We start from the raw sequence: 72089 nt of genomic DNA on the forward strand, positions 1-72089 counted from the left end.
TCACGAAAGCTTATGCTCAATCTGTTAGTCTCTAAGGTGCCACAAGTACTCCTTTTCTTTTTACATAAAAAAAAGACATTGTGGAAAAAATATTACACAGTCAAATTATTCCCTTAAAGACAATGACAAACTTAAAGCTCAAAAGCAGAGGCTCCAGAAGATTTAAAAAAATATATGAATAAACTTATCTGGTAAGTGCTGTTTCTAGTTTTTTGTTAAACATAATTGCTACCTCCCTTTTTCCCCTCCCCAGCCTTATTCTAAGCTGACGTTTAGCAAGAAGCCCTCTGAAGAAGTCAAATACTCAAAAATCATATACACCTTTAAAATCTGTTTAAGATTTATCTGCTACATTTTAACCATGAAAATCTAGAGCTGATTCTAGGGGTAATAAGAACATTTTAGTTAAAGGGAGTGAGTAGCAGTAAAAAGTGAAACTTTTCTCTTCCTAAACATGCTGAAGTTTTGGGTTGTAGTGTTTTTTAGATTTGAAATTGCTCTTTAACTTTTTTACTGATTGCAATAGTCTCAGAGCCAAGAACTCGTTTATCTCTTGCATCATCTCAATAGACTTAAACTCATAGACCTTAAGATCAGAAGGGACCATCATGATCATCTACTTCAGTGGTTCTCAAACTTTTGTACTGGTGACCCCTTTCACATAGCAAGCTTGTGAGTGCGACCCCCTTTATAAATTAAAAACACCTTTTAATATATTTAACACCATTCTAAATGCTGGAGGCAAAGCAGGGTTTGAAGTGGAGGCTGACAGCTCACGACCCCCCATGTAATAACCTTGTGACCCCCTGTTTGAGAACCCCTGATCTAGTCTGACCTACACATTGCAAGCCACAGAACTTCACCCACCCACTCCTGTAATAGACCCCTAACCTCTGGCTGCTTTACTGAAGTCCTCAAATCCTGGTTTAAAGACTTCAAGTTACAGAGAATTCATCATTTACACTAGTTTAAACCAATCTATATTGTTCTGAAAAATGAGTTTTGGGGCACTGCTGCACTAACCTGCCTGACAATCAGAGTACTTTGCAAGAGCTCTTTCTTGAGTGGCTCAGAGGTATGCTGCCTTTTTATCAGCACCTCAAGGCTCACTGTAGTCTCAAGCACATATTTTCAGTTAGTATCTGCTATGTGTGTCGGTGAGAAACGTCTTGTTTGTTAATTATCAGAGGACCATTTAGAATGGAACTGGCATATGAGAAATTAAGTAGTTTACATTTCTAAGGCCTTCAGTAGTGAGATAGATGGGTTTGCAGCACTTAGTCAAAGATGCAAAACCTAGAAAGTGAAAACAATTCATTTAACTGAATACTATATTATTGTGCATTGTACATTAATTTCCTGTGCTATTTTTATGCTGCTGGTTCTAATCAGACAAAGTGTATTCTGTAAAAAAATAAAAAAACTTGTTCCTGTTTTAATGCATTTTATAAAATTGGCTCTTCATTCATTTCAGAGAACTCACCCAGGACATGCACAGAGCCCTATTGAAATCAAAGGGGAGGGAGATCCTTCCACGTGGAACTAAGTTTATTGGGACGTTTGTTTCAAACATGCACAAAAAATCCAACAATATACAGTCAGTAGAGACATGTGACATGAACAGAATGAAGCAAGAAAGGGTCATTGGATTTGCTAGCCCTGATTCAGGCAAGCAGCACTACTCAGGAAAGCATTCAAGAGTGTGTTTCCTTGCTTTTCTGAACAGTGATGGACTTAAACTCATAGACTTTAAGATCAGAAGGGACCATCATGATCATCTACTCCAGTGGTTCTCAAACTTTGGTACTGGTGACCCCTTTCACATAGCAAGCCTCTGAGTGTGACCCCCCCCTTATAAATTAACAACACCTTTTAGTATATTTAACACCATTATAAATGCTGGAGGCAAAGCGGGTTTTGCAGTGGAGGTTGACTCGTGTGCAGTTTAGCTGGTAGCTATGTTGTCCACAGTTTGCAGCCATAGATTCTTTACATGTTTCTGTGCAAATCAAAGCAGCTTAAACTCAAGGAAGATGGCGTGTGGAACGGTGGATCCACAGGACAACCTGTATCTCAAATTTGAATGTCCAATGGGGAAACATGGTTACTTCAAAAACATTTATTCAAAGTGAATACAGCTCTCTAGAAAAAGCTGTCCATCTCTTAAGAAAGTTGTTTAGCTGGTGTAAGCAACTTCCTGTTAAAACTTCTGGATGCACTGACTGGCTGGTGCATTTGACCAGAGGCTGGAAATCAAAATAGGCCTGAATTTCCTTTTAAATGTCACTGAATAGTCCTATTCCCCATATGTTGGTGAAAGAGCATATAATCAACTACAACCTCTCTACCTGGAGTACAATATGGAATGCAATTAATTGAGCAGAGCCAGATGAGAAATTCAGCGAAATACTGGGAGCAGCATTCAAATCATACGGTATGTTTCTTTTGCTGTGCAATGGCAGTTATAGGGCAACTGAGTCAGCAGGTCAATTTACATTTCGAGCATCAGGTCACTTCTACAGATCACTGTCCAAGTTGAGTGAAATAGAAATGCTACACAAGCACCATGAGTGCTGAAAAATTAAATTAGATTTTTAAAATCCTTTGCTTTAATGCTTTAGGGTATTTATGGCAACTGAAGAAAATCTGTATTAAAAATAAATCTTTTGAACATGGAAGTGGCCCTTTGAAAAACTCATACAATTTATTCTTCGGTTAAAAATGAAGACAGTTCATTTATATTCTTTAAAAATGGTTGTTTAGTGGTTGGAGCTGGAGCTTTATCCATAAGGAAACAATATATTGTGCTTCAGAGTAACAGCTGTGTTAGTCTGTATTCGCAAAAAGAAAAGGAGTACTTGTGGCACCTTAGAGACTAACCAATTTATTTGAGCATGAGCTTTCGTGAACTACAGCTCACTTCATCAGATGCATACCGTGGAAACTGCAGCAGACTTTATATATACACAGAGAATATGAAACAATACCTCCTCCCACCCCACTGTCCTGCTGGTAATAGCTATCTAAAGTAATCGTCAGGTTAGGCCATTTCCAGCACAAATCCAGGTTTTCTCACCCTCCACCTCCCCACACAAATTCACTCTCCTGCTGGTGATAGCCCATCCAAAGTGACAACTCTTTACACAATGTGCATGATAATCAAGTTAGGCCATTTCCTGCACAAATCCAGGTTCTCTCACTCCCTCACCCCCCTCCAAAAACCTACCCCCATACACACACAAACTCACTCTCCTGCTGGTAATAGCTCATCCAAACTGACCACTCTCCAAGTTTAAATCCAAGTTAAACCAGAACATCGGGGGGGGGGGGGTAGGAAAAAACAAGAGGAAATAGGCTACCTTGCATAATGACTTAGCCACTCCCAGTCTCTATTTAAGCCTAAATTAATAGTATCCAATTTGCAAATGAATTCCAATTCAGCAGTTTCTCGCTGGAGTCTGGATTTGAAGTTTCTTTGTTTTAAGATAGCGACCTTCATGTCTGTGATTGCGTGACCAGAGAGATTGAAGTGTTCTCCGACTGGTTTATGAATGTCAAGCTTTCTTACAACTACAATACCCACCTGCGGAAGTAAAGAAACAGATTGATAGAGCCAGAAGAGTTCCCAGAAGTCACCTACTACAGGACAGGCCTAACAAAGAAAATAACAGAACGCCACTAGCTGTCACCTTCAGCCCCCAACTAAAACCCCTCCAACGCATTATTAAGGATCTACAACCTATCCTAAAGGATGACCCAACACTCTCACAAATCTTGGGAGACAGGCCAGTCCTTGCCTACAGACAGCCCCGCAACCTGAAGCAAATACTCACCAACAACCACATACCACACAACAGAACCACTAACCCAGGAACTTATCCTTGCAACAAAGCCCGTTGCCAATTGTGCCCACATATCTATTCAGGGGACACCATCACAGGGCCTAATAACATCAGCCACACTATCAGAGGCTCGTTCACCTGCACATCCACCAATGTGATTTATGCCATCATGTGCCAGCAATACCCCTCTGCCATGTACATTGGTCAAACTGGACAGTCTCTACGTAAAAGAATAAATGGACACAAATCAGATGTCAAGAATTATAACATTCATAAACCAGTCGGAGAACACTTCAATCTCTCTGGTCACGCAATCACAGACATGAAGGTCGCTATCTTAAAACAAAGAAACTTCAAATCCAGACTCCAGCGAGAAACTGCTGAATTGGAATTCATTTGCAAATTGGATACTATTAATTTAGGCTTAAATAGAGACTGGGAGTGGCTAAGTCATTATGCAAGGTAGCCTATTTCCTCTTGTTTTTTTCCTACCCCCCCCCCACAGATGTTCTGGTTTAACTTGGATTTAAACTTGGAGAGTGGTCAGTTTGGATGAGCTATTACCAGCAGGAGAGTGAGTTTGTGTGTGTATGGGGGTAGGTTTTTGGAGGGGGGTGAGGGAGTGAGAGAACCTGGATTTGTGCAGGAAATGGCCTAACTTGATTATCATGCACATTGTGTAAAGAGTTGTCACTTTGGATGGGCTATCACCAGCAGGAGAGTGAATTTGTGTGGGGGAGTGGAGGGTGAGAAAACCTGGATTTGTGCTGGAAATGGCCTAACCTGATGATTACTTTAGATAAGCTATTACCAGCAGGACAGTGGGGTGGGAGGAGGTATTGTTTCATATTCTCTGTGTATATATAAAGTCTGCTGCAGTTTCCACGGTATGCATCTGATGAAGTGAGCTGTAGCTCACGAAAGCTCATGCTCAAATAAATTGGTTAGTCTCTAAGGTGCCACAAGTACTCCTTTTCTTTTTGCGAATATATTGTGCTGAGCTTCTGTCTAGGCCCTCTAGGGAATCTTTTTGTTTGTTGTATTATATTTTTAGTAATCTTTAGAAGAGCTTCCCACAATTATGTGGAAGCTTAAATGATTGGCTTGATCATTGTATACAGTCATCGTGTTTTAAAATTTCCATAGCATTTTAAACCAAACATTTTTACATCGTGTGATTAAGCTCAGCTTCAGGCCATGTCAAGAGACATCTTAATTAACTGTGGGAGAGAAACAGTCTCATGAGATGACAAATCAATCAGAAATCTCCTGGACAAACTATGTAACATTAAATTAGACTGAAGTCTTCTACAGTGATGGACAAGACCCAGTTGGAGAACAAGCTTACAGAGTGAATTGATCTTGATAGTCATGTGAAAACAGTGGTCAACAGAGTAAAGCCAAATAAATTATCATTCAGATAATTTAAATCTAAATTAGGCTACATTTAGATTGGAAGCTCTTTGGGGCTCAGGCTGCATGTCTGTACGTACTTCTGTGAAATGCTTAGGCACACTTTGTTATCTCAATAACAATAACTATAGGAGGATCAGACACTAAAATGCTGAAAGAACTGCAAAAAATTGGGCTATGCATCAAGAAAGGATCAAAACTATTCCTTAATAGCCTCATGATTCTTATAGGTCAATAGGTTTTATGGACAAGCTAATTTCAAGTATTTTAGATCTGATTTGCAAGAAAGGATCCCTTCCGTAATAGGAAGTGCTAGACCACAAATATCAAAATTCAGCCCAAGTACCAGAATACCAAAATTAGGTGAGACAAGCAGTAAAATGATTTTTAAGTCCATGGGTGAGAAAAAGAACTGAATGATATTCAGGAGATATGAAAGAACGTTTTAGGAATGCATCATACTCTTCCCTAAAGTTAAGCTCTGCCACTATTCAAGAATAATGTGGACTGTGACAAGTAGGTAAACAGCTGGCATACCACCCAGTAGTGGGGAGAAAATAATTGTAGCCAAAGACTGTGGGGCAAACCCTTCCTTTTATTAAAAGTGCCATGTTATATTTAATGTCCTATTGAGAGCGGAAGGACTTCTGATTAAAGTGCATGGAACTCAATATATGTACCGCTGAAATAACAAGTCAGTCTTGCTGAGACTAAAAATTTGTGGTTCCGGGGAGTTTAAGTGTTTTCAACCTGGTGCTTCAACCACTAAGCCACTATACTGAGAAAAAAAGAAAGGGGTTAGTAGTGTTACAGAAGGCATTTTCTGACAGCAGGCATCCTGGCAGCATTACTTTACCCCAGCAAAGTTCCATGTGGGGCATAAGGAGAATCAGTATTTGCTTTGGATAAAGATTCTAATGAGACACTATTAAGGAAAATGAATGCTGAAAACTTCAAAACTGAGTCAGAAGAAGAGGGATCAGGAGACTAGACTGCATATTTTTACACTGTTTGTTTGATATGCTGTCATCTGCTAAGATATATTGTCTGATATGATAGATTTGCTCAATTAGAGTAATATTGTTTAAACCCTTGGAGGGAAAGCGGAGTTTCCTGGTATTTCCGTGTTCCATTTTGTTTATGTACTGATAGTCTACTTAAAAAAATGTACAATATTGTTTTATAAGAAAGTTTTCATTATGCTTATATATTTAAGGCCTCTTTGGGACAAGGATGATTTATGGCACTTCATTTTATAGTTGAGCCAATATGTTGTTTGACTTTGTAGCCATGGTTTCAGAGCCTCGCTGATGCCTCATAGAGATGACTGAAAAACATTCTATTCAGAAAAAAATGTTTCCTGGTTTTCTATATTGTTTCTTCCCTCCAATAAAAATAGATTCTTTGTTTACTAATCATTTACTCCTGCTGCTTATTTTTCACATGCAGTCATTATCCTTTCTGTGAGATAATACAGTTGGTTGCTGGGGAAATGCTTGCTATTTTCAAACTCCCAAAACATGTGGTGCCGAAACCAAATTACTTCAAGCCAGGAGAAAGATAGGGGGTGCATAGGTGCCATGTCCAGCCACAGGAGGAAGTGGTTACTGAACATTGTTGAGGAAAGGGAGAAGTATCCATAGTGCTCCAGGGGGCAGGAGTGAGCTGTGAAGCTTGGAGGGAAGACCTGACAGCTGGGCCTCCAGTGGGGAAGCAGGCTTTAAAAGGGGGCTGCCATCTGACTCATGATTTTTGATCCCCTGCCCTGAGGCTGATCCCTGCGTGCTGTGCTGGGGCTGACAGTATTTCATAAGCCTGATGCCCAGGGCTGTAACTATACAGCTCCCTAGCCACAGACCTGATGCCATGTACCCTAGCAACTGCGCTAGCCACTCCTGCCCTAGAGGGGGCGCTACCACTGCCCTCTTCCTTTCCGGGCGGGCTATTTCAACCGCACGGGCTCAGCGACCACGCGCAATTCTTCTTCCTCAGCTCGTTCTCCACGGCCCGGGCCCTAGCCCCGCCCCTTTCCTTGGGCCTTTTCAGTCTCAGCGGTTGCGCATGCGCCTTTTCAGCACCTTTCAACGCTCCGCCCTTTTCTGTCGTTCTGCTACTGGGAGGTCGTGGCTGGGGCGCACGCGCATTTGGTATCTTCTTGCCTTCCCTCCCGGAGTCCTGATCGTCATAGTGGTTGCAGTTCCGCGCATGCGTGTTTGGTCTCCGTGCCGGGAGGGGGGCATTTTAACAGTAAACATCCTGCCGATTTGAACGGCGGGTTTGGGCGGCAGGAAGGGCTGCGGCCGCCATCTTGTTTGTTTGAGTGGCTCGGATCGGGGAGGAGGCGGAGCGGTGTAGTTACCGAGCCCAGCCCCGCCAGCCGCTGCATTGGCCTCCCCTGCCGCCACGCAAGACTCGGGGTAAGGAGCCGGCCTCGCTGCGCCCGCCGCGGCGGAGCAGGCAGCGCGTCTCGCGGGGGGATCCGCCGCCGTCCGAAGGGCGGGGGCGGCCGGGCTCAGGGCGCTGCGCTTCCTCCGGGACGCGGAGAGGCCTAGTCCTCGCCGCCCCGTGCTGCGGCTGGGCACCCGTGGCCCGCTGCTCCCGGGGCCCCTCCAGCCGAGTCCGGGAGGTGGAGAGACGCGGGGCATTAATGTGTCTTCTGGGGCCGTTTCCCCAGAGGCGCGCGGGGGTTGCGGCCAGTGCCTGCGGGAGCCGGGAGGGCAGCTCCGTAGTCCGCTGCCCCCTGGAGCCTGCCCAGCTGCCGAGCGGAGGCGGGTGAGGCCCGTGAGGGAGCCCCGGGCAGGCAGCTCGGAGCAGTTCGGCGTGAGCCTGGGGTGGGGGAGCTGCTGCAAAACTTCTCCATAAGCGAAGGTGACGTGCCCCCAAATCCCCGCTTCCTAGCCCCTCGGGTGCGGCCCTGAGCTGCTGGATGTGAGGGGCTGCTGCCGGCATTGGATCCATGTCCAGCCCGGGGCACCGGGCAGGTGATTGGGGGCGGGGGGTTCAGTACGTGTCTGGCGGCGGTGCGCTTTTAAATGTGAAGCGATCAGAGGCCCTCAGTAGAAATCTTTGCTTCCCTCTCTACGGGGTAACTAATTTATATTCATATAGACTATTATGTGGGACACTATTTTGCGAACCTTTTCCTGAAACTGTAAACTCTGGGATTGGGTTTATGGGGGATTGCTTTTGGGGTTGTGGGAAGTGAAGGTTTAGGAGGGGGGGACCTGAAAGGGAAAAGTCTGAGAACCCCCTTACACTAGAAAATATGTTTTTGGAGGGATGGGTCAGTCCTGTATTAGCAGAGGTGGATAATCTAGGGCTTTTCTACTAGCAGTAATTAATGCAATAACTAGTGATTAGTTTAAGTGGTACATCAAAGAGCTATCCCTGTTACCTTTGCTCGATTTTTAGAGTTGAGGTTTTTGGGACAATAGGATTGCCTGTATTGTCCTCTACATGTTTATAATATTTGTAGCTCTATACTATAATGACTGTAATCTAATCCTGTTTTCATGGTTTCATCTGGTCTCCTGCAGAAGTCAGGAAGGATCTTTCTCTCACACACACATACACTCCTGATGTACAACTGTATTCTGGAGGGGATGGGGCGGTTGGGCTCACCTTCCTCTGAAGCATACCACTCACCACACCTAGAGATGGGATACTAGCTGGGGTGGACTAGTGCTCGGAAGTGGCACAGAGAATCTTGCTCACATGCTTATGCTCTAGCTGATCACTAGATTTGGTGTTTGGAAGGAATTTTCCCCAAGATCAGATTGGCAGGGTCCTTGCGATTTTTTTTCACCTTCCTCTGCAGCATGAGAGGAAGCATGGATTGTGTGCTGGATATATCTCAACTAAGTGATTCTCTGCCATCACAGGGATCTTGGGATCCCTGCTGTTCTCAAGTGGTGGTGCACAACAGTTTAGCCTCCTGAGGACTAAAATTATCTTTTTTAACTGAAGTCATTGGACTCAACATAGGGGTATATGGGTGAAAAACTTAATGACTTGTGATGTGTAGGAGGTCAGAATAGATGATCTTGTGATTCCTTTTAGCTTTTCTGAAATCTGCCTCAGAATCACCCTGCCTGCCAAAGTTCAGCTGTAACAGTCACGTTTTCCTTTTTTTAAAATGTTTTTTTTGTTGCTGTCTTATTTAAATTAATTTACCTTGTTTGTTGAATTTGAATACTTTGGGCAAGAATATTTCAGAATTTCTACAGTAGTTTCTTTGGCCAAGATTCAGCAAACACGTGCTCTCTTTCACAAATGTGAGTAGTCTTCTTGACCTGTCTTTGTAGGATCGGGGCCTTAATTTACTTTCTAAAGACTTGTAAGCATGTGGCATGCTGTGAATTTCTAAATAGTAATTAAAACAAAATGAACCCAGTATATTGACAATCTGAGAAAGTGGGTAAGGTGGGAAAATTGGCATATAAGTTATTTAAGTTAGTCAATTATAGAGAAGATTGTGAGGAACTTCAGGGACCTAACCAAGCTAGATAAATTGACAGATACTGTGGTAGACTAAGTTCAGTGTTGGTAAAAGCAAAATAATGTCCATTGAAGGGAAAAATTTGAACTAGCCTGACCATTAACTTAACTCAGGAAAGGGGCCTGGCGCTCATTGTGGGAGTGAAGACCTACTCAGTGTGAAGCTGTGGTCAAAAAAGCAAGAAAGACATTAAGATGCATAAGTAACAGGATGGAGAATAATATTAAAACTATGCTATTATGTAAATCAATTGAATACCCTCATCTGGAATATTATGTGCAGTTTATCTGACTCAAAAAGGATATAGCAAAATGTAAAGGGGCTAAGGGAAGGGCAGCAATAATGTGGGGTATGGAAAAACTCTGGTATGAGAAGTGATTGAAAAGATGGGGATTTTTTACCTTAAGAGACAAATGCGATGTAACATGATAAAAAGTATATAAAATAATGATAGAGAGAAGGTAGATCAGGAACTTCTGTTCTCCCTTTCTCTTAACCAAGAACAAAGGAACATGATGGCAGATTCAAACTGATAAAAGGAATTTTTCATGCAGTGTGTAATTAAAATGTGGAAAAGCCCAAGATTTTACCTAGATTCAAAGAGCTGTTGGACACTTACAGGGCTAACGAGTATTTCCAGAATTACAATAGTTTAATGCTAATACATTTCAGAAGGGATATAAAACCTAATGCTTTAGGTTTAACCCAATCTCTAATGACTGGAAATTAGGATGAGCCTTTCTGGGGGGCAGATTATGTCACATCTGCCCATTCTGAGGTTTTTTGCACCTTCCTAAGACACATCTGGTGCTGGCCGTTGTCCAAGACAGGATGCTGGGGTAGATGGACCAGCGGTCTAATTCAGTGTGGCAATTTCAACATTCTTTTTTTTCAGTTTTACTTTATATACACGGTGTGGTCAAATGTACAGACACAGTATAGTCAATTTTCCCGTGATTGTTTTGGTCTTTCTACAGCAACGTAGAGACACACTTTAAACAAAATAGGAATATTTGATTATCAAAACACAAATAGGCAGGAAGGTTCAGGGACAACTGTAGGATTTGAAATAATTTTAACTTGATTAGACTTCAGTTTGGTGTCACTTTTTAAAAGGACACATGTTTGACAGGGCCAAAATTTGATCATAGCAGAAAGTTTCCCAGTCTGAGATGAGTGGGGCTGCACATGAGGTGCCCAATAGGTTTGCTGGGCAGAAGAATAGATCACTGTGTAGAACAGTGGTTCTCAACCAGTGGTCGGGGGCCATGAGCAGGTTTCAGGGGGGCTGCCAAGCATGGCCAGCATTAGGCTTGCTAGGACCCAGGGCAGAAAAGCCAAAACCCTACCATGCAGGACTGCAGCCTGGTACCCCAAGCATCCCCACCCGGGGCTAAAGCCGAAGCCTGAGCAACTTAGCTTCACATGGGTCCTGCTTGCTACCCCCCTAACATCAGCCCTGGCTTTTATATGCAGAAAAACAATTGTTGTAGCACAGTTGGGCTGTGGAGTTTTTCTAGCATCAGAGGGACTCAGAAAGAAAAAGGTTGAGAACCCCTGGTGTAGAGGAAAGTTGTAGGATCCCAGATCTGATCCATTGCTTCTCTAGTTAAAATGGCAGGTGGCTACTTGAAAGTAATTACAAAGAGGAGTCCTTGTGGCACCTTAGAGACCAACAAATTTATTTGGGCATAAGCTTTCGTGGGCTAGAACCCACTTCATCAGATGCATGAAGTAGAAAATACAGTAGCAGGTATAAATACACAGCACACGAAAAGATGGGAGTAGCTTTACCAAGTGGGAGGTCAGTCTAACGAGGCAATTCAGTTAACAGTAGGATACCAAGGGAGGAAAAATCACTTTTGTAGTGGTAATGAGAGTGGCCCATTTCAAACAATTGACAAGAAGATGTGAGTGACTGTTGGGGGAAATTAGGTTTTGTAATGACCCAACCACTCCCAGTCTTTATTCAGGCCTAATTTGATGGTGTCCAGTTTGCAAATTAATTCCAGTTCTGCAGTTTCATGTTGGAGTCTGTTTTTGAAGTTTTTTTGTTGAAGAATTGCCACTTTTAGGTCTATAATCGAGTGACCAGAGAGATTGAAGTGTTCTCTGACTGGTTTTTGAATGTTCTAATTCTTGACATCTGATTTGTGTCCATTTATTCTTTTTTGTAGAGACTGTCTGGTTTGGCCAATGTACATGGCAGACATTGCTGGCACATGATGGCATATATCACATTGGTAGATGTGCAGGTGAACGCGTCCCTGATGTAAGGAGAGTGGTCACTTTAGATAAGCTATTACCAGCAGGAGAGTGGGTTTGCGTGTGTGCGCGGGGCGGCGGGGGGGGGTTTGAGAAAACCTGGATTTGTGCTGGAAATGGCCCAACTTGATTATCATACACATTGTAAGGAGAGTGATCACTTTAGATAAGCTATTACCAGCAGGAGAGTGGGGTGGGGGGAGGTATTTTTTCATGCTTTGTGTGTATAAAAAGAACTTCTACATTTTCCACAGTATGCATCCGATGAAGTGAGCTGTAGCTTACGAAAGCTTATGCTCAAATAAATTGGTTAGTCTCTAAGGTGCCACAAGTACTCCTTTTCTTTTTGCGAATATAGACTAACGTGGCTGTTACTCTGAAACGCATCCCTGATGGTGTGTCTGATGTGGTTAGGTCCTATGATGGTGTCCTTTGAATAGATATGTGGACAGGGCTGGCACCGAGGTTTGTGGCAGGGTTTGGTTTCTGGGTTGGTGTTTTTGTTGTGTGGTGGTTAGTTGCTGGTGAGTATTTGCTTCAGGTTGGGGGGCTGTCTGTAAGCGAGGACTGGCCTGTCTGATACAGACTAACACGGCTACCGCTCTGAAAGTAATTAATTACCCTTCCTGCTTTTGTTGTGAGCCCTAATATTGTTGGTTGTAGGAGCAGCTCACATGCACAGGTGTATAGTCAAGGAGTACCAGGCCAACCCAAGCTTCTCTTTGCACATCTAGCAGTTAGTTCAGCATTGGGTTGTATCAGATGTCCTATTGGCCCCCCCCCCCCCCCCCGCCCCAATCTGTCTGCACTTTTCTGGAGAGAAGAGTCAGACCAAAAAAAGTAAAGGAGAGAAAAGAAAGAAACAAGGAAAAGAAAATATACTGGATTGGTCCTGCTTTGAGCAGGGGATTGGACTAGATGACCTCCTGAGGTCCCTTCCAACCCAGATGTCTATGATTCTACGACAGAAGCATGAGAAAAAGGCAGCAACAGTTGCTGCCATGCTGCAAAGGATCGTGGGTGGTGCCTATGCACCAGTGCACCCCAGGTGGGGATTCCAAGAAGAGAAAGTTGGTAAGCACTTCAGTAATAATTCCACTGGAAATGTATTTTAAAATTTGTACAAACTGCATGAGAATGTATTCTCATTGCAATTTTGGGATAGTGCATTAGAACTTAGAAGTGATGCTGACTTGTGTATTTTTTTTCAAGCAGACCACATTGAATAAAGTAGACATTGCAAATGGAAATTAATGTTTTAATGTAAGGTGTTGTAACTTATAAATGCATTTGTTAAATTATTTTTAGTCTGGTAACATCACTCCTTAAATTTTCCTCTATTTATATGTATAACCTTCTGTGGCAGCACGAGGAAAATTGCTCATCTCTGCCAGAAGCAATTTACTTCTACTTTGTTTCCTCTTTTCAAGATTTTCAATACTTGAAACAAGTAACTCTCATTCTTCTCTAACATTACACTTAAGTTTCAGGCTATCCATAACCCTTGCATAGATTTAGCTATTCTCAGTGCTAGTCCTGTGAAACATCAGCATGCTGACCACTTACCATTTGGACTTCCTATCCCCATCTTCCCCACAACAAAAGTGTAATAGGTTCCCAGCCCTGTTTGTTGTATTAATGACCTGTTTGTGTGAAAGATTAAACCTTTCCCTATTGCATTGGGGAGCACTTCCTCGCTCCCCCTTCTCCCCCCAAATGCCCATGTATATTCCCTAAATAGAAGAAATAAACAATTTGTCCTCACAAGGACCTAATCTTGTTACCCCCTTAGCATTAGTGCTTGTGTGTTCCTGGCACTGTAGGAAAGTTACTTCCTCTTGTAGCTCTAATATGGGGAGCATGTAGACTGAGTGCAGCAATATTGCTGAAAGATAGTAGTGGTAAAATAGCAGCTGCTAACATGGCTATCTGTGCTGTCAGGGAACTGGAGTGAACACAGTTGCTTTTGTGTCTTATTGGGCCACATAATGCTTTTCATGTTTAATGGGAAGCTTTCATTATATTTTCAGGCCTGAGTCAAGTATGTTTGATCTTTCCCTGAAGTTTAAGCTATATATTTTGAGCTGATTGTGAACATGTCAAATCTAATAATTATGCCAATCCACAAAATCAGAGAACAGTTTTTATAACTGGAGTTGGAAGGTTGTGACAGAGTAATGCTGATGGCTTTAACTCCTCACTCCTTCTCCATTCTCTTATTCCTAATGTTTTTGAGAAATATTGCATTGTACAACAAACCCACCTCATATATTTGTGGAATACTTTTTTAAACCCATTGCACTGAGAAATACAGTTTGATTTATAATGTCCCCTTCATTTGAAAATCTGGGTGATTCCCATAAAATTCCTCCTTCAGCAAGTCTTTTGGAGGATCCTCTGCATCTCTCCTTCTCCCCCCCCCCCCCAACTTTCAGTGGGGGTGCAACAGATTTCTGTCCTTGGGTCCTTTCTCTTCTCCCTCTTTACGTTAGCTGTGGATAATCTCATTTGCAGGTACAAATTCAACTACCACAACTATTTCTGGTGACTCTTAGATCTTTCTCTACTCCAGGCCTGTCTTTCTAGCCAAACAACAATCTCAACATGTCTCCCTGCCATGTGGATGTCTAGCCATAAACCCAAGCTCAACATGGCTGAAAGGGAGCTCTTCACCTTCCCCTCACCTCTCTTTTCTATCATTGTGAACAGTACTACCATCTTTCCTGTCACTCAGGCCTGTAACCTGGCTGTCCTCTTCAACTCAGTCCTCTGCCTGACTCTTGGCAGTTCTTTCTGCATACAATCTCTAAGATTTTGCCTTTCCTTTCATCCACACTGCTAAAACTCTCATCCAAGGTCTCATCATCTCATTTCCCAATTAGTGCAACATCCTTTTCTCTAGCCTTAACAAATGCAAATTTGTCCTGCTCATATCCATTCAGATTGCCACTGCAAAAATTGTTCTCATAACACATAGCTTTGATCACATCATCCCTCTCTATGAATCCCTCACGGGCTCTCCCTTCTCTTTCACATCAAACATAAGATACTTGTCTTTACATTCAAGGCCCTTTGAGTCCTATCCCCACCCTATCTATAATCTCTCATTTACTCATGAGAGTTGAGTCCTGCCCCTGAAGAGCTTGTAATGCCAAGCTCCGTCACCCACTTCTTAATCTTCAAAGGAGTGCTTTTTTTAATGCGGCCCCTTATGTTTTGGAGGAGCTCCCTATAAACATCTGTAAAACTTAACCCATTATACTACTTTAAAACTTTTTCCATGATACCTACAAAAAAAATTAACAATGGTTAGGCTGCCAGTGTGCTGAGACACTACCTGTAATACTGACCTATATTGTTGCATTGTTTCCTTGTACTCCCCCATTTATCTGCCTGTATCCATCTTTCTCATGCCTTATACCTAGGCTGTAAGGTCTTTGGGGCACGAGCTGTTTTTTGTAGTTGTTGTTCTGTTTGTACAGTGTCGAGCACAGTGGGATCCCAGTTTGTGACTGGAGCTTGTTGGTGCTATGGCAATACTCTAGCACTAATAAAACACAAATTCCGATAAGTATAAACCAAATTACATGAGTGGGCATGCTGAGATCAGGTTGCAGAATATTGCACAACTGTGAAGTAACTGGAACAATGTAAGGGTATGTCTACACTGCAATTAAACACCCATGGATGTTGTTAGGGGCTGTTTAAATGCAGTGTAGACTTCTGGACTCAGCCTGGAGCCTGGGCTCTAAGACCTTGCATGGTGGGAGGCTCCCAGAGCTTGGGATGCAGCCTTAACCAGGAAGTCTACACTGCAATGAAACAGTCCTGCAGCCTGATTCAGTGAACCTGATTCAGCTGGCACAGGCCAGCCACAGTTTATTTGCAGTTTAGACATTGCAATTCTGTAAACCCTTGGGACCACAGGTTTAAACGTGGCTTGGAATCACAGGAAGCCTGCATTCTGTATGCCACCCTGCGTTTTGGAAACTTTCCAGCAGGAGACAGTTGTCAGTTTTGCTAGAAATTGATGCTCCTCTGCTTGATGCATCGAATTAAACCGTTCTGGTCCTAGTGTCATATGCTGTGCCTGCTGGGGAGGTGTTCTATATAGGAGCTTTAAAGGCATAAGTTTGATCCTCCATTATAGGTACAATGAGAGCGAGCGAAGGATAGAAGAGGCAAGACAGATGGTGATTGGACTTGCCAGGAGCTGGATCCATCCTCTGAGGATGGTAGCATGCTCCCCTTACTTGCTTATTTCTGATTAGATGACTGTTAGTGATTTTGGTTTTGTATTTCCTGAATACACACACTTAATTACTGGTAAGGATACAATTTTTGTCACAGAGGTCATGGATTCCATGACTTTAGTGGACCTCCATGACTTCTTTGGCATCAGCTCCCACCACAGCAGCAGATCAGGAGCAGCTACCTGCGCCTGCTGCAGTAGCAGCAACCAGGGCTGGAGCAGCGGCTGACAGTCAGCCCCCAGCAGGACTCAGACTGTTAATCTCAATCTCTAACTTTTTTAGTAAGTCACAGATTGCGGGCTTCTGTGAATATTTGTTTATTTCCCGTGACCTGTTCATGACTTTTGCTAAAAATACCTGTGACAAAATTTTAACCTTAATTATTAGGTTCATATGGGTTTCCCCGTAATCTGGTGATGGGATTGTAGTCTTATGTCTATCTCATATGGTGACCATCCCTCATAAATACAGTATATTTCCTCTTCTCAAAGCTGTTAGGAGCGGGCTCTTGCACCACCAGCAGCAAGACTAAAGGACAATAGGAAAACCATGCTACACTCAGAGGGAAAGGGCTGTAGATAAGAAGAGTTCTTTAGGAAGGTTGGAATAAACATATGGAAGGCTTTTAAAATGAGTAGAACTCTTAACTTTTTGTTCTGGAATGAAAAGATGCAAGAACTGTTTGAGGATGGAAAGACTATAATTTTTGTGTGTGTGAAAAGTTAGGTCAATAGTATTCCACATGTGCTGGAGTCTGAATAGCTGGCACTTGATAAGACTATGTAGAAGACTGTGGTGAATGGAGATGGAAGCATGAATAAAGATTTTTACAATGGAGGAGTCCTAGTGACCAGCATCGGGAAATAAGCTCTGGGAAGAATCATAGATAGGTCTAATAAGAAACCAAAGTTCATGGTCAAGGATGATGCTAAACTTAGACCATTGCTGGCAGATGTTTGTCTACGTATACTTAATCCTGCCTCAATGCTGGGAGATGGACTTAAATGGCCTTTTGAGGTCCCTTCCAGCCCCACATTTCTGTAGGTGACTTTTTTTCTAGTTTACCTGCTCAAGTTTCCAATGCAATACAATTATACACTTATAAACATATAGCCACCAATGGGGGAAAAGAGCAAAACTCTCTCAATCTTGAACGAAATCCTTTCATGTTTCAAGGTATGAGGGGCATTTTTGATCTACTTGAAAATTTCTGTCCTTTTTTCTTGTACAAACCATTCTAGAATCTTACTGGTTGAAAAGAAAACATGTCGATGGCCTCCAAGTGGCGCACATATACATATGAATTTTTGCAGTAACCCAATTCAATAGAAAATAATTACATTTTTCTTTACAGGTTTGCACCTTATAGGCGGCTGGGACAATGTTCTACGCCCATTTTGTCCTGAGCAAGCGTGGGCCGCTGGCCAAAATCTGGCTAGCGGCCCACTGGGATAAGAAGCTAACCAAAGCCCATGTATTCGAGTGTAATCTAGAGAGCAGCGTGGAGAGTATCATCTCACCTAAGGTATTTATTTTACAGTGATCTTGATGTTAATGTTGCTGGTTCAGCAGAGATAAATTATGACAGCACATGATCAATATACAAGAAGTAACTAATATACTGATGCCTTAACCTGAAAAATTCTAAAAATGTTAACTTTTAATGAAAAAAGTATGCTCACTATTGTTTTACATGAAGTATGAAATAATCCATGAATTCTAAGAAATCTGAGCTTTTCACTCAATTCTTGTTTTATAGTTTTGCAAGAAGTGACCAGGTTTCAGATTTGGTCCTTTGGTTAATAGGTTTTATGCAGAGTATCTTTATCTGAATTATCTTGACGTACCATGTGTATACATGGACATTTTTTATGGTGGGAGTGGGAAAGGGAAAAAACCATCTTGTACCTGTCAGCGGGTAGCTTTCAAAGGACTTACGGTAACATTTGAATACACTTGTCATTGAGAGCTATTGAAATAAAGAATGATTATTTAAATACTCTTTCTTGCCCTTAATGTTCAAAGGGTTGAAAAATGTAGTCGATAACAAGTAATGTTATTGAGTAGCTGAGTACAGTTTTCCCCAGGCTATGCCCTAAGTTGCCTTTGGTGCTTTGCTTGGTATTAGCTACAGCCAACAGAGCAACTGTGAAAGGTGCTGAAGGACACAACCTCAGAGTTAAGGGGAGAGAATGGAACGCTTTCTTCTTACCAGATACCTACTAATCAGAGGGAAGGTTTTTCAGGTCTTGTGCGTTCGTGGATGTCTTCGTTTTTAACTCACCTCTAAAAATGGACTAGTTATGTGGCACATAAGTCAAATATAAACTATTTTACTTGACAAGAGACATTTGGATGCCTTAGAGAAAAGCTTTTTTCCCTAAACCTAAAGCCTGTTTCCTAGTATCCATAAACATGTTCTTCAGCTAAACAGATGTCTTGCTGTCAATTCAGTGCAGCTAATATGATCTTTACAAGACTTATAAATATACACAAATAAAATAGCTGAATTCTCTATTTATCAGAGCACTATAGATATGCATGGTGCTTTACAGAACAGGCTGATTCCCTGTCTACAAGAGTTTGTAATGGAAAGGTATGATTACACTAGCAGAATTACATCACCGCTAAGAGAGCACTGAAGGGAAACTAGTGTTGTGTGTTCACACTGTCAGCTGCCTGTGCAATAGCGTGTTCACACTTGCGGCACTTGCAGCGGTATTTGGAGCAGTGGACTCTGGTCAGCTATCCCGCAGAGCATCTCTTCTGCTGCTAAGAATTGTGGGAAGGCGGAGGGGGTTGCGGGCCATCCTGGGTCCTGTCCCAATGCCCCATGATGCATTGCTTCGCATCCCAGCAAATCCTGCGCTTCCGTCCACATTTGGCACCATCTTTCAACGGTTTGTGTACTGCGTGCTCTTCCTCTTCAGTCTTCAGGAATGGATCCCGCACTGTTGACCAATATGCTGCTCGCTCTCACTAACACGTCACGAGTAGCAGTGGAGTTATTCCTTAAACTACAAAGGCAAGAGGAGTTTGACAGTAATCTCACCAAGCGTAGTAGCTACGACATGAATTGCTTGTGGCATTCACGGATGAGCTGACCACACTGGAATGCCACTTTTGGGCTCGGGAAACACGTACTGAGTGATGGGATCACATCGTCATGCACGTCTGGGATAACCAGCAGTGGCTACAGAACTTTCAGATGAGGACAGCCAGATTCATGGGACTATGATGAGCTTGTCACAGCCCTGCGGTGCAAGGACACGAGAATGAGAGCTACCCTGTTGTTGAAGTGCGTGGTGATTGCACTGTGGAAGCTGGCTACTTCAGACTGCTGCCAATTGGTCACTAACCAGTTCAGAGTGGAAAGTTGATTGTTGGACTCGTATTGACGGAAGTGTGCAGGGCCATTAATCACATCCTGTTCCAAAAAACCATGACTCTGGGCAACATGCGTGACATTGTGGATGGCTTTGCACAAATGGGCTTCCCTAACTGTGGAGGGGCGATATATAGCCTGCATATTCCAATTCTGGCACCAAACCATCTAGTCACTGAGTACGTTCATTAGAAGGGATATTTCTCTATGGTTCTCCAGGTGTTTGTGAATCACTGTGGGTGTTTCACAGGCATTAACACAGGCTGGTCTGGAAAGGTGCATGACACACGCATCTTTCGGAACACTGGCCTGTTCAGGAAGCTACAAGCAGGGACTTTTTTCCCAGACCAGAAAATCACTGTAGGGGAAGTCAAAATGCCCATTGTGCTCCTGGGTGACCCTGCCTACCCCTTAATGCCATGGTTTGTGAAGCCATACATGGGGAACCTTGACAGCAGCAAGGAGCGGTTCAATAAGAGGCTGAGCAGTGCAGAATGACTGGTGAGTGTGCTTTTGGCTATTTAAAGGCCCGCTGGCGCTGTCTATATGGAGGGCTGGACATGGCCGATGACAATATTCCTATGCTTATAGCCGCATGCTGTACACTCCATAATATTTGTGAAGGGAAGGATGAAAGCTTCACTCAGGGCTGTACCGCTGAGGCTCAACGCCTGGAGGCTGAATTTGGACAGCCAGAGACCAGGGCTATTAGAGGAGCGCAGCGCAGGGCCATAAGGATCAGGGATGCCTTGAGGCAGCAATTTGAAGCTGAAAGCCACTAATATTTGTTGCTAAGCTCGGGAGTGCAGTGCTTGTAATGCTAGGAGGTGATTGTGATTGGTGCAGACAATGCACTGTGAAGGTTTAAGAAAATTGCCTGTTTCTTTGCAGGGCTCTGTTTGCTTTCAATTAATGGAATAAAGATTGCTTTCAAACCAAAAAAATTATTTTATTAAAAAAACAACTGGAGGAGAGAGCCAAAAAAGCAACACATCAGCACTGTGGGGGATGGGGGTAGGGAGGGTCCCAGGAGGAGGTGGGGTCCCAGGACGGTGAAATATATTTGTGTATGTCCAAATATCGTATGCAGCCTTGTCCTGTGGAGTATAGTGCAGCGGGTACTGGTCTTCAGCAAGGCTAAACTGCAGAGGGATGGGTGTTGAGTACAGTGGGTACTGGGAGTCTGGAGGGCTGGACTGTGATGGGGCAGGAGTGGAATGCAGCGGGTACAGAGTGGAGCCAGGAGGTTGATAAGTGTGTTGGCAGTGTCTGAGGGGAATCATGATAAAGAGTTTTGTGACAGCCACTGCAGGGGAGAGTGGGCGCAGAGGTGCTCGGTTTGTAGTGCTAGTAGCACCCGGAGCATGTCCACTTAGTGCTCCATAACGTTTAAGAGCCGCTCCATGGCTTCGTTCTGGCACGCCGCGTTCTCCTTTCGGTCCCTCTTCTCGCTGTTCCGCCACTCCTTCAATTCTTGTTTTTTTGCCGTGGAGTGCATCACAACATCACGCAGAAAGGCCTCTAGTTTGTCGTGACCGCTTTCTAATTCTGCATAGCCGTTCAGCCGGCAATAACAAAGAGGGAGGCTGGGCTCCCATGGTCATATCTGTGAAGCCAAAATTCAACATTTTACAGCAGCAGTATTGTTTGCAACACTCAGACCACTGATTCAGTGATTTAAAACACAGCCACTATTCACATACCTGTCACTAACTAGCTGACCCCAGGCAAGCACACATGAGCCACAAGACCCCCAACGTGGTGAGTAACTGCAGGGGCAGGGGAAATCAGTGTTCCAGGACTGTACTGTACACTGGCATGTGGCTCTTGGGCAGAGCCAGCACTGTGGGGGGAGGCTCCTTATAATTACCGTCCCCACATTTTCCACAGGCTGTGTTCATTATGGAAGATTTCTCGATGCTGAGGGTGAGAAGGGAATCAAGGGAGGGTCTTCTCCGAAACTGCAGCTTCCACCCTGGACCTTATGTGGCTCGCTTGTGTGCAGCAATGGTTCCTCCCCATCCCCCACAGTGACAGCAGAGTGGCATGGGAAAGTTACCCTTTATGGGGCAAGAAACAAAGCAGCTCTGCCAAAGAACCTGCGGCAGCAGATTGCCCAGTATGTCCATGAGCGTTTCGTGGAGCTCTGGGGCAGATTCCCGTGAAGTGAGGGAGTGAATAAACACCCTGTTCCGCCGCTCAGACAAGGCATGTGGTGGTACGCGCATCATAGAGACGCAAGCCTGCTTTCTGCAACCCTGCTGCCCCCAACAACTCACTTCAGCAGTTCCCAAAATCAGAGTCACTTCCTCTCCTGTTTGCACTTTGCCAAGCTCCGACCAATGTGACTGGCTAATGTGAGAAGAGCTCCTGGATGCATGCATTTCTGACCTCTGGGTCCCCCTCCACATCCTTGTCCAAGTTTTCTTCCTCCTGGCTCAGTCTACTCTCTACTGCACACAAGCCACCGAAGTATCCACAGTGGCCTTCGCAGTGGAGGTGGGGTCGCCAGCAAGTATCACATCCAGCTGTTTGTAGAACCGGCAGCTTGTGGGCACAGCACCAGAGCAGCGGTTTGCCTCCCTCACCTTGTGGTAGGCGTTCCGCAGCTCCTTCACTTCAGTGTGTCGTGGTCATGGCCCCTTTCTGTCATGCATTGTGAAGTCTGTCCTTAGGTATCATAATTCCTATGGCTGGAGCACAGCTGTGACTGGACAGCTTCCTCTCCCCAAATGCTGATGAGATCCAGCAGCTCGGCATTGCTCCAGGCGGGAGATCACCTAATCTCTGGAGCAGGCGTTGTCACCTGAAAAGATACGCTGAGACCACTGCACACATCACCTAGCAAACAGGACGGGGACTTTCAAAATTCCCAAATATAAGGGGTGGGGCTTACAGTTGGTCACCTAAGGGCAGGGCAGTAGAGTTCAAACCGATGACCAGAGAGGCAAGAACAGGCATTGTGGGACACCTCCCGGAGGCCAGCTGGAATGCTGTAATCGACCAGGGTGTCTACATTGGCACAGCGGCACTGTAGACTTGACACAGAAAGATATACACCTTTCATCGGGGTGGTTTTTTTTAGTGTGCAGTTTCTGCGCACTAAGTGGTTTGGTAATGTGTACATCTCGGGAGTTACACTGCAGAAAGCTGTTTACTGTGCAGAAACTTGCCAGTGTAGACAAGGCCTTAGTTAAAGACGAGAACCTCATTAGATAATCCAGGGAGGAGTCAGAGAAAGTAGGATGAGAACGAAGGCAGTGGAAATGCTCACTCACAGGGATTATGCATGTACCTTGAGGCTTGCAAGGATTTTTGTAAGACTTTCAGAGCCAGGCATTCTTAGTTTTTTTTTCTTTTTCTGTAAGATTTTTATCTGATTTCTGGAGGTTTAGAAGAGCTTTTATTGTGTGTAATAAAAGCCTGAGTATCGGTAATAATTCAGTTAAATTGAGGTTAGACGTTTTAGGACTTAATCATCCTGGGAAATCTTATTCCATTTATCCGTCAACACAGTTCTCAAACTTCTTCAGATTATGAGCCACTGAAGATGTTATTTCCTGACCACATCTTTTGACAACCACAGTCCTTCCCTGCAGCAAATACAATACTTGGTTACGTAGAAAAATAACACTGAAACAGTTGGAGACTTGGTGACAAGAGGATTGCAAATTTGCTTTAATGTGATGGGTACAGCTGCTTCTTTGTGCCCTTCCCAAAATTTTTAACTGTGCTGTTTTATTTCCTATTTTGATGTGAAACTCTCCATTTACTATTAGTAAATCTTCCCTCATTGCCTGCGGTCACCTTTAACCTTATTTCTGGGTCAGTATGCAGTTTAGTTCTGTTCTTTGTATTTTTTGTATTATCATAGAGGTGGGGCCCCTGTTGTGGACCAGGAGGACCCCATTGTCCACCTATTAAATCCTGATCAAATTTGGGGACATCACCAGGATTGGAAGTTAATCAAAGAAACAAAAGCATGAAGGAGCTATACAGGATGCAGTGAGATGGGTTTGGTTTTGTGTGCTGCTTGCTAATTTATTCCAAAGCGATGGATGCTTCAGACTTACTTTATTTCCTTAACGTTCAGTTTTAATAAATAAAATTATTTGCTGTAATCGCTAGGCATGCTGACTCAGTGAATACCCTTTTGTTTGCAAATGTAACAGGCCTTCTCTTCATTACCAGTAAGCAAAAATAACAAACTACACCTGCATGCAACTCTATACTACTAGATATGGTAGTCAAAATATTGGGCTTAAAGCTAGGAATTCCCTGAATTCTGATCCTGGCCCTGATGCTGTCTCCCTCTATGGTGTTGGACAGTTTCCCCATGCATAACATTGGAATACTTAGCAGCATCATACTGCGGGAACTGATTGTAAAGCTTTTTGAACAGCATATGCTATATTAAGTATTACTTTTGTGATATGTCTTGAAATAGTACAAAGTACAATGAACAAATCGCTGTTTAGATTTAGTTGAAAGGATTGGTTTTGCAAACTACTTCACATTAATTAATATTGCCTCTGGCAGTATAAAGATAATTTGAGATGCTGTGCTTTACTGCTTATCCTAAAATTGATGTAAAAGGTGTATATCATAGGAAAAACTCTAGCAAGATTGGCTTACGCTGAGGTTTTTTCTCCTGTGAAAGTACAGTTTTTTGTTTTTTATAAACAAGATATACCTGTTGCAATCCAGTAAATATATTTTCAGGTGAAGATGGCACTTCGAACCTCAGGACATCTGTTATTGGGAGTTGTTAGAATCTACCACAGGAAAGCTAAATACCTTCTTGCGGACTGTAATGAAGCCTTCATTAAGATCAAGATGGCTTTTCGTCCAGGTACTTGTCCATATATCTTAAACACTTTCTCCCACAAGTTAAGTTACAATATGTAGTAAGACTTAAGCACGTATGCTGTTCTACATTCTTATTCCAGTGGGGAATCAGGAGAAGTTTGTGTTCTTTTGCATAGGGAAATACCATCTTTCAGTTGACTGGCTGAGGTTTGTGCTGACCAAAAAGCCTGCTGAAATTCTGCTTCTTCCCCAGCACTGCTTCAGTTGAGTGTTCTGGACTAAGGTTTCAGCACTCTTGTCAATAAGATCTATTCAGCTGGTGATATGGGGATGTGCTTGTTGTTAAATAGCTACATGTGCAATTGGGAAGCACTGAGCGGGATTTAGAACCAGTGGAGTAGCAAGAGACCATGCAGGCAGGAGGTGAAAAGGGGAAATATAGAAGCAAGTTGTTCAAAGGGATCCTATCTTATAATCCTATTCCTTGTGCCTAAACAATTTTGTCTACGATCGTAAAATTAATACCTAAGCTACAGTAACTGAAAGAATATTTTTTTTCAGTGTGTGTATTTTGTGTTACAATATTTGATGTATACTCCGTATCACTGTTTTCCTTAGGATAGTCAATTTCTTCTATTATGTGGATGTTTCACACAATAACAAAAATAATTTAAGTAGGAGAACATGATCGTAAAAGCAGAAGAATTGGCAGGGAGACTTGGAGGTTGGGAAGGAGGGAACGAATGTTAATACCTGGAACTGCTTTTAACCCAACTTTAAGTTGAGTAACTTAGTTGATTATTTCTGATTTTAGTGTGGGAATTGTAAAATTTTTTGTCAATTTGAAGTTGTTCAGATGGGACTTCAGTGGAAGCTTCTGGGTGCTCAGTACTTCTGAATCCAATCTACTTACGTGCCTAATTGTGGCCTCTGGGACTTAACTTTAGGAATCCAGGTTTTTTTTACAGTGGCATATTTTTTAAAACTGGCACAAAACAGCTTTAACAAGATGTTGAGACTTGAAGCATACAGCATTTTTCTTTGTTTTTTGGATCTCCCTTTCTGATCCAGAGTCTCAAGTATATGGCCATGGTTTTCAGTGGCATTTCACTGCCTGCTTTATTGCATTTAACTTCATCTGTAACCTGCGTTTGGAGTGGGATTTTTCAGAATTGTTGAGCATTGGCTTGGTCTTTTTCCACTGAAGTCAGTGAAGCCAATGGGAGTCGTACCTAAGGGAGCAGAGAGGCCAACACTAAACGTGTTGGGAGGAGAAAAATCGTATCTTTCGTGTAGATATAGAAACTTACATCTTAGTGTTCTCCTTTTCAGGTGTTGTTGATTTGCCTGAGGAAAATCGAGAGGCTGCCTACAATGCTATCACTTTACCTGAGGAATTTCATGATTTTGACCAGCCACTGCCTGATCTAGAGTAAGCTTCCTTTCTCCTACTAAAGTAGGCTTGCTTTTCTGGAGTAGCAATTTCAAATCTAAATTTATAATGGCAGATAAGCACCATTTCAAATTGGATACTTCACCTTTTTTAAAAATGAAATACTTCTTTTTGCCTGGGTTATTCCATAGTGGGAACTCCTGGAATGCAAATTGCTATGCTAATATTTATTTGGTTTACAGTTAAATTTAAAATGTATTGTGTAAATTGAGAAACAAGTCACAATATGTTCCAAGTTATTTGTTTTCCTAACCATTTACCTTCACGCTCTTTGCTTTGCATTATATAAATTTAAACTCTTGCTGAATGTAGTTTGTTATTCCAAAATCGACCTTCGTGCCACAAGAGGCACGGTATATCTGTAGCTTTTCTTTATTCCTAGCTCCCTAGAAGCTGATCACAATTTCTGTTGCCTCACTCTAAGTATATCCTGAAGTCATATTTGTTTATGTTGTCACATTTATTTTAGGTTTGTCTTCATGACTATATTTATACAAGTGCATGATATATTTCTATAGACTGGCTTCATAATAAAACAATAGTCTGTTAAGTAACCTGTAAATTGTTTTAAATTGATGAAATATAATCAAGGAAAGTCTTTTAAAACTGTGTGTTCTTTTTATTTAAGCGATATTGATGTGGCTCAACAATTCAGTTTGAACCAGAGTAGAGTGGAAGAAATTACAATGAGAGAAGAAGTGGGCAACATCAGTATTCTTCAGGATAATGACTTTGGTAAAATGCTTTTATATTTTTAATATATGTACTAAGTTAGGTTTTGCTAGCTCTTGGACTGAAATGAAAGTTTCACAAATCATGTGGAAATACTACAAAGTGCGTTAATTTGCTCTGAGAATTTTACATGAAATATCACTAAATGTGTTAGTCAGATGCTCTTACAAGAGTGAATACCCTCATTATAGGATGAGTTTTCCAAAAATCTGTCATCTAATAGCCAAAAAAATTGTTGCTGCTTGTAAAGAAGCAACAATAACCATTTGTCAGGTAGATTAATACTTAAGTGAATGTGTGAAATGTTAATTTTCTCTTTAAACGTGGCAGTCTAAATTCATTAGCCAGCAGCTCTTTTCTTACTATTTTCATTGCATTCAGAAATTACTATTTGATCCCTTATAACTTTCTCTTAGTGACAAAGCAATTGCAATGATGAAAGTGGTATTCTGAGATTTATTGTTTCAATATTTCTTGGTGTATAGTTGTACAAAGAGTGCTTTGAACTGATAAAAATGTGTATGAATATGCTAAAATTTAAGTTTTCTGTGCACCATGCTTGTTTAATATTATCCATAAAATAGGAATCTGTTAATCAGTAGACTACACACGGGATTAATAGACCTCTCTGGTATTAATCTGTTTTTGGGTGTGCATTAAACACAAACTTCGTGCATAGGAAGCTTTCTTGGAATAGATACAATGGACTCTAAAATTAATATTTTAAATGTTTTGGTGCAGTACTGAAGCCATTCTCAATAGGTATGCTTAGGATATATTTTCTACATAAGAAAGATAACTGTTCAGGTGGAGGACAAGGGAGGAAGTTGTTTTGAACAAACCTATGAAATTAAAACAGCACTGAAGAAAGTACCTTCAATGTGTCCACCATTAATTCTACATTTAAAAGAGTAATTAATCGATAAATTGTAAGAGTTGAAAACTATAGAAAATAATTGCATTTTTGTGAACAGAAATAACTGTAAAACTTACTGAGAAATTAGTTATAGAACTAAATTAATAATTCTTTTTTCTAGTGGGTCATTTTTTCATAGATTAAGTGAAGTGATTAATGTTCTGCTTGTTGATTTGCTTAAACCTAAATTCTTTATCTGTTTGGCTAAAATTATATTCTTACAGGTGATTTTGGAATGGATGATCGTGAGATGATGAGAGAAGGTAGTGCATTTGAGGATGACATGCTAGTGAGTACCAGTGCTTCCAATCTTTTACTGGAGCCTGAACAGAGCACCAGTCATCTTAATGAGAAAGCTAACCACCTAGAATATGAAGACCAATACAAGGATGACAATTTTGGAGAAGGAAATGATGGAGGAATATTGGGTATGTTTGAGAAATTAGTGTAGCAGTTGGGTTTTGTTAACTGTGCCTTATCTTCTGTCTAAATTGTAAGCTCTCTGGGGCAGGGGCCATGTTTTGTTGTTTGTACAGTACCTAATAATAATTACCCCAGTAAACATTTTCCTGTAAATTCAAACTGCATACTTTAAAATAAATCACTTTCCAAATTCAAGACACTCCACTGTACATGTGAGACTTGGAAGAGAAACTAGTATGTGAATCTTCTGGCTCATTTTAACCCCTCTGACTTCTTTGGGAGGGATTGAATTTATACAATGAGACGGTTAAATGTTGGATCCTTTTTTTCCCCTTAACTTTAAAAACCCTGTAGAATTCTTGAATGATGGACTTAATGTTTGCATGTTACACTTAAGCTTTGCATGCAGTTGAGAAATCAGAACATAACAGCGTACTAAGAAAACAGACACAAGTGTGACAGCTAACTTGACTTAATATTGTTTTGCTGGAGTTCACCTAAAAAACGCTACATTTTTTTTCTTTTGAAGGAGTATGACTGCTACAAAAAAAATTCAGATAGTTTGTGTATCTTTAGTATTTTAGTTTCTTGTGCTATTATAAGTATACAGCATTTTGATTACTTGGTTTTTTTTTTTTTTTTGGTTTTTTTTTGTTGTTGTTGTTGGTTTATGCACAATACCAAAACTGATTCTTTTGTCACTATTTCAGATGACAAACTTCTTAGTAATAATGATGGAGGCATCTTTGATGACCCACCTGCTCTCTCAGAAGGTGGGGTAATGATGCCAGAACAGCCTCCCCATGATGATATGGATGATGATGATAACGTATCAAGTGAGTATTTAATCTAGGACTAGGTTTCATTTCTTTTAAACTATGACTAGGAATTCTTTAGTTTCCTAATAAAACTTGTTGTGGACTGAAGTTTATAAAAGCTTGTGTTGAACCTGTTGATGTACTGTGTTTTCTTTGTGTTCCAACTTAGTCCAAGATGTTCAACTTTTGTTTTGTTTGGTAGTGGGTGGACCAGATAGCCCAGACTCAGTAGATCCAGTTGAACCGTTACCAACTATGACTGATCAAACAACACTGGTTCCAAATGAAGAAGAAGCTTTTGCTTTGGAGCCTATTGACATCACTGGTAAGTAAGCCATTTGAGAACACTTTAATTGAAATATTTGAGACCTTTTGATCTAGGAAAACCTTGAGTTAATGGAATAGAAATGAATCTCTTGGCATTATTGCTAACTCGGTTTAGTGGTGTGTGTCCCATTTTCTTTTCAGAACATGGAATTTTGTGTTGCTTTCCCAGTAAATTCACTTCCAGTTTTCTTAGAGCATATACAGTGCAGTCACACATACTGAAATATCGGCCATGCTTAGTCCCTTGCTAAGGCAGAACCTCAAGTTTTTTGTCCAGTTATCTAATAACTGTTGCGTGTTAAATCAGACATGTTCTTACTGAAACAAATTAAAATCTGCATACTAAAAATATATTTAGGACATAGCTGTCTGCAGCATATAAGAAGCAACTCATGGTGACATGAAGGAAAATAAATATTCTCATTTTAGTTCAGTTATTACTAAAATACTGTTTCTCTAGTCAAAATGGATGGTAGCATGGTTGAGTCGCTAGCAAAATGACTGGTACTGTATTTACTTGTTTACAATACATGTAACATTAAAAGCTAATAATATCAGTTCACATCTTAAAAGCACTGTACAAATATTTAGTGCTGCCACCAAATAGTAAAATTTCTTAAATTTAGGGAATTCTTAGGCAGTATATTTACTTGGAGCCTGTAGGATTTTTACTGTAACGTAGTATCAAGTCTCAGTTTCCCCCTCTCTTGTCTTCAACAGTCAAGGAAACCAAAGCAAAGAGGAAGAGAAAGCTGATTGTAGACAGCGTGAAAGAGCTGGATAGCAAGACTATTAGAGCCCAATTAAGTGACTACTCTGATATTGTCACTACTTTGGACTTAGCACCTCCCACTAAGAAATTGATGATGTGGAAAGAGACAGGGGGAGTTGAAAAACTTTTCTCTCTGCCTGCTCAGCCTTTGTGGAACAACAGACTATTGAAGGTAACACAGATTTCTGAAGGTTTATTTTTAAATGAATTATATTAAGGACTGATCATGTGGTTGAGGCTGAAAGCTTATGTAGCAAGCAGAAATGTGCATTAGCAGCATCTGGTAAATAGTACATTTTTGAAAACTTCCTACAACTGAAAACAAACTTCTGGAGTCTGCATGTAGTTCAGTCACTGATAGATAGGCTTGGAAGGATTAGCTTTTTAACAGTAAATGTCGATCAGTGGTGGTTTTTCACCCCACACACACCAAGGAAAAAATATTTTCATCTGATTGAAATTTGCAGGTCATGAAAGTAAGAAAAATGTGTGACAACTTACTTTGATTTAAGGCTATTTACTTTGTTTTGACATATGTTGACAATTTGATTTAACTTGAATCTTTACCTTTTTGACTCTCAACATCTACTTTCATTAAATAGTTATTGTCTGATCCCTATAATTTTGCACAACTATGAAAAATGTAAATCGATAAAATTTTTAAAATGCTTAAAAAGAAACATCTGTCTTAGTCGAAGCTATTAAAAAAAAAAATTGGATTCAGCCAAGCCTACTGATGTAACAATTCTTAAACATTCAGAGAAAGAAGCTTTTTAAAACAAGGGCACATAACGAGAAGTCCATCTCTGAAACAAATAGAATATGAAAAATTATGGGGTAACTGCAGATCAGAGAACTACTAGTCTACAGGAGTGATTTGTTTTTTCTTACAGCTTTTTACTCGCTGTCTTACGCCTCTTGTACCAGAAGACCTCAGAAAGAGGAGGAAAGGTGGAGAAGCTGATAACTTGGATGAGTTCCTTAAAGACTTTGAAAACCCAGAGGTGCCCAGAGAGGAACCGCAGCAGCAGCAACAGCGAGATATTATTGGTTTGTAACTCATTAAATAACATGTTCTACTTCCTTTCAAAGCTTAATTTTCACTTGGACTCGTCCTTTGTATTAAATTACTAGAGGGGAAACATTTACCTAGGTTATAAAGCACAGGGCTTTGTAATTGCTCATTGTATATAGCTTGTTATAGTCAGTAACTCCTTTGTTGGTAGATCTCTTTTCTAAATATAGCAGACTTACATGAGACAGCTGTGTTCAGTGGATTAAATGAGCACTAAGGGCTGGTCTGCGCACACACGTGCACTGATTTAACTAAATTGACTTTTGCATCAATTTAATTAAATCCGTGCAGAAACTGTGTGAGTGTGAAAATAGGGACCTAACTGTTGTAAACTCTGGAGGTGCTGTGAGTTGATCGATGTGAGTTTAAAAAGTGACGTGATTTATAAACTACTTTATATACAATGAAATCAAAATACCTATTTATAAAATATATTGAATATTACAAAATATAGATGAACCTATCTTGGAAGAGCCAAGCCGTCTACAGGAATCAATGATGGAAGGCAGCAGAACCAATTTGGATGAATCTGTCATGCCACCCCCACCACCTCAAACAGGCGTAAAGCGCAAGGCTCAGCAAGTGGAACCAGAGCCTGTATTACCTGTGAGTAAGATTACAGTGAAGATGTGAGTCACACAGGAGTGGTGACTATATGCTCTGCAAAGAAAGCCTAGAGCATCCCTTATCTAGAAACAGATAACATTCTGTGGTGGGAAGGAAGTGGTATTAGTCTCTGCTACAAATCCTGAAAGTAATTCTCCCCACCCCCCACCCCGCAGAATCATATCAAGGTGGGACGGTGTCCTACAGAATTTGAGTAAAAATAAAACCAGCCCCCACACAGTAAGGTCATTGTAAAAAGGTCTATAAGGGAAAAGCAGTGCTATGCTAAGCCCTTACATTTAAAGGAAAGAGAGTCCCAATGCATTTGTTAACATGTTTGGAATACCTCTTACAATGAGAGTTGCTTCTATAACCACTCAATATATGATGTAATTTAATGCGAGTTTCACCAAGACATAATTCAATGCAACACACAGTTATAGTATTGCTTGTGGTCCTGTCTATCTTGGTGTAAAGAATTGCTTGTTGACTGTCTGTTTTGGCAAGAAAAACCTCAGTTACCTGTCTTCAGCCTTCATTTATAAAATGAGGAACAGTTAGCCACTTGGGTACCTCTGCTTCAGTGTTTAGCAAGCAGTGTATTTCCAGTTCTCCACGATCTGTGGGGAATGGTGTCTTCAGTACCCTATTTGTAAGTCACTTCTGAAAATATTAGCTAGTACCTTCCATTCCAATGTCCTCATTCTTGTCCCACAGAGGATGCCACCATGGTTTTTAATGCATTGAAGAGTCATTTCCCCAGTCAGTTGGTAATGGGGTTTATACAGCAATACATCTGGCTATCTGGAGGTCTTAAAGCTATGTCTCACCCAAAGTACATCATATTACTCTATAATAAGATCAGTTCCCAGGGTGATGTCCTAAACCAACTTCTTGGGAAACAGACTTGTGTTACTAATATTTTATTAGAATTTCTAGGTTTAATGGAATCTAAGGGAAATAAATATGTTGTATTTCTTTGCAAAGAACACAGATTATTTGTAGCAAGTGCCTTGAAAATTAGAAACTTGGATTAAATTCAATTTTGTGGGATTATAAAGATGCCAAATTGTATATTTAAGATGTTCAGACCTAAAAGTTCCAGTGCTGCAATCTTCAAGTTAACTCCCATGTAACATTACTGTCTCGTGTGTTCTCAAAGCCTCAGCCATTACAACAGTTGGAAATGCCACCTGTAGAAATGCCTCCAGAAGAGCCTCAAAATATCTGCCAACTAATACCAGAGCTGGAACTTTTGCCAGAAAAAGAGAAGGAGAAGGAAAAAGAGAAGGAAGAGGAAGAAGAGGAGGAGGTAGGCATGAGCTCTTAAGGATCTGTCTATAGATTTGACACAGGAATGACTCGGTGGGGTTCCTGAAGATATATTTTTACTGCCATCTCTTTACTTGTGACATCCCTTAAACTAAGTGTTTCAGCTAAGGAAGCATTTTCTGGTTACGTGGGGAGTGAGACAGATAAAGGGTAGAACTTTGAGATATGGAGAACACTCTTGATTGCATGCTTGACTTGATGAGCTGCTCAACTGATTGGAGAGGTATTGACCATACTTTACATACAGTTAACAGCTATACATGTTACATTTTGAACTGTTATCAGATTTTAAATGTTGATCAATTTTGTAAAAAACAAGTTTTATGAAAAAAGTTTAAGATCAAATGAAATGTTTTCACAAATCTAAAATTTTTCTCTAGAACTTTAAGCATTCTGTTGAGTTTGAAACATAAACATTACAGAATTATGATCATGAGGCTGACTTAAATGATTTCCACTGCACAAGCTGAGAGAAATTTAAAAGTAAACAGAGTATAAGTGACCAATTAAGTTCATTTAAACTGTACATTCTTTGGAACAAAGATTGTAACTTCTTATGTGTTGAAAAGGAGCCCTGATCTTGATGTGGCCTCTTGAGTGTTAACGTAATATGGATTTTAAAAAATAAGGCATGAATGGCCTAGGTGAAGACACTTTGCAGTTTAGATTTTAAACTGACAATGTTGTGTACATAGCACTGTGGTCATGTAAAAAGCCATGTGCATACACAAAGGAATAATGTACATATAACTTAGTGTGGTACCATGCAAAGGATCAGACAGGCACCAAAACATAGTTTTCAAAACCCACAACTATCACATCAGAGTTCTAGAAATAAGGATGTCTCCTTAAGCTTGCAATTCCTGAGTTTGCCAGTTGGCAGTGGCTTTTTTTGCTTAAACACAGTGATGGTGGGACAGTAGGAAAGCCACAAATCAACCTGTAAATTAGTTTTCATCCTGCTTTGAACAGTATTAATTGAAGCAAAAGGAAATTAAATATTTGAAGATTACTGAAGCAGATGAGATGAGATTTGGCTTGCAATCTTACCTAGCATTTTCAGTGTTTCAGAAAGTGCTTCTTTTTGGAATGTAGAGCATTTCCTTTAAAAGTTGAGTTTACTCTCCATAAGGAGAGGCAGGATGCTCTTGTAGATGAAGTGCAGGAATGGGCATTGAGAGACATAAGTTCTAGTCTCGGTGCCACAGATTTCCTCTGTAGCTTTGAGCAAATCACTTTTCTGTGCCTGTTTCATGGGACTCGAAGAATCCAAACATCTGCATGACAGTTCTGCAGCCAAAGCCCACATCACTGGACACAGGTCTGCCTCAGGTGTTTTAATTGCTGTGTAAACGTACCTTTAACATACAATTATAAGGACAGGCAAGTAGCCTTTTGTCAATTACTTTTAGTCCCACCAGGATATCCAGTTTCCTTTTTGTTGCCATTCTTCGTCATCCCTTGTAAGTCAGGCCATCTTGACCTTCCAGCTAATTCTTGATTGGCTTGAGGAGAAGAGTGCTGAAAACAGATCTAGAAGCATAGATTTCATTTCACAATTTAAGTGTGTGAATATTAACCTAAGCCTACAAGTGTTCTTTAAGTGTGAATTTATTGTTGGTTGCAGGAAGAAGATGGTACCGGGGGTGATCAGGATCAAGAAGAAAGAAGATGGAATAAGAGAACTCAGCAGATGCTTCATGGCCTTCAGGTACATATAGCACTTGTCTTTACAATTACTTCTTGAACCAGTTTAGTGTGTTTTGACCAATGAAGAGGTCATCTAAAAGCTAGGCTGACAGTGGACACCACATACCTGACTGATACTTTAAAGGTTTGATTTTGAAATGAGCGTGGAAAAAGTGTAGGTTGTGATTAGGTAAATCATTGAAAGCACTCTCTAAAAGTAAACCTGTGTATTCACACATTGTGCAATAGAGGGACAGTTGAGCCAGATACTTGTAGAACTCTAATGACAGGTCCTACTTTTGGGTCTGTACTTTGGCTTGCAGCAAAGGCAGGAACTCCAAAAACTCAAATTCCTAATTGTTTTCCAAGTAACACATACCAGCTCCTGCAGTGAAATCTAGGCACCTCACCAGCTCCTGCAATGGAACCTAGGCACCTCCAGTTCTTTCAGCTGCCTGCAGACTGCATTTGGAACGCCTAACCTTCATTAGCAAATATCTCAAGTTATGGAACCACTCTTGACCACTTCCACAAAGAGAAGCAGTACTCAGTAAAATTGGCCAAGAACCATATGAATGCAGCTCAGCATTGGGTGTGAATGGTCTTTCCAATCATATATACTAGAAACAGCTGTACTTCCTACCATTATCACATACTTCAAACACACACATGACTGAGATCCTGACCTTCATCCTGCTGTTGAGCAGGAGCTTGAGCAACTGTCTGAGGGAACCTTTCGAAGAACTTGTATCCCTGAAGTTGGTCTTAATTTAGAGAGTCAAGTCACTGTATACTATATCAGTTTGCAGACCAACAAAATCATTCCTGCTGTCTCAGGAAACCCTACAAGTGTAGGATAAAGCCATATCTCCAGATGTTGTTATATAGCTGACAGTTAATTTGTATGAGTTCTAGCTGAATCTGGAGCACATGGATCAGATTGATGTTGAGTAGGACATAAGAGTTCTGTTCCTGTCTGTGAACAACAAAATACTGGTTCCATACAAGGCACCATGAAAAGACTCTGCTGAAGAGTCTCGTAAAAGCTATGGAAGAAATTCACATATGACTTTGCTACTTTCTCATAGCAAAATCTCTCTGAGCCAGTTCATGAGAAGCATACATTCTCAGTCCTGCTTGAAATAAATAGGATCCCCAACATTGTTGGGGTAGGTCAGCAGATAAGTTTGAACTGAATTCCAGGAATCCAATCACCTTGCTACATCTCAGTCTAGAAGCCATCTCTTTGTAGGCATAATTCTTGAAGAAATATTTTTTCTGATCAGTTGTCTGAACCCCAGCTGCTTTTGACACTAGTTTGTGTAGATGAGCACGAGTTTTGCATTTGGGCATAAAAGTGCACAAATTTGAGCAGAAAATTGTTGTGATCTGGTGCAAAAAAGGCCCCCCCCCACACACATTACTTGATCTCCTTGACCTGTCAGTCGGGATTCCTTTTTCCCTCAATTCATGTGACAGCTCTTTAATTTCTACAGACACTGAAGATAACCCACTTTCTCAATATCTGGTTTAGGGAGAGGGGACTGGAGCATTTATAATACTCCATTTAAAAGCCTGCCTGTCCTGTGCAATAGTAATGTGGCTTTAGCTGCTGATAAAAGCTCCTTTTAGTGTCACATTGAACATATGAGCTCACTTCATACATGGAAGTTGTAGTTAAAATCACTGATTTCTCATTCTGCAAATTGAACGTCAGTGATCTGTCCTGACTAAATTCTTCACAGATGAAGCTGGTGCTCAGAAGCATCCCAACTTCTTTCTGAATACAGTGTCAGAGTTCCACTTTAGGCCTTATCTGTTATAAGTTGAATAAGTTTAACTGAAGGAATAAAATTAATTTAGTTAAACTCCTGCAAACCCTTTTGTGGATATTTGTGTTTTGGTTTGACTATCCATGGATCTTTTCCCAACCAATAGACTTTGTAAGACAGACCGTTCTCTACACTTACATCTACTGACTGTAATTTATGTTCAGCTAGAAGCTGTCACTTTGGTCTGTCATTACAAAAGCATTGTTGGCTAGGAGAATCTCAATTCTCCGGAACCTTAGCAATTTTGAAAAAAGGAGTGATTTGGGATGCTCTCACCTGAAAGGTGTCTGATGTTAGGGGCTTATTCCTTCACCCACTTACTTCCCTGGTGCTTCTCGCATGAACAGAGAGCAACAATACCTGAAGTCCAAAGGTGCAAACAATTCGATGTTTATTGGGGTGAACTTCCAACAAGCATGATTCCAGTTTCCTTCCTTAGTGTCCCCCTTCCCAGCTCTGACACCACAGAGCCTTATCTGTGTCCCTGTTCCCATTCCCCCCCTTAGAAAAACATGATTCCCATTCCCCCCATTAGCAAAACATGATTCCAGTTATATCCCACCACCTTAATTAGTTTACACCCAGCAAAATTAATTATACAGCAGACAGAAACAATCACAGAACCAGACAGGGATTATACAGACAAACAATAGGGAAATGGGGACTACAGTGATAGAACAACACAGAAATGAGGATTTCACAACTACGTCTATAAAGACATAAGTGTTTCCCAGCTGTGTCTATTGATAAGTGAGTTCTTGCCAGGCAGGATGCTATCAAACTAAGTTTCCTTTTACATTTTCTAGGCACTTCCCTTTCTCTGGAGGTGATAGGCATTATCAGGACAGGATTGTATTCCTAACAGTGCAATAGCACCTTCTTTCAATGACACTAGTTTGGAATGTAAAGATGTGACCATTCGCTTCCCAGCTTAAGGCTGCCTCTGCTGCTTAGCCAGAGGCCTTAGCCTAAGAACAGGGCTTCAGACTGTCACAGTAAGAGAAGGCCCTTACACTGGCAGACAGTGATTTTAATTCTTTCTTTTATACCTCTATAACTAGCTAAGTGATAAGAATACACCTAAATTCTTAGAGTATAGGCCTTTACAGACAGGCCTGAATATCTATATCCTAACATCTGATTTTTCAAAAGTACCCACTGTTGGAAAATCAAGCCCCCTTTAAAAAAAAATCTCAAATTGAGCATTCAAAAATATAGGCACCCATAATCTCTAGTCATTTTTGGAAATCTTGTCCTTTACTTGATTACTGTAATATGTGTCTTCTCCAAAATACTTACCCAATCACAGGCAAACATATGGCTTTAGGTGGTTTGGGATTCTACCAAGGGATTGAAATTACTTGATCTCACGTGTATTGTTTATATCTGTCTCTAGTTGTTGTTTCTGGGAGAACAAGTGGCGTATCTATCACAGGTGTGCTCCCAGCTCAAATGGGGATTAATTTGACAGCCAGTGTATCCTGAGTTGGGGGAGAGGTAATAGTCACCTGCCCCGGCAGCTGTGGATGACATTAAGTGGAACCTCAAATCCTGAATACAGTTGCCCCTCCCTGTTGATTAAAACATCCTGCACCCATTAGTGATGATTGCCTTGGCTCCAAACCCACAGCTGCCAAAATACTTGACTTTTGTACTTACCAGTGTTGATCATAATTGGGTATGTAGAATTTTGGGGGGGCTTATTTATGGTATCAACCAACTTTTATGTGTGTGCGTGTGTGTGTTTTTTTCCAGAGGGCTCTTGCTAAGACTGGAGCAGAATCTATCAGTTTGCTTGAGCTGTGCAGAAACACAAACAGAAAACAAGCGGCAGCAAAATTCTACAGTTTCTTGGTACTCAAAAAGCAGCAAGCTATCGAGCTGACACAAGAAGAGCCATACAGCGACATCATTGCAACACCTGGTCCCAGATTCCATATAATTTGAATGGTTAGATACATCATGGCTAGTGTTAATTTCACTAGTGCATATGTATTGCCCCATGTGTAGGGCCCACAAGACCATTGAAGAAAATTTAGATTTTAATTGTCTGTACAAAGTCCTTGGTTTTCTTTTGGTTTTGGTTCTTGTATTTTAAATTTACCACTTTCATTTTTAGTGACACTGCTGGGGTGGATGGCTTGAGTTCCAACTGCAAAAACAAGACAAGCAATTCAAGGACCCAGATAAAGATTGTTTTATTCAGAGCAGTTGTGTGCAATATTGGTGCATGTAATGTTGAGTGACAATGAAAATGTCTTACTATAATTGGATTAGCTTAACTCAGTGATGATATTTTTAATCTACACAAGTAAACCTGAAAGGCCAACCTATTGTCTGATTAAAAACTTTGCCAAACTTTTCTAATATGTTCTGTCTGCTTCTCATAGTAATGAATTTTTCCTTCCCTAGATTTCTGTGTCTGTTTTCTTCCTGGGTACCATGGGTCTCTTGCAGCTGCCAATGTGAATGGTAGTGCCCGGCATGTGAACTTTGCTTTGTCATTTTTGCAGTAGGATTTTGTAGCCCTTGATGCTAAAGGAAAACAGATTTCTATGGAAAGCACTTCCTATAACTGATCCTACTTGTGCAGGAGGACAGAGCATGTGTAAAACATCTTAGATAAAACATTCCTTTTCATTTATCACCTCATTGCAGTCCACTACTGATGATGGCTAGCTACTGTTAATAGACAGCAAATAAAAATTCTAGTAATTTCATTTAAAGCTTAAAATATCAATATGCTTTAGGTTTGATAGAGCTGTACATAAACCCCAAACTTTTTTAAAGAACAGACTTCTGGATTGTATATTTTCTGACATTAAGCAGGCCAATGAAGATGAGCTTAAGAGAAGTTGAACAGATTGCATTTGTAAAATATTGAATTAAATCAAGACACAACCTGTACTGAAAGGACAGCAAACTAAATATATAGTACAAGCAGACATAGTTACACTTAAAGCAAATGTTGCTGTGTAAAGTGTATTAATGGCTCTTCAGATATATTTATAGTTTTAGTATCTATTTTCCAATAATGCACACTCCTTTGTTCAGAACATTTTAACAGCTTTGCAAAATAAGTCCTATTGGTTTTACTATAAAGAATAAAAGCTTTACTGTTAGGACCAGATAGTATCAGAAATTATGTGAATATGTTGATTATGGAAACGTCTTAACTTTTTTAGGGCAAAATTATTCACACTGAAAGTTCTGGTTTTAATGTTGGCACTTTTGTGAAATGATTCTCTTTTGGGACTCTGAAATTTCAGTGTATACTCAAGTGTAAAATTATGTGAATGTTTTAAAAATTTGAGACTACATAATGACCGTGTTTTAATAATTGTTGAAAAAGTTAATTGTATAAAATAGTTACTGCAGCTTTATTTTCAACATAATGTGCCTGTAAAACCATGATTTTCCCCTTTGTAAAAAGACATTGTAGATAACTTGAGTGTTTAATTATAGAAAGGTCATTTAGTTTCTTGTTACACATTTTGTTAGTCTGTTTTTTGTTGCTTTTCAAGGTTGATATTCTTGAAAATAGGTGATGCTGTATGTATAACTTTTCTAATAAAAATTGTTATAAGCTGTTTCTTGTTTGAATACCTTTCAGTGACGTTGCTTATTTTGGTATTAGGAGGAGACGTTAGTTCTTTAAAAAGGTTCTTAAAAACTCCCTCAAACATGTAAATACTTTTTGCCATTAGGAAGGAACACTTTAGATTGTGTTAATGATGCTGTATTTCTCTCTCATTTAAGTGCTCATGCTAAGAATGGCTGCCTGTGTATAGTCCAGAATTAGGAAATTAAACAAGGAGGCTGTCTGTAAAATGCATTTTGTCTTGGTTCCCATCCCTCCCTACCCCAAAAACAAATTCATATTCCTTTTTTTAGCACTGCAACTTACTTTGCTTCAAAAATTGCTTCTGAACGTGAATATTCTGGTATTACTGGGGTAGTATGAATGCCCCTGGCAGGTCTGAACACTTTGATCCGAGCCTGTAAAGAACATTACAGCTCCATTCATCTCATTTACTTCATTTCTGTAATTAGCTGTGCAATGCAGGGACTTAACTCTGTACCTGAACAATTTAATCTTCTTGAGCAGCATTCTTGAGTTTACAGTATAACTTATTTTTCTGCATCTTGCACTATTGCATAGCCAGAAGCCTCAATTCTGTCAGTGGTGATGGGTCTGTACTACACAAGATGGAAAATCTAGCAGGCCTTGGGAGCACTTGAGCCACCAGTTGCTGATCAGAAAACATGGACCACTGCAGTTAGACTATTTCTGGAAGGAAGTGTTTCCTAGCAAACAGGAAGTGGAATCCATGCCATCTTCCCTGGTGAAACTGAATGTCCACAGCTAACAAATCATCAACCTTTCCTTTCCTTTCTGAAAAACGTAGTAGTCCCCTGACATTCAAAGAGCTAACAATGGATGCAGAAAACCTCTAAATGCTGTCCTGGCTCCAAATTTCCATTTTAGGCAAAATCACTGAGAAAGTAATGACAACCGACCTTCATAATCCTCTTTTAGCACCCTAGGTGCTTGAAAACTTGACTTCAGGCACAAACGCAGCTTGGATAGTGTCTTAATGGCAGTAAATATGTCCCAAGTCAATGTTTTGACTGTCGACCACAAGGGATAGTGTCCAGCAAGTGGAATGAGCAAATGCTGTTTGTCCCAAAGTCCTTCAATTTCACAGTCGGGATTTATCATGCCTTTCTGCTCATTAACTGCGTGTGATCATCTGAGAGATGTGGAGATGCAATGGGATAGGCTGTTAACACACGCCAGCATTATTTTCTCTTTCTTCTGATACACCTATGCTATCCCCACTGCTAAGATGTTTCAGGGTAGTGCAGTAGCCAAACTCTGAATTCTTCCCTCCATTCACCTCAGGGGCATGTGAACTACTTGCTATGTGACAAATGATGTTGCAGAACACAATAGAAAAATTGAATTGCTATTAACCATTACCAGCCTAAGAAATGAACACTTTGGTGGAGTGCAGGCTGACTAAAAATAAATACTGTATGTATTGGTTTTGTCTCCATCTCCTAGGGTGGGATGAGGGATTTGGAGAATTCCAAAGCAAAGAATGAATTAAACCAATTGAATGAAGGCATTTATAAACAAAATAGATTTATGACCGTAATTCTTTCATTACATCTTACATCCCTCCACACTTAAGAGGTCACCTTTTGCTTTCCATGTTCCTCCTCCTCGTCTGCTTCTGGTCAGGGGCAGGATTCTGTCTTGGAGTACTTCTGCCGGTGTCCCTCAGTGGCTGCTTTTAAGGCATGTTACAATCCAGTCTCTTTCACTGTGCTTATTGTTGATCATGTAGGGTCCATTGCCAATTTTTTGTGCCTTCTATCCTGTCCCTCTTTAGTCTGTCTCAGTTGAGTGTGACAACTGCTTCTGACGTTCATGCTACTGAGCATGTCAGATGTGCTCTTGGGGACATCCACTAAGAAGTCAATCATCAAGTAGTGGCTTCTAGTAAAAGTGAGTGGCATGGTCTGGGTCTGGATCCTATAAAATGGAACCACAATACTACTGGCTTTTGACATTTGTTGTGGAAACTTTATTCTACCACTGAAATATTTTATTTCCAAAGTCCTATGGTGGTAAGCAAGATACGACAGCTGATAATCATTTACAGTATAGTGGTTGGATTCCCAAAACCAACTCTAAACTTAGCCTGCCTTATACCAATGCTTTTGCTTATTTTAAACTTAACCCTTCACTGCGGTAAGACAACTCTTCAGCCCTCTTAATATGTACATGCTGCTGCCACTGACTTCAACTGGAGATGTACATGCATATCCAAAGGTAGAATTTGACCTTGGTATCAGGATTTTGCTCCTGCAAAGAAAACATGAGATCTCTCTTAAACGACTCTTGTAGAGGTTGGCTAGATAATCTAATCCGTTATGAAGTACACGCACAATTCAGTCAGTTACCCAGAGTGAATAAATTGTATTTGACTAAAGCAGGGAGTCTCAAACTTCATTGCACCCCTTTTGACATCAAAAATTACTACATGACCCCAAAAGGAGAGTGGGGTGGCGAAGCCTAAGCCAGCTCGAGGGGGGAGTCTAAACTTGAGCCCTGCCGCCCCGGGCAGGGGGGGCCAGAGCTGAAGCCAAAGCCTGAGCCATGTCGCCCAGGGCTGAAGTTCTTGGATTTCAGCCCTGCGTGGTGGGGGCTCAGGCTTCAGCCCAAACCCCAGCAAGTTAATGCCAGCACTGGCGACCCCATTAAAACAGGGTCGTGACCCACTTTTGGGGTTCTGACCCACGGTTTGAGAACCGCTGGACTAAAGCATTCTCCCAGAATGTCATGCATTCTTCATTTGAAGGTAGCAATAAATGGAGAATCCACTTTGCGTGAAAACTTGTTCCAGTGGTTAATCACTTGCTGTTAAAGTTGTCTTATTTTCTAGTTTGAATTTGTTTGGCTTCTGCTTCCAGTCATTGGTTCATTCTCAACTAAAAAGCTCGTTAGTATCCTGTATTCTCTCTGTGAAGGTACTAATATACTGTAATCAAATCACCGCTCGGCCTACTTTTTGATCAATAAATTGAGCTCTTTCAGTGTCTCCAATCCTCTCATCATTTTTGTGGGGTTTTTTTCTGCACTCTCTCCTATTGCACTGCGGACCATTTTAACAGAAGGGTCCAGCCAACTCTTACTCCACAATCTCAAACTGCTTCTCAACTCTGTGCCTTCTAAGATTCTAATCTCCAAGACACAAGCAGCCATTATATTTTGTGAAAGCGTAACAGTCCAGAGAAAGATATGCAAAGAATGTGTGTGGGTTATGATAAATATGCAATGTTCAGATTCATAGACAATCAAATGTATCAACATTTCCACATAGAATGCCATCCTGTCTGGTTAACTAGCTGAGAATGACCCTACAAATAAAAAATACAAATTTTTTATAAGTGACTTGGAAATGTAAACTTACAGCTGGCTTATGAGGAAGCTGAGGGAGGCAGCAATGAGGTTTCGAAGTGTTTTCAACTAGAAAAGTCTAAGACTTGCTTCTGGTGGAAGCTATTTAATGAGAGAATCTGCAGGTTTTCTTGATGGTTTATCAAGCCTGAAATAAGTGCAGAAGGTCTCAAGTGCTCTTTTTGCTAAATTATATCTCCACATCTGTCAGAAACAGTCCCAGTTTAAGTGTGACAGTCTGCTCTCTGGTGTGAATTGGAGCAGGACACAGATATTGGGAGCTGTCTGTCACTCTCTGACCACTGACATCTGTGTAATTGCACAGACAATCTTAATGCCTTTGAAGGGGGTGTGTTTTAAAAAAAATAAAAATAATCCAACATAAATGTACCTGCATGCAAATTGGCTATACAAAGAATTCTCAACCTAGTCACCTCTGCAAATATTAGTCATTAAAAACGGCCAATCAATGCTGAAGTTAGCTCATTTTTATTAATTGTTCATTGAAAGTGATAACAGTTATCAGAGCAGAGTAAATTTTACGCAGTGTTTATGGATTGCCAATAAGGTTCTTTCATGAAGACAAAATTTAGCAAATGGTGCACTCTGCCTTACTCTACAGTGACAAAGCATATTTTAACACACAATATACTCTGGAGCCTGAACTTCATTGACAATGCATGGTGCACATAATAAAGGTTTTCTGATTTACTCGCTGGATCTCCCCATTGCAGCTCTATTTGTAGGTATGGAGGCTGATACTTATTTTCAGATTTATATGCAAATGCACAAATGAGACTAAAATTGTTTATTTTTGTTCCTCCGACTCTAGACAGGCAGTTTAAGTTCTTCGAGTGACTGCACATGGCCATTCCACTCTTGGTGTATGTGTACCCCATGCACGCTCATCAGAAACTTTTCCCGCATAGGTACCATAGGAGCAGCTCAAGAGTTCTCTGCTGCTGCATGCCCTGCAGGCTAGTATAAAGGAGCTCGAACCTCCTCAGTTCCTTTTTACTGCCTATGATGGTCATTGGAATTGCTTGGCTTGCCTTAGCAAGTGCTCTTAGTGTGTTCGTTATAAATTAACTCTAGATAGTTTTCTAGATATGTAGTGTTAATGCACTATTTACAGTATGAACTAAGTATGTTTTCTTTTTTGGTCTCCAGTTTGGGGTGTTTTCCGTTACTCAGTACTGAGGGATGCCTTGATCGCCAGGCTTCAAGCCCTGTCTCTCTTGTACTAGGCCAATGCCCATAAGCGACCCACACTCAAGCTGCTTGAAATGTTCAGGGGGAGCTCATATTTGGGATTGTTGCCAGATCTGCAAAGACTTTAAGCCTCTGACAAATAAAGACAGAGAAGCCAAGCTAAAGTTTTTACTCATGGAGGTGGCCCTGAGATCTCTGTCAGAGTTCGCTCAGTCGGCATCGTTTAGGAGTGCACCTCTTATGTTGTTTGATTCCCAACACAGCTCATTGTCTGCAGTGCCTAAGAGGAGGCATAAGGCCTCTAAGCAGACTGCTGAGAGGGGAAGACTGCTGGCACTGAAGTCTTCTAGGCCTAAGGATGAAAGTAGAGTGCAGCCAAAACAAGTTCTCCTCTGACACCGAGCCAGGTACCATCAAGGGAGCACCTTCTACATCTGCAGCGCTATGCTGGAGGTGTTTGCGGCAGTGAGTGATCTGCTTAGCATCTCTGTATCTATCTCCAACAGGCCAGGAGACCGCACTCGGTACCAGCAGCAGATAGCAGCATCAGTGCAGCACTTAGTGCTCTGTCAACCTCCATGGCCTCAAACTGCATGTCTGTCAGTAGCGTCAAAGGGGAAGCCTCCAATGCTGGCTGTGCTGCGTCCTCTGACTAGACACTGGGCTCTGGCACTGTCGAGAGCAGCCCCCCCTTTGTCAGCAGAGGCAGTCATCCTCTTCTGAATACGAGATTGGCTTCTGTTTCTCAGCCTCATAGCCACTCTCACTACTCTCCACCACGGCACTGTTACCCTGCTAGGGAACCTTCAGCAAGAGTACCATCAGGTGGGTGACCAGGGGGTCTGTGGGGCTCACTACCTGTCCAGTGGCCTTCTTGGAACCTGTTGGGTTTCCCCCCAGTTTCTAGGTCATACACGTGATGTTCTGGTTCTTTGTCCTTAGAGAGATGAGGAGTGCCTACGCGCCACCTGTTCTGATCCCAGTACCTTGACTGGTACCGAGCAGGAAGAGGCGGTTCGGGAGGACCCTGCTGGACAGCTAGTGGAGGAGAGAGTAGTAGCCTCAGCCTGTGCTGGCCTCTTCTTCCTCTCCTGATGAGGGAGTCTCCTTCTGCATTTAGCCTCCCTCGGATGACTATAAGGCCACAGCCTTAGCAGCTCTTGGTGGCCTTTAGCCTGGGGATCCAGGTGGAGCAAGTTAAAGAACCCTAATTAAGGGTCTCTGGTAGACCCCTTTGTCCCTTCCCCCTTTCTCAAGAAGGGCCAAATGTAAATATTGTGTTCCATCCCAGGGGTTTGAATACTTATATTCTCATCACCCCTGCCCCTAGGCTCTCTGGTGGTGTCAGCCGCCAATGAAAGGGAATGACAAGGGCAACAAGGGGAGACCCCCCAAATTGAATGGCGCAAAATAACCTAGAGCTGTTTGGTAGAAAAGTTTATTCTAGTAGGGGGTTGCAATGCAGGATTGCCAACCAGTAAGTGATTTTGGGTCAGTCTGATTTTAATGGGTGGGACTCCATTTTAAAGTTTAGAGACATGCTGCCACAGAATGGTAGGCAGAAGTTCACGTTATTAGCTGATGAGGGTAAATCTGTAGCAAGACCTTAGCTGCAAGGTGCACTGGATGCAGTATACTTGATGGCTAGGTTCATGGCTTCTGCAGTGGCCATGCACAGGAGCTCCTGACTACAATCCTTGGGACTTCCATAAGAGGTCCAACAAACTTTACACAACCTGCCCTTCAAAGGGTCTTCGCTGTTCTCAGAGCAAACTGTCTAAACTCCATGGCTTGAAGGACTCTCAGGCAACTTTAAAGTCTTTGGATTGTACACTTCAGCCCCATCCAGAAAGCACTTCCGCACACAGCAGACCCAACTTTACTCTGCAGAGAAAGAAGAGTAGGGGTTATAGACATAAAGAACCTCCTCCTCCTGTCTCTGCATCAATGCCTGCTCCATCTACACAGCCAGGGGTGCTAAACTGGCATTTTGACAGGACACTGTAGAAATGGGATATACCCTCCAATTTGATTCTACCCTTCCCTCCTGTCATAAGTATAAAGGGAAGGGTAAACCCCTTTAAAATCTCCCCTGGCCAGAGGAAAAACCCTTTCACCTGTAAAGGGTTAAGAATCTAGGATAACCTCGCTGGCACCTGACCAAAATGACCAATGAGGAGACAAGATACTTTCAAAAGCTAGAGGGAGGGAGGGAGAGAGAAAAAAACTCTCTCTGTCTGTTTGATGCTTTTGCCGGGGACAGAACAGGAATGGAGTCTTAGAACTTAGTAAGTAATCTAGCTAGAAATGCGTTAGATTCTGATTCCTTTAAATGGCTGAGAAAATAAGCTGTGCTGAATGGAATGTAGATTCCTGGTTTTGTGTCTTTTTGTAACTTAAGGTTTTGCCTAGAACGATTCTCTATGTTTCGAATCTAATTACCCTGTAAGGTATTTCCCATCCTGATTTTACAGAGGTGATTCTTTTACTTTTTCTTCTATTACAATTCTTCTTTTAAGAACCTGATTGCTTTTTCATTGTTCTTAAGATCCAAGGGTTTGGGTCTGTGTTCACCTATGCAAATTGGTGAGGATTTTTATCAAGCCTTCCCCAGGAAAGGGGGTGTAGGGTTTGGGGAGGATTTTGCGGGGAAAGACGTTTCCAAGCAGGCTCTTTCCCGGTTATATATCTGTTAGACGCTTGGTGGTGGCAGCAATAAAGTCCAAGGGAAAAAGGAAAATAGTTTGTACCTTGGGAAAGTTTAACCTAAGCTGGTAAAAATAAGCTTAGGAGGTTTTCATGCAGGTCCCCACATCTGTACCCTAGAGTTCAGAGTGGGGAAGGAACCTTGACACCTCCCCATCCCTTTTCTGGGGCCACTCTCACAAGGAGCTCCTAATCCAGGAGGTTCAGTCTCTCCTTCAGGTAGGAGCCACAGAGGAAATTCTGCAGTGTCACAGAGAGAAGGGGTTCTATTCTTGTTATCTCCTAATCCCAAAAGCGAACAGAGGTCTCAGACCAACTTTAGACCTGTGTCAGCTCAACGAGTATCTCAAAAAGATAAAGTTTTGCATGGTCACCCTGTCTTACATTGTTCCCTTCCTGGAGACTGGTATGCTGCCTTCGATTTAAGAGAGATCTACTTTGATATGGCAATTTATCATAGTCATGGAAAGTTTCTCAGGTTCATAGTAAAGCACTCTCATTACCAGTTCACCAAGCTGCCTTTCGTCCTGTCAGCAGCTCCTTGGGTTTTCAGAAAATGTATGTCTATGGTAGCTGCTTTCCTGAGGAATTGAGGAGTACAGGTCTACCCTTGCCTGGATAACTGGCTAGTCAAGAGCAGGTCCCTGGCTCAGGTTCTCTCCAATGTTCAACTCATCCAGTCAACCTTCAAAGCTCTAGGTCTACTGATCAGCTCAGATAACTATGCCCTTTGTCCACTTCAACAGATAGAGTTTATAGGATCAGTGCTGGACTCTACGCAGGCCAAAGCTTTCCTTCCAGACACAAGATTCTAAACAATTCAATCTTTTGTGCCAGATCTCAAGGTTCACCCAGTCACAACAGCTCAAAATTGTACAAGGCTCCTCAGGCATATTTTCTTGCACATGTATATAGTCCAGCATGTCAGGCTGTGCCTCAGGCCTCTTCAAGTTGGCTGGCCTCCGTTATTTGCCAAGCCATCACTGTCTGAACACTGTGCCCTCCTGGGATCTGACTTCACGAGATTGATGGACAGAGCCACTCAATTTGGGGGGGGGGGGGGCTTTCCTTTTGCCCATCCTCAGCCTTTGTTGACAGTGGTGATGGACAAGTTTGCCATGGGATTGGCGGGGGAGGGGAGTTCATCCGGGCCCCCTCGGAACTCAAGGTCTGTGGTCCTCAAGGGATTTGTCTCTTCATGTCAACATCAGAGAGCTAAGGGCTGTCCACCTCACCTGTCAGGCATTGCTACCTCATGTCAAGGGGAAAACCCTGTTTGTTCTCACAGACAACAGTGTGGAGATGTTTTGCCTCAGCAGGCAGGGAGGAGCTTGCTCTTCTCTGCTTTTGTCAGGAAGCAATTCACCTATGGAATTTTTGCATTGCCAGTTCAATCAATCTCAAAGCCTCTTACCTTCCAGGAGTGTGGAATAAACTGGCAGGCTGCTTAAGCAGGTCATATACCAGTGGTCTCTCCTCCTGAATGTAGCCAGATGCATTTTCCAGCAGTGGAAGACTCCCCAGGTAGACCTTTTGACAACCAAGGCCAGACAGAAAATACCTATAATTTTGTCTCTACAAAGTCACAGTCCCAGTTCAATCACAGACACTTTCCTGCTATCCTGACAAACAAGCTATACTATGCTTTTCTCTTAATCCCATTCTGACACTGAATGCTGCTAAAGATCAAGCGGGATCAGGCCTCAGTTATATTAATAGCACCAGCGTGACCGCAACAGCAATGGTTCTCCACGCTACTGGATCTGTCAGTGGAGTCTCCAAGTCCAGGTGCAATGGGAGTGAAATTGATCTCCCAAGATCATGATTGCTCCAACCAAAGCTGCAGGCCTTTCTTTTAATGGCCTGGAGGTTCCATGGCTGAAGAGGAGTCTTGCTTGGAGCAAGTTTGCCATGTCTTGTAAAATAGTAGAAAGCCCTCTACCAGAGCTGCATATATGTCAAAATGGAGGCATTTTTCCATTTGGTCTCGACAATCCAGTGTCTCGCCAATGCAGTCCTCTTATACAGCATATCCTGGATTATCTATTGCACCTAAAATGGCAAGGTTTAGCAATTTCTTCTATCAAGGTCCACCTAGTAGCAATATCACATTTCCTAACTTCATGTGGGTTACTGTTCTATATTATCTAGTGATATGACAATGAGATTTGTGAAGAGCCTGGAATGGTTGTACCCTCAAATAAGGAAACCTATCCAGCCCTGGGGCTTGAACCTAGTTTTGTCAAAGCTCATGGGGCCACCGCTTGAGCCTCTGACAACATGCTCTCTAGTGCACCTGTCTCTGAAGGTGGCTTTCCTGATACCTATCACTGGCTGGGAGTGTGGCTGAGCTGCGTTCTCTGACACCCAAACCACTGTATACAATCCTTTTAAGGATGAAATGTACTTGCATCCTCATCCAAGATTTTTCTCTAAAGTAGTATGTACTTTTCATGTTAACAAGTCAATTTACTTAACTACATTTCACCCAACAGTACAGGCCAAAAGAGAGGAGCAACATCTGCACATCTTAGAAGGGCATAGGCATTCTACATAGACAGGTTTAACAGTTTTGTTTGTCAACCCAACTATTTGTAGCCATAGCAGATGGAATGAAGGGTTTCCTGGTCTTTTTGCAAAGAATTTGGTCTTGGATAACTTCCTGGATTCATGTTTGATATGATCTGGCAGACAGTTTCCAGACAAGCAGTGAGGCACGTTCCGCAAGATCACAAGTGGCCTCCGTGTGTCCCTCTCCAGGAGATTCGTAGAGTAGCAGACTGGTCTTCGGTTCACACCTTCGCATCCCATTATGCCATTACTCAGTATTCCAGAGACAATGCTGCATATGGACAAGTTGTACTCCAGTCTATATGTACATGAACTCTGATAGCTTCTTTGACTTTACAGTTTGTGACTCACCGAGAGTGGATCGCACAAGTGCAATCACTCGAAGAAGAATAAACTGTTCTTAACCTTTTGTAACAATGTTGGTCTTTGAGAGGTGTTGCACATGTCCATTCCATGATCCGTCCTCTTACCTCTCTACATTGGAATTGTCCAGCAAGAAAGAACTGAAGGGCAAATTGGCCCTTTATACCGGCACGTAGTGGTGCACAAGCTGTCCTGATGGGCACCCAAGCTGTCCTGATGGGTACCACTGCAGGAAGAACTTCCAACAACTGTGTGCAGGGCACACACATCAAGAATGGAACGGACATGTGCAACACATCTTGAAGAACAACAGTTACAAAGAATTAGTAACCATTTTTTTCCAAAGGAAAATCAAGATTAACATGCTCCTGTATTTTGGCTGGCAATAGCCTTCTGAGCTCATTGAAGCTGCCTGTGTGATTTATGAATACTGTAGCTTGACCAAGATATTGTGATGTTTTCGGTATGCATATATTGAGTGAATTCAATAGCAGAATCATCAGGAAATGCACTCAGGAAGGTGGGAGATGATCTACACCTCAGCAACCACTTGAGAGACAATGCAAGTGCCATTCACTTTGATACCTGGGCCCAGTCCTCTGCTGGGCCTCTCAGACAGATTTCCTCAGGAAAAACTCAGATCCTGTGGATTGCAGGAGGGTTTAAGGAGACACATTCCCTCCATCGCAGTGGGGACATAGGTTTTGAGCTAAGACCCCAGATCCTACAGTGTGTGTGTTTGGGGGAAGATAGACCTGCGGGGTCTCCATCAGGAGGAGGGTGAGATCCTAGGTAAAACAGACATGTGTGTAGACTTTTTCTTGTTTTAAAATCCTTTTTTTGCTTATATCGTGCATTGTTCCTATGGTTAAATAAACGTAACCCTTCTGCCAGGTGAAGCCAGCAGCAATCAGGGCCGGGTTCAATATCTAGGGGTTTCTTTCCATTGATACCCACAGAACCGGCTCTAGCCCCCACTCGGAAACCTGGGAAAATTACACACCACCCCTGGGTGCCTCTGAGAGGCAATACTTCCCCACTCACAGTCATAGAAAAGAAACTTTTTAATAAAAGGAGGGAAGAAACTTGGCGTTAATTTTGGAAAATACCACAAACAGAGTTCATAAACATAAACCATGAACAAAAGACCCAACCCTATATAAGCTGGGCAGTGTCCTTTTCCCCTCAGGTTCTTAAGTCCAGTAACCCTAAAATCCCTTTCATGTGCCCGACCCTTCTCTGCACCGCACTCACAGTTGCTGTTCTTGGTCAGTGCAGACCCAGAGTTCAGAGGTGCATCTGCAGAGTTCACCTCCCACCCTGGGTGGAGGGGAGAGGGTAAAGAGGCGTCTTACTCATTCCACTGCTCGGGCACTCTCTTGCTGTCACTCTCTGCCTGGCCATTCCTGTCGGCCACCTGCTCACCGCTCTCACCATGCTTCTCTGCCAGCCGCCCTGCTTCCCGATCGCCGCGCCTCTCTGCAGAGCCCTGCTCTGGCCCTCTCTGCCAGCTGCCCTGCTGGCCGCTTGCTGCCCCTCTCTGCCTCACCAGCCACTCATTAGCAGCCAACTGTCAGTCACCTTCTGCTGTCACCTGCCTCTCTGCTGTGACCTCTGCACATCAGCCTCTTAGTAATTTTCAGCTCTTTGTGGGCTGGGCAGTAACACAGCCTCATCTCAAGTGACTTCACCTCTCAGTGATTTTTAGCTCTTAGAAGGTAGGACAGAAACACCGTCCCACCACAACTGAGTTCAGCTCTGATTGAGCAGACAAACACCTATAAGATCTCTGTCAAGCATTCTTACAACTATAATACCCACCTGCTGAAGTGAAGAAACAGATTGACAGAGCCAGAAGAGTACCCAGAAGTCACCTACTACAGGACAGGCCCAACAAAGAAAAAAACAGAACGCCACTAGCCATCACCTTCAGCCCCCAACTAAAACCTCTCCAGCACATCATCAAGGATCGACAACCTATCCTGAAGGACGATCCATCACTCTCATAGATCTTGGGAGAAAGGCCAGTCCTTGCCTACAGACAGCCCCCCAACCTGAAGCAAATACTCACCAGCAACCACACAACAGAACCACTAACCCAGGAACCTATCCTTGCAATAAAGCCCGTTGCCAACTGTGTCCACATATCTATTCAGGGGATGCCATCGTAGGGCCTAATCACATCAGCCACACTATCAGAGGCCTGTTCACCTGCACATCTACCAGTGTGATATATGCCATCATGTACATTGGTCAAACTGGACAGTCTCTACGTAAAAGAATAAATGGACATAAATCAGACGTCAAGAATTATAACATTCCAAAACCAGTCGGAGAACACTTCAATCTCTTTGGTCACTCGATTACAGACTTAAAAGTTGCAATTCGTCAACAAAAAAACTTCAAAAACAGACTCCAACGAGAGACTGCTGAATTGGAATTAATTTGCAAACTGGATACAATTAACTTAGGCTTGAATAGAGACTGGGAGTGGATGTGTCATTACACAAAGTAAAACTCTTTCCCCATGTTTATTCCCCCCCTCCAGTCCCCACTGTTCCTCAGATGTTCTTGTCAACGGCTGGAAATGGCCCACCTTGATTACCACTACAAAATGTTTCCCCCCTCCCCGCTCTCCCGCTGGTAATAGCTCACCTTAAGTGATCACTCTTGTTACAGTGTGCATGGTAACACCCATTGTTTCATGTTCTCTATGTATATAAATCTCCCCACTGTATTTTCCACTGCATGAATCCGATGAAGTGAGCTGTAGCTCACGAAAGCTTATGTTCAAATAAGTTTGTTAGTCTCTAAGGTGCCACAAGTACTCCTTTTCTTTTTGTAAAATAACAAATAGGCTCCTAATGAAGCCTATTTAGCTCTTTCTTTGAACAGTAGGGGGGAGAACAGGTTAAATCAGTCCAGGAAGGTTCCTTGGGGGAGGGTCCATACCTCCTGGCTGGGACACCTGTCCCCACCCCTCTTACTTTCACAGGGCTCTGGCATTCGAGCCCCCGGCTTAACGACGTTCTTTCAGCTGAGGGTGACCCCCTCATTTGGGACAGGTTAAGCACAGGCCTGCTTCTCTGTATTCATACAATAATGCCAACATTGGTAACAGCATTTCAGTACCTCTGCATTCAGTACTAAAGTAATCTGTAACCCAAAACCAGCCAAAGTTGATAATTTTGAGCAACAAAGTGCTCCCAGCTAGCTGTCAGGGGAGAATTTGTTCAGTGCATTTAGACCCTTACATCAACAGTACTTTTGTTTTAAGAAGGCTGCTTAGGATCACTGTAATCCACTGGCCAAAAGCTCCCAAAGGGAAGAACATGTACCAAACCACGTTGGATCTCTAGGGTAAGCATGACTGATACACAGGATGAGACCCAAGAGTGGGAGAATCATGGGATTCTATCCTAGGTGAGGTGAAGGCACAAAGAGAGATCAGAGGAGGTGCACTCAGAAAGAACAAATAGAAGGGGTGAGAAATACAGCCTGTCCCGTAACAGCTGCAGCGGCACAGAGCCAGCAAACAGAGCTGTAAACAGGGGAGTTTGAGCTGGAGTTCTGTTGGAGGAGAAGGTGGAAAGGCAATGACAGGTACAGAGGCAGCAGTGGGAGTGACCCATGTAGCGGAAGACACAATGAAGATGACTGGATGTGGAAGCTGCGGTATGTGCATGATCCTGGAGGGCGTACCTGGTAAGAGTTTTGTCTGTATGAAATGCCGTCTGATAGAGCTGATGGAAGAAGAGATCCGAGGTTTGGAGACGCAGGTGGAAAATCTGGTTCAGTTTAGAAGGGGGTTCAAGCGGATTATGGAGCAAAGACATGAGGTATCTGAAGGGAAAAGCTCAGACTTGCAGATGGAAGCAGGACTGGGGAATTCTGAGGGGAGACTGGGTGAGGAAAGTGGTCAGTGGAAGCATGTGACTAAAAGAACCAGGGAGAGGAAAAGACGGGCTAGTGAAGGAGAAATAGAGCTCAAGAATAGGTTTGCAGAATTGGAAAATGAAGAAGGGGCTCAGCAGGTAATCACTGAAGATGGAAGGGCAAGGAAGAAGAGAAGAGCGGCTAGTCTTATAGGAAAATGGGAAGAGTTAATGGAGACTACACCAAATATGAGCCTCAGGAGGATACAGGATGGGTTGAAGAGGATTACAAGGGAGAATAGGAATGGAAAGAACTTGCAGCCAGAGGGAACAGGGGATAGACTGGAGAATAGCACTGTCACCAGGAAAAGGCAGGTCTATGTGGTTGGGGACTCTTTACTGAGAAGAATAGACAGGCCTGTAACCAGAGCTGATCCAGAGAATAGGAGAGTGTGCTGTCTTCCAGGTGCTAAGATACGGGATGTAGACCTGAGGTTGAAAAGGATCCTAAAGGGAGCAGGAAAGAATCCCCTAATTATCCTTCATGTGGGAGCAAATGATACGGCTAGATTCTCGCTGGAAAGTATTAAGGGAGACTTTGCTAGGCTGGGGAAGACACTTAAGGAAATCGAGGCTCAGGTGATCTTTACTGGGATTCTGCCTGTTCCTAGAGAAGGGCAACAAAGGTGTGACAAGATTATAACTATCAACAGATGGCTTAGGCAGTGGTGCTATAAGGAGGGCTTTGGGATGTATGGCCACTGGGAGGCATTCATGGACAGAGGACAGTTCTCTCGGGATGGACTTCATCTGAGAAGGGAAGTAAATAGACTTCTAGGATGGAGGCTGGCACAACTGATTAAGAGAGCTTTAAACTAGGAATTTGGGGGAGATGGTTGGGAGATGTCCAGGTAATCTCCATGCCGGATTTTAGCATTGAGAGGGAAGACAATGAAGTTAGAGAGGATACAGCCGTGGGTAGGAGAATGAATATAAGGAGGAAGGGCAGTGTGGATACCAGTCTAATAGGTTATACTGGCTGTAGAATGACCGTGCCTAATAGGTTACAGAATGTGAGTGAGGCCAAACAGCAAAAATTAAGATGTTTGTACACCAATGCGAGGAGCCTAGTTAACAAAATGGAGGAACTAGAGCTACTGGTGCAGGAAGTGAAACCAGATATTATAGGGATAACAGAAACATGGTGGAATAGTAGTCATGACTGGACTACAGGTATTGAAGGGTATGTGCTGTTTAGGAAAGACAGAAATAAAGGTAAAGGTGGTGGAGTAGCATTGTATATCAATGATGAGTTAGAATGTAGAGAAATAAGAAGTGATGGAATGGATAAGACAGAGTCCGTCTGGGCAAAAATTACATTGGGGAAGAAAACTATTAGAGCTTCCCCCGGGATAGTGCTTGGGGTGTGCTATAGACTGCTGGGATCTAATTTGGATATGGATAGAGCCCTTTTTAATCTTTTTAATATAGTAAATACTAATGGAAACTGTGTGATCATGGGAGACTTTTACTTCCCAGATATAGACTGGAGGACGAGTGCTAGTAATAATAATAGGGCTCAGATTTTCCTAGATGCGATAGCTGATGGATTCCTTCATCAAGTAGTAGCTGAACCGACTAGAGGGGATGCCATTTTAGATTTGGTTTTGGTGAGTAGTGAGGACCTCATAGAAGAAATGGTTGTAGGGGATAATCTTGGCTCAAGTGATCATGAGGTAATTCAGTTCAAACTGAATAGAAAGATTAACAAAAATAAATCTGCAACTAGGGTTTTTGATTTTAAAAGGGCTGACTTTCAAAAATTAAGGAAATTAGTTAGGGAAGTGGATTGGACTGAAGAATTTATGGATCTAAAGGTAGAGGAGGCCTGGGATTATTTTAAATCAAAGCTGCAGAAGCTATCGGAAGCCTGCATCCCAAGAAAGGGGGAAAAATTCATAGGCAGGAGTTGTAGACCAAGCTGGATGAGCAAGCATCTCAGAGAGGTGATTAAGAAAAAGTAGAAAGCATACAGGGAGTGGAAGAAGGGAGGGATCAGCAAGGAAAGCTACCTTATTGAGGTGAGAACATGTAGGGATAAAGTGAGACAGTCTAAAAGTCAAGTAGAGTTGGACCTTGCAAAGGGAATTAAAACCAATAGTAAAAGGTTCTATAGCCATATAAATAAGAAGAAAACAAAGAAAGAAGAAGTGGGACCGCTAAACACTGAGGATGGAGTGGAGGTCAAGGATAATCTAGGCATGGCCCAATATCTAAACAAATACTTTGCCTCAGTCTTTAATAAGACTAAAGAGGATCTTAGGGATAATGGTAGCATGACGAATGGGAATGAGGATATGGAGGTAGATATTACCATATCTGAGGTAGAAGAGAAACTCAAACAGCTTAATGGGACTAAATCGGGGGGCCCAGATAATCTTCATCCAAGAATATTAAAGGAATTGGCACATGAAATTGCAAGCCCATTAGCAAGAATTTTTAATGAATCTGTAAACTCAGGGGTTGTACCGTATGATTGGAGTGATCATAAAAATTGTAAAAAAGTGTAAAAACGTGATCCGGGTAACTATAGGCCTGTTAGTTTGACATCTGTAGTATGCAAGGTCTTGGAAAAAATTTTGAAGGAGAGGGTAGTTAAGGACATTGAAGTCAGTGGTAAATGGGACAAAATACAACATGGTTTTACATAAGGTAGATCGTGCCAAACCAACCTGATCTCCTTCTTTGAGAAAGTAACAGACTTTTTAGACAAAGGAAAAGCAGTGGATCTAATTTACTTAGATTTCAGTAAGGCATTTGATACCATGCCACATGGGGAATTATTAGTTAAATTGGGTAAGATGGGGATCAATAGGAAAATTGAAAGGTGGATAAGGAATTGGTTAAAGGGGAGACTACAACGGGTCCTACTGAAAGGTGAACTGTCAGGTGGAAGGAGGTTACCAGTGGAGTTTCTCAAGGATCGGTTTTGGGACCAATCTTATTTAATCTTTTTATTACCCACCTTGGCACAAAAAGTGGGTGTGCTAATAAAGTTTGTGGATGATACAAAGCTGGGAGGTATTGCCAATTTAGAGAAGGACAGGGATATCCTACAGGAGGATCTGGATGACCTTGTAAACTGGAGTAATAGTAATAGGATGAAATTTAACAGTGAGAAGTGTAAGGTCATGCATTTAGGGATTAATAACAAGAATTTTAGTTATAAGCTGGGGACGCAACAATTAGAAGTAACAGAGGAGGAGAAGGACCTTGGAGTACTGGTTGATCATAGGATAACTATGAGCCGCCAATGTGATATGGCCGTGAAAAAAGCTAATGCTGTCTTGGGATGCATCAGGAGAGGTATATCCAGTAGGGATAAGGAGGTTTTAGTACCATTATACAAGAACTGGTGAGACCTCACCTGGAATACTGTGCGCAGTTCTGGTCTCCCATGTTTAAGAAGGATGAATTCAAACTGGAACAGGTACAGAGAAGGGCTACTAGGATGATCCGAGGAATGGAAAACTTGTCTTATGAAAGGAGACTCAAGGAGCTTGGCTTGTTTAGCCTAACTAAAAGAAGGTTGAGGGGAGATATGATTGCTCTCTATAAATATATCAGAGGGATAAATACCGGAGAGGGAGAGGAATTATTTAAGCTCAGTACCATGTGGACACAAGAACAAATGAATATAAACTGGCCACCAGGAAGTTTAGACTTGAAATTAGACGAAGGTTTCTAACCATCAGAGGAGTGAAGTTTTGGAATAGCCTTCCAAGGGAAGCAGTGGGGGCAAAAGATCTATCTGGCTTTAAGATTAAACTCAATAAGTTTATGGAGGAGATGGTATGATGGGATAACATGGTAATTAAATATTCATGGTAAATAGGCCCAATGGCCTGTGATGGGATATTAGATGGTGTGGGATCTGAGTTACCCAGGGAAGAATTTTCTGTAGTATCTGGCTGGTGAATCTTGCCCATATGCTCAGGGTTTAGCTGATCGCCATATTTGGGGTCAGGAAGGAATTTTCCTCCAGGGAAGATTGGAAGAGGCCCTGGAGGTTTTTCGCCTTCCTCTGTAGCATGGGGCACAGGTCACTTGCTGGAGGATTCTCTGCTCCTTGAAGTCTTTAAACCATGATTTGAGGACTTCAATAGCTCAGGCATAGGTCTCCCAGTCATTGGGATTCCCTGTTAGATCAGGTAATTGCAGCAAGGTGGGCTCTGGACCCCTGGCGGGGCCACGTAAATGAACAGTCCATAGCCTCTGAGCCTCTGGGCTGGGACCAACAACAATTGGAGTTCTGGCCCTCTGGGAAGGGCAGGACAATGATCTGTCTGTAGCCCCCGGGCAGGGCTAGGCAAACAAATAGTCTATGGGCCCTAAACCACCTGGCTGGTGCAGACAGTAGCAATTGGGGATCTGGCCCTCTGGGCAAGGAGGAATAACAATCAGTCTGTAGCCCCTGGGCAGGGCAGAACAAATAGTCTATGGTCCCTGAGCCTCCAGGCTGGGACTGAGGGCAAACAGTAGCCATGCCTAGTGGCTCATGGGGTGTGGTAGAGGAACCCAGCCCCTCCCACTCCACTGGGTTCTGAACCAGGGCCCTATGAAGCTGGGGACTTCCCCACTAAGGGTTTAGACATCAGCTTCTACTACATCCCCTGGGTCACTTCCTACCACAAATTGCGTCCCAGGCATCTCCTGGGCTGGCAGTGGCCTGGTGTCACCGGCAGTCTCTGCTGTTGGCAAGTCATCTGCAGAATAGTCCGGGTCCACAGGCTCTGCAACTTGAAGCATCACTGGCGCCTCTGGAGAAGCCTGCACTACACATCCTTCCTCCTCCACAGGCAGCCCCCACTGAGCCGGGCTGTCCCCTTTTATCTGGCTCTTCCACCTGGAACCTGTGCAACAGGGGAAAGGGGGATGGCCTTCTTGGACCACAGTAATTGGTCCATCCCTGTTGGCCCAGTGCAGGGTTGGCACACCCCATCAAACCCCTGGTTATGTATCCAAGGATTGCATTAGCCCTTTTAGCAACCATGTTGCACTAGATGCTCATGTTCAGCTGATTATTCACCATGACCCCCAAAGCTTTTTCACAGTCACTGCTTCCCAGGATAGAGTCCCTGACTGTGTAAGTATAGGCTACAATCTTTGATTCTAGAGGTATATATTTAGTCATATTAAAACACATATTGTTTGCTTGTATCCACTTACCAAGCAATCCAGACCACTGTGTCCTCCTCACTATTTACTATTCCCCCAATTTTTGTGTCATCTGCAAACTTTATCATTGGGGATTTTATGTTTTTTTCCAGGTAATTGATAAAAATGTTAAATAGCGTTGGGCCCTGTGAGACTCCACTAGAAACACAGTCATTCAGTGATGATTCTCTTTTTACAATCACATTTTAAGACCTATCAGATAGCCAGTTTTTAATCCATTTAATATGTGCCATATTTTGTATCATTCTAATCTTTTAATTAAAATATCATGTGATACCAAGTCAAATCCTTTACAGAACTCTAAGTATATTATATAAACACCATTAGTGTATAAAAAAACTTGTAATCTCACACACACACACACAGAGCCCATCAAGTTAGTTTGCAGGATCTATTTCTGTAAACCTATGTTGACTGGCATTGAATTTATTACCCTTCTTTAATTCTTTATTAATTGAGTCCTAAATCAGGCACTCATTTATCTTGCCCACCCCCGGGTGCAGGATTGACATCAGACCAACAGGCCTATAATTTCCCAGTTCATCCCATTTACCCCTTTATAAATATTGGCACATTAACTTTTTTCCAATCTTCTAGAATGTTTGCAGTGTTCCAAGACTTATTGAACAGTCAGTTCAACAATAATGGTCCAGTGAGCTGCTCATCCAGCTCCTTTAAAATTCTTGCATACAAGTTATCCGGACCTGCTGATTTAAAAAGGAAAACAAGCAAAAAAAGGAAATTGCTATAACGCAACTGATTAAAAAGCTTCTTTACTTGTAGTTTCATAAAGCAAGAACTTTTTAAATGACTGAGACAAATCCACAAGCTTCCCCCAGGGATTTAATACATGAATAACTGAATGAACCATATAATGTCTCATAGCTTCTTCAGCCTTCTAGCTCTTCTCAGATTCCAGTCAAGCATGGGAGACACTGGATCCTCATTAAATGTCAGATTCAATGTAAAGTCCCAGTCTTTATCTGTAAAGCCTTCTGTGGGCTGAGCCTGACATATCTCAATAACCCACCACAACGGCTGCTATTAACCTCAGTAAAGCTGCACAGAGAACAAGTAGGGGCAAAATTTGGTCCCGAGTGTGTATGTTACTCAGCAGGTATCTGGAATAGCTAATTTACCAGCTTATTGAGGTACTACAGAACTAATTTGCATTGTAATATATAGCCGTTGTTGTGCAACTCATGTCAATGAGCTTCTACTCCTGTCCAGTGCACCACTAAATGACCAAATCTAGCTGGGCCCAATCCTGAACTCCTGACACAGGGCCCTGTCACCCTCTATACACACTACTACCATATTCGGGATGTGAAACTCTGGGAGGGTCTCTTTGAAGAATTTCAGAAAGATCATTCTGTGGGAAGCATGTGGTTTGTCTTCCAGCAGAATGGCCAAAGGACTTGGTCTCCCAAACCTGTAGATCTGTCAAGATCCATGCAAATTTTGGAGGATCCATTGGTACAGGGCCATTTTCACAGGTCCTTGTGTCCCCCTCTCTACCACCCACTTCATCTAGCTGTTCCCTGGCTCCTCCCATTCCCTGCAGGAGCCTTGCTGCCTTTGCCTCCCACTTTACTCTCCATCAAGGGAGGTTTTGAAGCTCTGAGAGGGACAGCTGGTAAGTTGCGTCCAACAGGGGCCAGCATTAACTTACTCATGAAATGCCAAGTATTTTTATTTAATGATAAAGGTCCTATGGGACTGGGGAGGGAGGAGGGAAAGCTGCAGAATGTGGCCATTTCCCTGCCCTCCCCCACCACAGCACCCCCCACCCTAAGTGCAAAGCCAAAGCCCTATGAAACAACCACAGAGGGTATTTCATGAGGCAGAGAGGAACAATGAAGTGGGGGAGGCACTCATTCTGGGCCCAGAGATGTGCTGGAATATTGTCCCTTCCACCCGCAGAGGTGGATGACATGATATACTCCTTACTTGCTCAGACTAATCTCCCCCAGAACTCTAGGTTGGGCCCCCTGGGAGAAACAAAACGTGTTTCATTTCTAATGGGGATATGAAAATGGTGAACCTAGGAAATAAAAATAAACCCAGCTTCATCTGCTTGTCAGTTGTACGAACACATTAACAAGAATAATGGCTGCTCCTCTGGCTCCGTGTTCCAGCCGAGAACAGGTGATAAGTTAGCAGCAGATTTTAAGACAGAAAAGATTAAACATGTAGTGAAAACCAAGAGCAGCATGTAGCCAAGGGGAGAATGATAGCATTTAAGATCATTGTAACAGCCTGCAACAAAACAGAATATTAAATGAAACCCCAGGGTTCTAATTAATGCCATTCAAGATCAATCCATTAAAAACACAAAGTAATTATTTACAAATGCCTAACTGAAAGATATTTACCAAATTTGAGTTACACACAAATAATTGGTTTGTGATTTGGAGTAATGGTGTCTTGACCTTGTCCTGGAGAGCCTGGTGCTAAGCCACCCCAGCTTATATGGTGAACTCACCTGAGGGTAAGCAAGTGCCCCTAGTCTAAAAGGCAGCAGGAAGCTGGGTGGCTGGGCAACAAAACGGCGGATGAAATTCCATGTTGATAAATGCAAAGTGATGCACACTGGAAAACATAATCCCAACTATACATATAAAATGATGGGGTCTAAATTAGCTGTTATGAGTCAAAAAAGAGATCTTGGAGTCATTGTAGATAGTTCTCTGAAAACATCCACTCTGTGCAGCGGCAGTCAAAAAAGCGAAGAGAATGTTGGGAATCATTAAGAAAGGGATAGATACTAAGACAGAAAATATCACATTGCCTCTATATAAATTCACGGTATGCCCACATCTTGAATACTGTGTGCAGATGTGGTTGCCCCAGCTCAAAAAAAATAAATTGGAATTGGAAAAGGTTCAGAAAAAGGCAACAAAAATTATTAGGTGTATGTAACAGCTTCCATATGAGGAGAGATTAATAAGACTGGGCCTTCTTAGCTTGGAAAAGAGGCGACTAAGCGGGAGATATGATAGAGGTCTATAAAAATCATGACTGGTGTGGAGAAAATAAACTCTTTGACAGGATTTTGTGAAGGCCAAGCCTATAACAGGGTTCAAAAAAGAACTAGATAAATCCATAGAGCATGGGTCCATCAATGGCTTTTAGTCAGGATGGGCAGGGCTGGTGTCCCTAGCGCCTATTTGCCATAAGCTGGGAGTGGGTGACGGGATGGATCACTTGATGATTACCTATTCTGTTCATTCCCTCTGGGGCACCTGGCATTGGCCACTGTTGGAGGACAGGATACTGGGCTAGATGAACCTTTGGTCTGATCCAATATGGCTATTCTTATGTTCTTATGTTCCTAAGTGGCTGTGGGGAGAAAGTAATTGAGACTTCAAGAAGCAGGTGAAAGCTGTCCAGGGCAGGCAAGAGCTGTCCAGGTAGCAAGGCCTGGAATGGGCCCTGCCCAAGAAGCTGGGGAGTCACTGACTGTAGACGCTCAGGGAGAAGGGGGCTGTGCCCAGCTAAAATGGGTGAGAAGAATGTATTAGTCTTTGTTTTGTTTTGAAAGACTTTATATTAGACTACTGGGAGAAGTGCACTGAACGGGGCTTGGGGCCTAGAGAGCCAGTGTGCACCGGGGGGGCTCAATATATGTGATCCCTTCTGGTGATTTTTTTTTAAGTACTCTGTGAACGGTGACTTTTTAAAGGGTCCCTGAAGTGAAGGGATGGCCACAGAGGTCGGGTGCTGTAGAGTGACCTCTGTCCACAAGAAGGTGCTCAAGGGGCAATAAGTGGCCACACCGCTACATTTGGTAAATCACCATTTATGTAGTCTGCACATGCTTAAAACAGACCTTCATCTCCGTGGCTTCTAGACTTCCATTGAGTTTAACTAGAGAAACTAGCATTCAAAATAATCTCTTATGAATCATAACTGCCACATTTTCCCTTTCCAATCAGCTACATTAGATCTTCTCTTTCAGGTTGTTGTTTCCAATGCACAGTAAGTCAGCTGGACAGGAATCCCTGATGAAGACTATCTTATAATGGGCAAAATGACAAGAAACAAAGATTTAAAGGAGTGTAGTTTCTAGCTGCTGATGGAAATTTGGTACGTCACATTTATTTATTTTTCCATTATGATGTCATATTTCCTTTGCAGGGAAGGGAGAAATGCCCAATCTTCCTGATGCTTTTGTGTTAATGTTTTAATTTTTGAGAATACCAGAATGAATGACAGAACTGTGGATTTTAGTGATTCTTAAAAGTCCTTGAAATATTTTAAGCCATGTGAGCTGGAGGCAGTTCAAAGAAATATCCTCAGCTACCTGCTGGTGCTCTGTCTGTCTATTCAAATCCCTGCTGCAGATACATCCAGCTGACACATGGTAACTTCATGCCTGGAATGATATCACTGAGCCAGACACCTCTCTCTGAAGTACTGTTTTCAGGGAATTACATCTCTGAATGTATTTTTCATGAGTTTCCCTGCCACTGCACTATCTTGTCTCTCTGCTCTTATTTTTTCCCAGCATTAGCAATTTTTTGGGGTTTTTTTTAATCAAATGTCCACCTGTTTTGCTTAATTGTAGGGTCTCCCAAAGGTCTGAATTAATGAGCTGCCACATTTAGTCAGTCTGCTTTCACTGGCATATAGAAGTTTAGTCACTGATAGAAGATCGACAGAATTCAGATGTCTTTCTATTTCCACATGCCCGCTGAAGATGTGTGCCTAGAGAGCCAGAGGCAGAAAAGACCTGTTGAGTGTTCCAGTCCATCCTTTTGCTAGTGTAGAATCCAGAATGAAACGGGCCAATCCTCAATGAAACAAGTCAATCCTAAGGTCATCACTCTGTTTTTACTGGCAGTGCTTTGTGAGGCTCTCTACGTAATATGAAGTCTGCATATACTTAAAATATAGCCTAGTCTCAGTGGCTTTTATACTCCAGTTAAATACAATGGAAGAAGTTAACCTTTAGAGATGCTATTCCAATGTGGTCATCAGAGGAAAATGAAGGTAGGGTTACCTCCTGCCTGATTTTGAGCCAGGTTACATGTCCTTATTATCTAGTCTCCCACTGTCCAAGATCATCTGTACTTTTTTTTTTAAGTAGTGGCAGCTACTTTACTAGAAGCATCCAGGCTGTCATGAAGCAGTTAAACCCCTGAGTGGAGTCAGTGGAGTGAAGAAGGCTGGCAGAAAGTGCTGGAGCAGCAGAGTGGAAGGCCTGTCAATTAGCAGAAAGGGGCTATGGGCAAGATGGAACAAAACCCAATGGGAGTTTTCAAGGTTTTTGGAAGGAACCAAGCAGCTAGGAGAAAGAAGAGAATAGGGCACAGACCTCCCAAAAGAGGGCAGCATCCAGGCCAGCTGCCCAGGAGATGGCCATAGCCAGCCAAGAGCAGAACCAAACTACTGAGCTAAGTGTGACAGCATCAGGCCAGATGGCTACAGGAGAGTGATAGAAGGCAGATATATTAGCCCCAGGTTAAGTAGGTCCCTTTTCCCTGGGTAAGGTAACAGGGAAGGTTCCAGAACAGTCAGAAATCTTCTGGAGACAATTAAGACAGACATTAGAACACCTGAGCCAATCAAGAAGCTGTTAGAATCAATTAAGACAGGCTAATCAGGGCACCTGGGTTTAAAAAGGAGCTCACTTCAGTTTGTGGTGCATGTGTGAGGAGCGGGGAGCAAGAGGCACTAGGAGCTGAGAGTGAGAATGCGGACTGTTGGAAGACTGAGGAGTACAAGCATTATCAGACACCAGGAGGAAGGTCCTATGGTGAGAATAAAGAAGGTGTTGGGAGGAGGCCATGGGGAAGTAGCCAGGGAGTTGTAGCTGTTTCACAGCTGTTCCAGGAGGCGCTCTAGACAGCTGCATTCCACAGGGCCCTGGGCTGGAACCCGGAGTAGAGGGCGGGCCCAGGTTTCCCCCAAATCTCCTAACTCCTGGTCAGACACAGGAGGAGTCGACCTGGGCTGTGGGTTCAGAAAAACGGCCAAGCTGAGGGCTGCCATGAAGCTCCAAGGCGAGCAAATCCTCCAATAAGCACAAGACCCACCAAGGTAGAGGAGGAACTTTGTCACATAAGCAAAACAACGTTTAGGAGTATGTATCTTGTGCAGGGAATATAAAAATCCTAGGAAAGATTGTCCTGTCAGGAAATGGTCCTGCAAGGAATGTTCTTTTCAGGAAAGTTCTTGGAGGCATGTTTTCTTTTCCTTTTTTTCACTGACCATTTAGATGCCCATGCCAGGAGATCTCTGACACTGTCCTGCTTCCAGCAACGATTCTCAGCTCAGATAAGCAACACAGAACCAGCTTCAGTGGCATAATACAACTCCCCCTTTGCAGTCCTCTGATGAACCATTTTGTTTCTTATCCTTCCTTCTAGCTGTGATGAAAGCAGAATTTAACTGAAATTCCAACATTACACTGAACTTGCAACATAAATACTCTTCCAGAAAGATTGAAATGGGATACTACTTTACTCCTGAGAATTCAGAAACCTAACACACAAGAATCCAAACCAGAGAGAGACAAAGCAGGCTGCCCCTTAAAGCAGAGAAGCACAGCTCCAGATTGGCTCTTTTGCATGCAGACTGACTGCTTAAGGCCCAGATCACACACTTTCCTACAGAGCCCCTTAGCCCACAAGTAGGAGCAGGAAATCTTTATATCTTTAAGTGATGGCTTATAATTTTAACACTATTTTCAATACCGGAAACAAATAACAGTACTAAGTACCTGCTGCCTCTAAAATGCTGGGCTACCAAACCCCTACAAACAGCTGGTGTGGTTAAAGAATGTAATGGAAGGAAGGGTGGGAGGGGGGTCTCTTGCTCAGCTTTTGTTAGTTGAACGAGTTGGAATAGAATGCTCGTGTCCTGCAGTGTTTAAAAGATTCATGGGTGAATTGTCTGTAAATCTCAGATACCAACTTGCATGAGGAAAGGGAATTAGGTACTGAAGTGTTGGTTGGGCTACTATTTCAATTATTTAGCAATCACATATCTGTTCTTTTGGGCTTGTTAGGTTTTTTCCTGTCTATTTCAGCTATTCTTTCCTAATTGTTTCCATTTTCAGATATCATCTTCAAGGTCAATCTGCTACCAAGTGTTTGATTTGGCTGATGAAGGAACAGAGGAAGGCAAAAGAAGCTTGTCTGTGATTCTGCCTCTGCCTGCTTTGATTTACAGCCAAAGAATTTGTTTCATTCCTAGAACTGGTGTCTTCAAAAAACATCTGGAGGAAATGGGCCCAGCCACTTTGGCCTAGGGTTGGGAATTTTGGTTAGACGTATTCCTGGAGGTTTCATCATGTGACATAATCTTGAATTACAGATTAATCTTTAATTCCTGGAGACTCCGGGACAATCCTGGAGGGATGGCAACTCTACTTTGGCCTTGTCTAAAGGTGAGACTTTTGGGATGTTAACCCCTGTGTGGACCCCCTGAGCAGGCCTATAAAATATCACTCATTCATACACAAAACTGCGGTCTACCTTGAGCTTTTTCTGAAAATCTCCCACCCTAAAGCAGCAGTGCAGCGAGCAGCAGTGGGAGCTCTCAACTGGCAGCCGGTGCTCTTACTGTTGTTACGGTTCAGCCTTGTTATGGTGTAGTGGGTCAGTCTGATAGCCAGCTGGTCTAGTGGTCAGGCAGTGACTCCACACTTCTTTCTGGTCTGGTCGATCTAGAGAGGGCCCCAGCCAGGTCATATGTGGCAGGCCTCAGTACCTCCTACTCCCTTTAGGGTTCTGTCACAAGAGGTGCAGAGGAGCAAGGGAGGAGGTCGGGGTCCAGGCCCAGGCAGCATGTGGAGGGGCCTTACAGTGTCTGGACCTCTCATAGGTCTATGACAAGTTATACCCCAACCCCAAGTCACTTTATACTGAGCTGAGGCTTCTCCATCTGGGGAGTAGTCACATGCTTAAGAGTTTCCACTGAGTCTGCCAGTTGGACAGAACAATGTCCCATTCTTCATAGTCTCTTGTGAGTTTCCAACTCCCGAAGTCGGGGGAGGGGAGAATCTGGACCACTGCTTCCAGAGTAGCCTGAATAATGCTGAAGCCACTCCTCTCACAGCTCCAAGTGTCAGCCTCACTTCCTGTTGCAGCCTGTAGGCAACTGCTGAGGGCCAGGGCCTCCTTAGCCCAGTGCTGCTCTGTGCTTTGCCCTGGTGTAGTGTGGGGTCTTTAAACTCCACCACACACCCTCCCGCTCCATTCCAGAGTCACCAGGTGGACTAGTGCTGACAGTCCCCTCTACATCTCATGAAAAAAAGTCTGCATTTTTATAATCCTTGGCGTCTGATATAGCACTTCGAAGCAGCACAGCTGCAGAGACAAATACCACCGCATGACTCAGGGATTGGTAGTCCTTCATGGATTATAACCAATGTAGAGTGCGTGTTCAATCACCTGTCAGAATGGATGGCCCCATATGAGGCAATGTAAGGTGTCCACAGCCCATTTTTCAGCTATGGCATCCTTCTTGATCACTGAATAGGCAGTTTCTGAGGGAAACAGCTTTCTGCTAAGATAGAGATCAGAGTGTTCTTCTCCCACCACCTCTTGTGACAGAACAGCTCCAAGTTCCACGTCCAATGCATCCATTTGCAAAATGAAAGGCTCCGAGAAGTTGGGGTGGAACAGAACGGAGTTCCTGACCAGACTTTTTTTGTCTGGAAGACTTTGTCACAGGTTTTGTCACAACCTTCAGTCCATCAGATCTTTCTTGGTTGGCGTCTTTCCCCAGGTCTGTTAAGAGGGCAGCAATCATGGCAAAGTCGAGGATGAACAACCTACAATATCCTGCCACCCCCAGGAAGTGAAGCACCTGTTACTTTGTACAGGGGATTGGGCATTCTGAAAAGGCCTTCACCTTTCCCATCAATGAGTGTCCCCCACCCATGGTATATCCCATTAGTCACTTCAGGGTTAGCTAACAACATTTAGGAGGATTGGCTCTCAGCCTGCTTCCTGGAGTGCCTGTAGGACTGTTGTGAGGAGTTTCGTGTGGACTTCCCAGGTCTTGCTATAGATGACAATATAATCGATATAGGAGGCCACATATTCTCATGTGAATGTAATACCTTGTCTGTCAATCTCTGAAATGTAGGGTCAGCCCTATGCAGACCAAAGGGCCTGGTTCTAAACTGGAATAAGCCTAGGGGTGTGTAGAAGGCCAACTTGCTGATCTTAAACACAAAAAAGAGCTTACAAGAAGTGGAAGATTGGACAAATGACCAGGGAGGAGTATAAAAATATTGCTCAGGCATGCAGGAGTGAAATCAGGAAGGCCAAATCACACTTGGAGTTGCTGCTAGCAGGGGATGTTAAGAGTAACAAGAAGGGTTTCTACAGGTATGTTAGCAACAAGAAGGTGGTCAGGGAAAGTGTGGGCCCCTTACTGAATGGGGGAGGCAACCTAGTGACAGAGGATGTGGAACAAGCTAATGTACTCAATGCTTTTTTTGCCTCTGTCTTCACAAACAAGGTCAGCTCCCAGACTGCTGCACTGGGCAACACAGCATGGGGAGGAGATGACCAGCCCTCTGTGGAGAAAGAAGTAGTTCAGGACTATTTAGAAAAGCTGGATGAGCACAAGTCCATGGGGCCAGATGCGCTGCATCCGAGAGTGCTAAAGGAGTTGGTGGATGTGATTGCAGAGCCATTGGCCATTATCTTTGAAAACTCATGGCGACTGGGGGAAGTTCTGGACGACTGGAAAAAGGCTAATGTAGTGCGCATCTTTAAAAAAGAGAAGAAGGAGGATCCGGGGAACTACAGGCCAGTCAGCCTCACCTCAGTCCCTGGAAATATCATGAACAGGTCCTCAAGGAATCAATTTTGAAGCACTTCAAGGAGAGTAAAGTGATCAGGAACAGTCAGCATGGATTCACCAAGGGCAAGTCATGCCTGACTAACCTAATTGCCTTCTATGATGAGATAACTGGCTCTGTGGATGAGGGGAAAGCAGTGGACTTGTTATTCCTTGACTTTAGCAAAGCTTTTGACATGGTCTCCCACAGTATTCTTGCCTGCAAGTTAAAGAAGTATGGACTGGATGAATGGACTATAAGATAGGATAGAAAGCTGGCTAGATCATTGGGCAAAAAGGGTAGTGATCAATGGCTCCATGTCTAGTTGGCGGTTAGTATCAAGCAGAGTGCCCCAGGCGTTGGTCCTGGGGCTGGATTTGTTCAATATCTTCATTAATGATCTGGAAGATGGTGTGGATTGCACCCTCAGCAAGTTTTCAGATGACACTAAACTGGGAGGAGTGGTAGATATGCTGGAGGATAGAGATAGGATGCAGAGGGCCCTAGACAAATTAGAGGATTGGGCCAAAAGAAATCTGATGAGGTTCAACAAGGACAAGTGCAGAGTCCTGCACTGAGGACGGAAGAATCCCATGCACCGCTACAGACTAGGGACCGAGTGGCTCAGCAGCAGTTCTGCAGAAAAGGACCTAGGAGTTACAGTGGACGAGAAGCGGGATATGAGTCAACAATGTGCCCCTGTTGCCAAGAAGGCTAATGGCATTTTGGGCTGTGTAAGTAGAAGCATTGCCAGCAGATCAAGGGACGTGATCGTTCCCCTCAATTCGGCATTGGTGAGGCCTCATCTGGAGTACTGTGTCCAGTTTTGGCCCCACACTACAAGAAGGATGTGGAAAAATTGGAAAGAGTCCAGCAGAGGGTAACAAGAATGATTAGGGGGCTGGAGCACATGACTTATGAGGAGAGGCTGAGGGAACTGGGATTGTTTAGTCTGCAGAAGAGAAGAATGTGGGGGGATTTGATAGTTGCTTTCAACTCCCTGAAAGGGGGTTCCAAAGAGGATGGCTCTAGACTGTTCTCAGTGGTAGCAGATGACAGAACAAGGAGTAATGGTCTCAAGTTGCAGTCGGGGAGGTTTAAGTTGGATATTAGGAAAAACTTTTTCACTAGGAGAGTGGTGAAGCACTGGAATGCGTTACCTAGGGAGGTGGTGGAATCTCCTTCCTTTGAAGTTTTTAAGGTCAGGCTTGACAAAGCCCTGGCTGAGATGATTTAGTTGGGGATTGGTCCTGCTTTGAGCAGGGGGTTGGACTAGATGACTTCCTGAGGTCCCTTCCAACCCTGATATTCTATGATTCTATGAACTTTTCCCGGGATTCAGGGGTCAGGTTAAGGGTGGAGATACCTGCTAACCCCCCAGCCTCTCCAGAAATTCATTGACCAGAGGAATGAGATAGCCATTGAACTTGGGTACTGCATTCACTATTCAAAAGTCAGTGCAGAATCAGTTGAGACATCTGACTTGGGCACAAGTATGATGGGACTTAGCTGTGGGGCCGGGGGCAGGAAGAGATGGGATGCGGACTTGGAGGTATGGGTAGAGTGGCATGGGGCGGGGGTTGGGATGGAAGCAGGGGCAGTGAGAGCTTGAAGGAAGGGGTGGAGTGGGGGCAGGTTTGGGGTGGAGGGGAGGTCCTCAGGTAGAGAGGAAGTCGGTGCCTAGGTAGACTACTAAAAAAATTAAGGGAAAGTTTTAAAAAAAGATATGAAAAAGTGAGGAAACTTGTTCTGTGCTTGTTTCATTTAAATTAAGATGGTTAAAAACAGCATTTTTCTTCTGCATTAAGTCAATGTTCAGTTGTAAACTTTTGAAAGAACAACCATAATGTTTTGTGGAGTGTTACAAACATTTCAGAGTTACGAACAGCCTTCATTCCCGAGGTGTTCATAACTCTGAGGTTCTAGTGTAGTTCCATTTTAGTCAATTTCAGGGGGAGGTTTGGATCTGGACTGGGGTTAGCCACTCCCATTGCCAGGTTAGATGGCACGTTGGGCAACGCAGCTGAGTCACCAGCTGTTGCAACGGCTGTTGCTGCTACTACTTTGTTGTGTAGCAAGTCCCCCGATAAGCTGCTGCTTGATATTGCTTTACGCCTTGCCCTGGCTTAGTGCCGGGGTTCTTGCAACAAATTTTTTGGTGGCCTCAGAGTGCGGCCACCAACTCTCACTGGTGGCCACACGGACACTTTTTCGTAAAATACTTAATTAACTTTAGAAAAACAATTAAATATGCACAGATTCACATCCAAATCATTGTAATGTTTGTTTGTAGGGTGTTTTGGTAGACTCAGTAACAAAAATAATGCTTCCTCCCCCTTCAGCCCTCTCCCCACCATCCAAAGCACACTTAATAGCTACCTTGGAGGCTATTAAAAGTGATAAGTGATATTAACAAACATACAAGTATCACTTTTCACAGATAGCTAGTAAGTCTGCTGTGAAAAGTGATACTTGCATGTTTGTTAATATCACTTTTCTCAGCAAATCCCAGGACCCATTAAACCCTGGATGGGGGCTCTGAAGAGGGAGGCAGCAGGGGCCAGAGGTGAGGGTGGGATAGATTCGAGGCCAGGGGAGGCAGCGGGGGCCCGGGGCAATGAGAGGGATGGATGCAAGACCAGGAAGGCAGCAGAGTCCTGGGTGGGGGAGTGGGGATGGATACAGGGCTGTGGAAGGTAGCAGGGGCCAGAGGCGATGGAGATGGGTGAGGAGTCTCACTGTTGCACGGCCATAGCAAGGTCCTGGTGTCTGCTGCCATGTGGCCAGGGCTGGGGCTCAGTGCACACAGCCAGAACCTGGAGCTGGGGACAGGAACTGCGTGGCTGGAGCCAGGGATCGGAGCCCGCTGCCATGCAGCCAGAGTTGTGGGTCAGCGCCCAGGACTAGTG

The 72089-nt window shown here is 42.8% G+C and overlaps 1 protein-coding gene across 2 annotated transcripts; it reads left to right on the forward strand.

Annotated features, from left to right (window-relative positions):
• Nucleotides 1-7508: 7508 nt before the first annotated feature.
• On the forward strand, nucleotides 7509-40030 carry RAD21 (RAD21 cohesin complex component). 2 transcript variants are annotated; one of them, XM_077809863.1, is made up of 15 exons: nucleotides 7509-7672; nucleotides 11931-12025; nucleotides 17626-17796; nucleotides 24379-24508; nucleotides 25798-25897; nucleotides 26547-26653; nucleotides 27791-27994; nucleotides 28700-28825; nucleotides 29010-29132; nucleotides 29855-30078; nucleotides 30800-30956; nucleotides 31436-31587; nucleotides 32750-32899; nucleotides 34547-34630; nucleotides 38196-40030. In XM_077809863.1, the coding sequence occupies exons 3-15, from the start codon at nucleotides 17653-17655 to the stop codon at nucleotides 38385-38387; spliced, it is 1893 nt and encodes a 630-aa protein (XP_077665989.1). In that variant the 5' UTR covers nucleotides 7509-7672; nucleotides 11931-12025; nucleotides 17626-17652; the 3' UTR covers nucleotides 38388-40030. The 2 variants fall into 2 exon arrangements, with proteins under 2 accessions (XP_077665989.1, XP_077665988.1); XM_077809862.1 differs by lacking the exon at nucleotides 11931-12025.
• Nucleotides 40031-72089: the final 32059 nt, after the last annotated feature.

This window comes from Eretmochelys imbricata, chromosome 2, assembly GCF_965152235.1.
Source record: "Eretmochelys imbricata isolate rEreImb1 chromosome 2, rEreImb1.hap1, whole genome shotgun sequence".
In the NCBI taxonomy this organism is placed as follows: Eukaryota; Metazoa; Chordata; order Testudines; family Cheloniidae; genus Eretmochelys; species Eretmochelys imbricata.

Excerpts from the sequence above, each read along its gene's own strand:
- RAD21 (XM_077809863.1), top strand. The coding sequence starts at position 17,653 with ATGTTCTACGCCCATTTTGTCCTGAGCAAGCGTGGGCCGCTGGCCAAA. Across the intron at positions 26,654-27,790 it reads TCTTCAGGATAATGACTTTG|GTGATTTTGGAATGGATGAT; the intron begins GTAAAATGCTTT and ends ATATTCTTACAG. Across the intron at positions 28,826-29,009 it reads TGATGATGATAACGTATCAA|TGGGTGGACCAGATAGCCCA; the intron begins GTGAGTATTTAA and ends TTTGTTTGGTAG.